The 59944-nt window shown below is 35.0% G+C and overlaps 4 protein-coding genes across 4 annotated transcripts; 1 reads left to right on the top strand and 3 right to left on the bottom strand.

The window, feature by feature from the left end:
- Window positions 1-8579: 8579 nt before the first annotated feature.
- Window positions 8580-10176, bottom strand: LOC110707131 (protein GAST1-like). Its single transcript, XM_021885141.1, has 4 exons — window positions 9966-10176; window positions 9550-9621; window positions 9304-9337; window positions 8580-8946 (listed from the first exon to the last, which is right to left on the bottom strand). The coding sequence occupies exons 1-4, from the start codon at window positions 10035-10037 to the stop codon at window positions 8765-8767; spliced, it is 360 nt and encodes a 119-aa protein (XP_021740833.1). The 5' UTR covers window positions 10038-10176; the 3' UTR covers window positions 8580-8764.
- A 26837-nt stretch (window positions 10177-37013) lies between these two features.
- Window positions 37014-45364, bottom strand: LOC110707384. Its single transcript, XM_021885416.1, has 3 exons — window positions 45083-45364; window positions 43276-43473; window positions 37014-37461 (listed from the first exon to the last, which is right to left on the bottom strand). The coding sequence occupies exons 1-3, from the start codon at window positions 45200-45202 to the stop codon at window positions 37153-37155; spliced, it is 627 nt and encodes a 208-aa protein (XP_021741108.1). The 5' UTR covers window positions 45203-45364; the 3' UTR covers window positions 37014-37152.
- Window positions 45365-45629: 265 nt separating this feature from the next.
- LOC110707383 (UPF0481 protein At3g47200-like) lies at window positions 45630-47422 on the top strand. The gene is made up of 2 exons (XM_021885415.1): window positions 45630-46315; window positions 46465-47422. Exons 1-2 carry the CDS (start codon window positions 45700-45702, stop codon window positions 47235-47237), a joined length of 1389 nt encoding a protein of 462 aa, XP_021741107.1. The 5' UTR covers window positions 45630-45699; the 3' UTR covers window positions 47238-47422.
- Window positions 47423-47678: 256 nt separating this feature from the next.
- LOC110707382 (eukaryotic translation initiation factor 3 subunit C-like) lies at window positions 47679-52150 on the bottom strand. The gene is made up of 3 exons (XM_021885414.1): window positions 51834-52150; window positions 49955-51736; window positions 47679-48788 (listed from the first exon to the last, which is right to left on the bottom strand). Exons 1-3 carry the CDS (start codon window positions 51852-51854, stop codon window positions 47892-47894), a joined length of 2700 nt encoding a protein of 899 aa, XP_021741106.1. The 5' UTR covers window positions 51855-52150; the 3' UTR covers window positions 47679-47891.
- Window positions 52151-59944: the final 7794 nt, after the last annotated feature.

The following is a 59944-nucleotide window of genomic DNA, read 5'->3' as shown; positions in this document are numbered from 1 at the left end:
TTGTTAACTTAGATCAAGGACTGAGGGAGTATTGGCAATACTTTGGCATGGCGTTCAGATTCCTACATATACGGCGATATGTCAATTTTCCAAGTCTTTCGGCTACTACACCAATTACACACCCTTGTTCAAACAATGGTATGTTTAATTTTAACACTCGTTCATATTTGTAATAATAGAAGCATCATCTAGTCTTGATTGTTCTTTCATCACAGGTTCTAGGCAGATTGCAATAATTTTGCTGCGAGTGTCAGAGATTAATTGTGGGAGGAATCTCAGTGACAAACTGGCAGGTGTGAAACTCTGAGTTTTCCAGAAATGATGTTTAACTATTGAATATCAATTGCCATATCATATGAAGCATTATTGTCTCTTGGATTGTATAGTTTCTTACAGTTGGAATAAAATAATTGAATACTTGTCTGCTAGTTCTGGAGTAATTTACCCTTTACTGTACTTTGCATGATGCCCATGATATAGAAAGCAAAAGAATTATTCATTGAAATTGCAATTTAATTTGATCTTATTTCACCTTCAATCTTCTTTATTGGATCTTAATGAGTCTGATCAGCTCAGATGTGGTTGATTGTAGCTTTTATGGGATTTAAGAGTATCTTCTGGAGTTATATATGTTTCTTGGTACTTGGTAGGCGTGTAAGATGAAGACTCTTGTTTGGTGTTTATGCATTTAAGGGGAAACAAATGCTGCTAGAATTTAGAGTATAGACCACAAATTCACATTACAAATGCACGTAATGTTAATAATTATAGTGGTCCACACCTATGTTACTCAGACTTGACTAGAAGTGTCAGATATGAGTACGTGTCTAATTGTATAAAACAACCATTTTATGAAATTTTTGCCTAATTTAGCCCATATGAAATGTGTTCAATGAGTGTCATACCATTGTCTGGGTGTGGAGTATATCCATTAAGTTGGAGTGACATACGTTTACACTTGGAGGTATAGAGCGGGTTAGTTTGGATCGGATTTAGTCTGGGTCAGGTCATGTATGATCTGATCATTTTTGGGTGTATTGTCTATTAGCTAATTATGATAAATTATTCCACATTAATAGGCTATATTAATTCTACTTTAATTTGAGTTAGGTTGGGTAATTTAGGTGCGTTTGCCAGCTCTAGTCAGTACACAATGTCCACCAAGGCATTAAGGGTTGAGTTATTATTCTTAGTTTGCTTCTATGAGTGTAGTATGTGAAGGATTCATCTTTGGTCTGCATCTGTAAACCCCTCATTGATTGAATATCAGTGAACCTAAATCTGTCCCTACTGAAAGAGGTCCAATTAGTAAGACTGGACCACAAATTTGCATGTTTTTAATAGGACAAGTAGAAACAGAATAAGTGGAAAGTGGTAGGTTAGATCAAGTTCAAGACAGAATTTGACAATGCAGATGTGGTGTTGTAAGTTTCAGATGAATTTCTATGTCATGCACTCATGCGTCTGTTTCGTGGTTGAATTGCTGTATGATAAAGTGGTCATGTAGCTGTCAGGATAGAACCTATACTTCATTTCTGTTTCAGATGTGCACAACTATGAAAGCAAGTTCTTTGTGTGTCAGCATCATGAGGAACATGAAGGATCAACAATTAAAAATAGTGTTTTTTGTGCACAATAACAACCTATATGTTACTCAGACTCAGGTACTCGTGTCAAACATGAGTATGTGTTTGTCTGACTTGACTGTTTTTGTAAAACAATTCCTTGATTTTGGCTTGAATTGAAGTGTCCTCATTGATGTCTGAATGTCGAGAATCTAGTCTTCGGGGTAAAATGAAGAGGGTGAGTAACGTAAGAAACAAGCCCAAGATAGCCTCACCTGCTTGATGGGCCAACAACATGAGCTTCTCTGAGTTTATTAAGCATTACACATGGTCTAACCTACTAGAGCACCTAGCGTATGACCAATCGGGTTTTGGTTCAGCCGTGGCCAGAACTGACCAGCAACCTGGAGTGAAATTGAAGCCATTACACTATCGAATTACATGCCTGATTTATGTAGGCTTGGTCTGATTGGAGCCCAGCCTGAACTCGGCCTAGACTAGCCCATTGGTCTCGGAGAATAATGAAATGTTGCTGACCCTTGGAAGAACATACTGAAGGATGACATAAAGTCTACAATTTAGCCTCTTGTCTGTGCTTGCCTCAGCCCTTAATTATATCTAGCACAAAGACAATTATGCATGTTAGTTAAACTTCATACAAAAATTCGTCGCAAAGTATGGCTCTCGGGGCTAACTTCATCAGTTCATCGTTTCCCATCTGGCTCAGGCCCTCAGCAGTGAAAACCTAGTTGGTTCTTGTTTCACAGACTCATATTGTCTGAATCAGACTCGTGCATCTTTCGTGCTTTACATATACACGATACAGCTGAATTTAGCTCGCAGCTGCGCTCCTTTTTAGCATTATCTCCAGAAAGACCAGTAAGAATATTTTATTGATTTTACTTTTCCAAAAAATTCACCTAAATTTTACCTACGGAGTATAAGTCACAAATGTAAAGTATATAACTATATTATCACAATTTTTTTTTATTAATTTTATTTTTTAATAAAGTTTTTTGTAGGAGATGCTATCCAATATTTTCTTTATAAATTAAGGCAAGTGTGAATGTAAACTATACATTCAAATTTGGAATTATTGCTGTTGAGATATGGTTATATTCTGGCTAGAATTTTAGAAGTTTGTTTGGTAAACAAGTTAATGTATTAATTGCAAGAAACTTCCAAACTCTAAATCCTCTAGATAGTCTTGGAGACCAAGGCATCAATCTATGACTATTCTATCTTTCGTTACCCATGGTTTTCTACATGTATAAATTATGTAAACCCATTCATAAAATATTGATTACATCACAAATTAAATTTACACATTACTCATATTAATCACATTGTAATTACGTACTTTGCATCATAATACATAATTAATGGCTGGCCCTGGTTTGTACTACTTCTTTCCCACTGATTACTTCGTCCCTCCTCTATACTCTACCATAGATGATCATAACACTAGCCTTCCTACACCAAAGATTCAAGTCAAGAGCACACCTGTTGATCCTCGTGACAATGATCGTGATCGTGAACATGATGATCGAAAGCTATCGATGAACAAGAAGAGCAAGAGTATGTTAACGATCAAGACTAGTGCAAAACCGAGAGAGATTAAGCCTGTTCATAAGCATGCTATGTTTTAAATCATCAAGCAATTTTGTCTACTAATTAAAAGGGGGAGTTATTATTGTCCTTTTTCTTTGATTTTAATTAACTTCTTGGAAAATCTTGTTAATGAGTACCTAAAATTTATTTTTCGGGCCTGTTGTTTTTAGTAATTATTTAAGGTAACTTTGATTATTTCTTAGTTCTAATGTAATTAGGGTTCTAGTAGTTTGCTATTACGCTCCAAGTCTAGAGCTAGTATACATTGTAAAGTTAGTACTGCTTACAAGTTCAATAGACATAAAGTCAATTAAAGAAGCATATAATTTGAAGAAAACATTGACTCTTCTAATCTAGTTACTACTTTAATAATACTCTGTAATATAGATAGATTTTGATTGGTTCTCAATATGTATACGAAATATAAACTATTAAAAATTTGTGTGTTTAAACACCGTACACAAATCAAACTTATTGTTCTTATTTAACCACTAATTTTAGCTAATTCAAGTTGAAAATTTGTAATGCGGGTACTTTAATTAAATTAAGATCATTGTTAGATTAACTATAGGCAATTTTTTACATTAATCCGGTTATACCAAGTACAACTAAACTTATTTCTGCCTATATGTTCGTACCTACAAAGTACCTTAAGTACAATCGATTGTACAATGACTAATCTGATATTTTCCTACCAACTTAACAAATCAAATTACCTTCACTCGTTCTTATTCATGCATATACAGTCATACCACTATGAAAATTGGGCTAAAAGTTAAGACAATCTCCAAGAATTAGATTGCGCAATTAGAGTGGTGTCACTACTCGGGCCAACCTTCACTAGACACCTATAAAAGAAGTGTGTTTAGGAACCACTTCTTGTTTATTAGGTCATGAACTCATAATGCCTATTTATTTTGCATTGTTTTCCCTTTTATTTTCTTTTTTTTTTTATTTATTTATTTTATTTATTTTTTATTTTAATTGATTGAGGTAGATGCATGCGCATGCAGATATGCAATGTATGTGGTGATGGTGTACACCACGTATGAGAAGAAGGTCAAGTGATGGACCGTCAACTTTGGATGATATTGATAAGTTGACTTTTTATTCTTTTTCTAAAGTTAAATTTAATTTGGCTTTTCGTTTTCAAATAAAGCCATGATAATTTTCATACAAGAAAAATTAAAGTGGTTGGCCTCCTTATAATATACACTAGGCATAATTTTAGCAACACCCAACAACCAAAGAGCGCGAATATTCGGTATTTACACTTGAAAATCTATTATATTCACTATTTATATGTAAACCGCAAGCAGTCGTCACTTCCCCACGCCTAATCTAATAGGCAAGGTCTCGTATAAAATTTCAATCAAACAAATAGGTCAATCAATAAGGTCTCATATAAAATTGTTCTAATCAAAACAAATAAGTTAATCAATAAGCAAGGTCTCATGTAAAGTAATATCTTAATTTTTTTTTTATAAGAATCACAAGATTACTCCAAAATATACGAGTATACTCTAATCTTTTTTTGTTTTTAAATTGGAGACGTATGTTCTTACTCGAGAGCGAGAAAATATATTAAATATGTACATAAATAAAAGGTAATAGAGGATGTTCAACTTGATATACAAAGGAATTATAATCTTTATTGGATTATAGCATGTGTGTAACATACTACGAGTATCATGTGATTATTTGTTTGATTCATTTCAATACATAGTTCTACAATATCAAAACTCTAAAATCCATAAAAAATACGAATATCATTTTAAGGATAGGTAGTTTTACAAATTTGTCTTATTTTTTACGGAGCATTTTTTAATTTTTTTTTAAGAATATACTCCTAGATGGCTAGATTCCTAATTCTATAGTATTACTAGATTAATAAAATACATTAATTAATCATCCCTATTAACCAGTCAATCTCCAACCGACCTTCCGAAAAAGTCACATTCAACAACCATATTTTATGGGATTCCAATTTGTAACCCTTTTTCACTTCTTATAAATAAGTCTCAAATCACACCAACAAAATTAGTTAATTGTATTTTCCAAGACTAGATTTCCATCTTTAGAGTTTTCTTCATTATTTAACATTTCTCATCCATTCAAACAAACAAACAAAAAAACATACCATTCTCAAATTTTATTTCCATTCAAAAAAAATATATTTCCAAATTTAAATGGCTGGTCTTCAATACAGATTCTTCCCTACTGATTTCTTCGTGCCAACTTTCGAGCCTACCGTTGTTGATTCATCTCCTAAAGTGATGTCGTCGTCCTTGAACAACTCCAACCATCGAATCTACGATGATGATTCAAGTGAATTGTCTAAGAATAAGGATATCAAATTCAATAACAAGAAGTTTGCTAAGCTTTCCACGGATTCACCTCAACGGTCCATTACACCTGTGACTAAGAAAGATTAGATTTTTTGCAGGTTTTTATTTTTAATGGCTGTTTTTAATCTCGTAATGATTGGAGTTTATATTATGAGTATGTATTAGCTATTAATCAAGAGGCTTTAAAAAAGATAATATTGAACAAACCTTTAATAATCAAGGTTATTGTTGCATTAATACATCTAACTTAGTATAATTATGATTTAATATGGCATAGTTTAAATGTATGATATGATAATAATAAAAAAAAAAGAGGAAAAATAGGAACTTGATTTGTACTTGTAAGTTAATTTGTTGCAATTTTTGTACAAATCAATGAGTGGATTTGCAATGAAATATACAAGTATTTACTATAAAGAAATTTTTCTAGATTGTGGTGTTTTATTAATTTCTGTCCAATTACACAATTTTAATGTTCGTTGATGATTCAATTTTGATTAGATCATTCTACTACCCTTTGTATGGTTCACGTTGAACAGTGAAAATTCTAATGTAGTCTTATGACTTTTTACTACCACAATTTTTTTTTAAAATGGACGGCTGAGATTGTTTGTTTTTTAATTTATCTTTAATTAGTAATTTTAATTTAAAAATATTTTTTAATTATTATATATATATATATTTTATTTTCATAATTTTGAAAATATTAAAAAATCATTTCTAGAAGATAAAAATGATTTAAAATAATTAAAAAATTATTTTTAATTAAAATTACTAATTAAAAATAAATAATCTCAACCGTCCATTTTAAAAAATTGTGGTAGTCAAAATTTATAAGACTACATTAGAGATAAACTTTAAAAAATTAAAAGATATAATAAAGTGATCAGAGTTCTGTTAATCTGTTATTGTTTTTCTTTATAAACTTTTAACATTTTGTTCGTGATTTATTAGGGAATTATAAAAAAAAAAAAAAAATGCTTTGATTTTGAAAATTACAAAATTTCAATTTAACAAAGAAAAGGCTCAATTTTTTTTTTTTTTTTTTTAATTCTTCTTTACAAAATAATTGTATGTCAAGGGTTTCGACTTTCCAGTGCCATTAACTTATTCGAATGTTCCAAACAACTTATGGGTATACGGCTAATACCTTGTTACGATCTAGGCTATTATACAAAACAATTGTTAGTTATCACATCAATTTAATGGACACATACATATATATTCAGAAAGATCTTTACGTACTAAATCAAGTCATTTATGTGCAACTTCTTTTTTAATTTGTTCTTAGGTAAACCTAGAGATATGTATACCTACCCATGTTTCTTAATTTGCTCATCTTATTAGTTTAACTCATTTGGAGATCAAAAAGACCCTTAAAGTGTGCGCGGAAATAATGTACTATAAAAGTGTTGTCAATTATAGATATAAAAGCCTTTCTTTTCCTCTATATTGTATACTCCATTTATATTCCTCATCTGTAGTCCCTTAAAAGATTAATTTATGTAATTCCAAGTTCCAATTTTTCAAACTTGTACTATAAAAACAAAGCCGCCATCCTAGACCACTTCTTTGGAATTTCGAATAATAAAAAAAATGCAAGTAATATATGGATATGCTAGCTCATTCTATATTATAAGAAGAAATTAAACTTTCACACATTTTTTTTTTTTTGTTAATTTAATTTTTTTAATGGTATAAACTAGTCAAAATTATGCGAATTTTATGCTTGTGGCTTTTAAATAGAGACGAATCATTCGCTTTTGAATTGTTCACATGTTTTTGTAGACTAATTTTTTTTCTGGATGTGGTTGCCTCCAACTTGCAACTACTCTCGGGCCCAAAAACAGCCAAGCCCAGCCCAATCCATATCCTAAACAAGCTTGTTTCTGGAAATAGAGTAATGGCTAAACCCAAGGCATCAACCATTTGGGATCCATACCACCCATTAACACCAAGCTAGTAGGCTAGGACTCCATATTATGGATCCAGCAACCGGGGAAAGATGTCACACATGCTTGCAACACGACATGTAAGTGTCACACATTGATAAGATATGGTGATTTACGTACAATTGTGTTGTACATGTCTATGTGTGCTTTTATGCATATTTGATACTCTCAGCTTCGTATGATATGTAGGTAAACCATAAGACCATAATCCAATGAGGGAAAAAAAAAGAAAAAAAGAAGTACAAGATTAAATGGCATCAGAATATGCAAAGGCCGAAAGATCATAGGTTTGTCAATATGGGTCCAGTGTGTTTAGACTATATCCTGATTAATTAGTAATGAACTGAGGACTGATAATGTCTTAAATAAAGTTTACCTTAATTATTAATTGAAGCCAGCCTATTGAAATAAAGATATACTGTATGTCTTTCATACTTTGTATATTTTTTAATAGTAATGCTGATTATTCTTTGCCAAATAAACACAAGTAACTGATAGAGTATATAAACTAATTCTATACGTACTTCAATCATCAACATAGATGTTTTGTTTGAATTGGTCCTCTAACATGATATTAAGAGCTAATGTGATATAAAGATTACGGGTTCAAATTTCATCCATTTTTCCTTTCAAATGGAATATTAAGCGCTAGGTATATGCTCAACATCAAATTTTTTTTGTAATGGCTAGTTTATCTCTTCATTCGGTTTATTTTGAGAAATTTTTTCTGTCATTCTAGCCTGAATTTTCATTTATTACTTTGTTAAAATGGCTGATAATAGTATATGGTCCTATACCAATTTTTTGCTGAGTCATTATAATAAAAATTTACATAAAATATGGTCCTATACCGACATTATTTGCGAGAGCAATGAAACTAAACCATGTTTTCACATGATATCCATATCAAAGATCAAATGACATCCATATGTTGCACCAGATCAGATTATAATATATTATATTATCAATAACAATATTTTGGTATTACAAAAGAGAAATCGGAAAATACAGAGAGATAATACGGAAAAACGTATCACAACGGTAAATACACAAAAGTTATAAGAATCATACCATTTTAAAAACCAAATGACATGATTGACATCTATATTATACCACATTACATTATATTGTATTATATTATATATTATTACTAACAATAAGTATTTTTGGTATTACAAAATAGAAATTGAGAAAGACAGGGAGAAATAACACGAAAGAACGTATTAAAATGGTAAGTACGTACACAAAAGTTGTAAGATTTGTAATAAGAATTAAAAATAGTTAAAGATTAAGGGCATTTGGGACCACCCCTCTTGGTCTTCCAATTGTTGTAGCAAGGGCAAGATTGCTTGTTGCCGTAAGTACCAGTAGGAACACACAAACACTTTGCACAACATTTGTTACAGAAAAACAAACATGGCTTCTTGTATTGCGTATTTGAACACCTATATGAGCATCTCGGTCCACATTCTGTTCCAAGCAACAAACAACAAATTATGAGTTATCACTACTCTATCTGCGGAATTCAATGACAAAATTTTGCGTTTTTTATAAGCAATATTGTGCGTGCTAATTTTAGACCATGTTCAATTCGACCCACTTTAAAAAATAATATTGATCAAGAATTACTTTTTGTGACTAGTGAATTAGTAGAAGTTAGTAATCGATGAAAAGTTTTGGTAAGAATTATAATAATGTCGGTATGGTCATTAAAAATCAAGCGAATTGAATAGGCTGGGTGAAGATTTTAATTAATTAATCACAAGTCAAGCAAAATGCATGCACGAAACATATGGACATATGGTTGAGCTTAGTGAATAGACGTACCTTGAGGCTGGAGGCTTCCTGGGGTGTAGCCATACTGAAATTTCATTAAAATTCGTAAGTTTAAATCCCGTATAAGTCAATCCAACTATATATATATACATATAATGTGGTTTTTTCGATACATGAAAATTAAATATTTACAGCATTTTATATACAAAGTAAAATAAATTTTTTCCATTACTACTTTTTATTCAGTATAGCTCAATAATTCAATCAATAAATAAAAAACACAGAATGTTGTCTTACCGAAGGCAGATTGTTTGTACTATTTGAGGATTGTGGGCTTGGACTTGGAGCAACTTCATGAGTATGGGTTGGCTGCATCAATAACATGACCAATGAGTTCACTACCACTTACAAGCTTACAAAAATTTGTGACAAATTAATTTTCAAATAATTTATTTCAGTTTTTAGATGGAAATAAATTATTACTTGAGTGACAATAAGTTTAAAGGAAAAAGATTTTGCGATTATTTATCAATGCGTACGATTTAATTTCACTAGGACAATGAAACACTCAACATTATTCTTACCACGACACTAAACTTAGATAAAGTGACAAGGCGACAATGTGTTTCCATATACTCTGTACTAGTTTAATATTCCGTAGTCCGTACTAATCAATTGATGATGAGATTGAAGAGAAGTATATTGGCACTTACATGATTTTCTGCTGGAGAAAAGTGGAGGAACATAACAAAGATGAAAATGGTACACAAAAGCTTCATTGCCATTGCTTCTTTTTTTTTCCCCCAACACAAATAAATATGTTTATCTCTAAAAAATTTAAGTAGGAAAAAAAGATAGAGCAAAAATAAGAGAGAAAAGTTAAGGTGATAAATGAAAATGAGAGTGATAGAGTTTGGAGGTTACTAACGATTTTTGGAGGGTATTTATAGGCAGTTGTGACCGGTATTTTTACTATTTTAAAAATCTTTTTATTTTTTTGGATTTGAAAAAAAAAATTCAATAGAAAAAAGTTTAATTAGTTGAAATATGGGACCAAAATAACCTTATACAAAGTGGACAAATTACACTTATGGCAGAGTGTTGAAAAGGAAAGAACGAATATTGTCCACTCCTAATCAAGCAAATTATCACTTCAGCAACAAATATAACCAACACAAATTCTTCAAAAAGACGGGTGTACATTAATTTTTTGCAAAACGGGTTAAGTTATCCTAAAAGTATTTAAAGTTACCTTATATATTACAAAAGTTATTATTTTTCTAATAATAAATATTATCTTATAAAAAAACATACAATGTATTAGATTAATCATATCAACCTTTATAATATGTAATCATGAATCTATAATAAATTACACATTAAAATAAAATTCAAACTAACAACAAATTAAAAGTTATCCTTTACGGGGTTAAAGTTACCATAAATATAGTTAAAATTACCCTCAAAATGACCGTTTTACAATAAAATTAACGTATACCCGCCTTACACAAGATTTATTGTATAACGAAAACGCTTAATTTGAAAATTCAATCTGCATCCGATAAATTCCAATTTCTTATTACATTGGTTGGAAGTTCGGTTAAAATATCAAAAAAAATTAATTTTTTTTAAACAAGAGAAACATTTGATATTCTCTTTTTTATATAAATTACAATTTTCAACTTTGAAAATTTATGGGCTTAATAAGATGTTTTTATATTCTTCTTCATTTCCTAACAAGAATATTGAGATAAATAAATTACATTCACCAACCTTGTTATTAGCATCAGTGTGTAACATTTCCCATAGTTGATGAAAGTGAAATTAAACAATATGCAATGATCGATTATAAAATCAATTTAGTAATTTGTACTAAGATTAGCAACAATTAATTAATAATAGTGCAACAAATAAACTAAGTTACTTTGAAGAGCAAACAATCTAATTAACCACTCGATTGTCAACTATGGCATATGGTCAAGGAGCTAAATCGGTACAAAGTATATAAAATTTAAAGAGGTTTGTCGGTAGACACTTAGTTATACTAGTTGTCTATATGTACTAATTTTGGTAAGCATATGAGTATATTCAACAATTGCCGTGCACATTAATACAAAGTTGTCATTTATCTTTTAATAAGTTCGGATTTTAGTCCGTTCAAAAAAAAAAAAAAAAAAAAGTTTGGATTTTAGTAGAATTTCATACATTGATCTCCTTTATATATCAATACTAATCTAATGAATTTTATTTTATTAAAAAAAATCTAATTATTTTATCAATAAACCTAACAACATGGGTTTGGAGAAGAAGGATCACATGCAATATATAATAACAAGTAGGGTTCACATCCCTCAATCAAAGGGATCACATGAGATGTAATTCAAGGAAATTACCAATGACATAATTCACATGCAATTTGTCTTAGCTTAGACAAGATTCATCATGCAATTTCATCCTATATATAAATATAATTAAATATAACTAAATATAAAAAATATATATAATTCAATGTACGAATCTAACTATTTTTTGCCCTTTCTAGACGTACACAGCACCATACATAACATTTTGCCAACTTTTTAATTGGTTCTATCTACTTTATATTTTAATTACTTCCAAATCTATGTCATCCTTCGTTGTCAAAAATATTGAAGAAATAGTGTATGGATTTATGAGTCTCAATTATGAATTTCAATCGGATCGAAAATTGTATATACTCCCAAGTCCTTTCTTCACGGGTGACACAGAAAATCCATGTTACTTTGCACATAAGCTTCAAGATGTGGTAGATTTAATATTAAAATAAGCAAAAAATTTAGCCACTTGGCCCACAAATAATATGAATGGGGATGTACGTAAATGCATTATACTTCATATATTCTTACTAATCATTAGTGTGATACTCTTTTTGTTTCATAATGTGAACATTAATAAGTGCACAAAATGTGAGGTAATGGAAAAAAGGAAAAGAGAAAGGCAAAGTTACAAAATTGACTACTTCATATTCCCTTCGTCTTTATTTTTTACTCCATTTATTTTTTACCCCGTTTCCGTTTTAGACTGTCCCTTTAATTCTGCCCTATTGTATTTTTGAACATATGGGACTATACGTTTACATTTACTCTCACAATCACCCCATTAACCCCAATACTTTTCTCTCTCATCATTTTTTCCAACCAAAAGTTAATAAAGTAACCTTTTTCTATGAGGTAAAAAATAAGAGGCAGAGAGAGTATATAATTGTAGACATTCAACAAAACAAGTACTATTAAAAAGTGAAGTACTACCATTTCGGGTAAAAGTGGTGTATATGTTGTAGTATTGTGAAACTTGTAGAAAAGGTAAGCCTTACAATAATGAAGCAATGTTAAAGCAACGTAGAACGGTATAGAGTATACTCTGTATAATTTTAATAGCCTTAGGTAAATATTTCTCATTTGTTTTCATACACTCCTTATTTAAAATATTCATTATTACATAAATTTTTACAGATACAGGGTTAAAATGTAAGTCTAAATTAATAGGAAATGAAAATAAATAACTTAGAAAAGGTTACAAGATGTCAAGATACATATACAATTTCGTATCAATACTTATTCTTACTTATATACTATCCTCCATTTTTTTTCCTTGCTCATTTATTGATCTATTCATTATTAATTCGCTATTGACCAGCTTTAATCCAACCCATTTTTTTCTAATAAAATGTGATCATTTTTTAACCCGATTTGCTCAAATATTGAACATTGACATGTTTATTGTTAACAAAGAACGGACAATAGATACGAAATTACGGAGTAAAAGTTAAAAAATTAGCATGCCGGCATGCATGGGAAATGGGATGGACAAGAATCAAGATAAGTATTACCTAGGCTTAGCAGCAACTAATCTGAAATACGAGTACTGTGACATGTAACATCCAAATAAGGCTTTTCAACTTGTTGTGCATGTGAGCTAGGATGTGCGTATCGTAAATTACATTAATGGCTTTATTACATGCATGTGCTTTCAATATATACATGACATATTGCACATCATTAAGCCTCGTCTATGGTCCACTATTCCAACATTTTAGCAACGCAATTCACTTTTTTTTTTTTTTTTTTTTTTTTTTACGGTAAGATACGGGAGGTCCCCTCATCCTATCACAAGAGGGGGGGGGGGAGTGGGGGGAGATGAAGGGACTAACCATCCCTCCATCTCCTATGTCCTCATTGACTTTTTGTTTAATGGATCTAGTCTATACGCATAAATTTCATTTTAGTAAATAAAGTATAAAAAAAAAATTATATTTTTAAATTACGAAGTACTTCCTTAATGCGAAGTAATAAGGGTTCTTATACTACACTATTTTTACGTATATATATAATAGTTTTCGGGTGTTCATTTATCGTCTGTCAATCTGAGAGTCTGAGACCAACGACAAATATGTTAAATGTGTTATTATCTTAGCTATGTGTAATTGAGAATAACAATACAACTAGTTAATATAAGAGTGTTGATGTAATTACATGTCAAGTTATATGAAAATATATGATTTATGTCATATTGTAATGTGAACCATATCAATTAGTCTCGTGTATCAAACTAATAAGGAGTAAGGAGAACAACATAGAATACATGCATGCAGTGTTAATCACAAGATTAAGAAAAAGCTGTGGTTGAAATTACATGCAATCTATCTATTATCCCGTGACACCTACATGCACTTTGGAGCTATTGCTTCTTTATTTGGTTTTATTTGCTAAGATTTTGTATGTATCTCTTCTTGTGAGTTGTGAGAATGCGTGAGAAAAATCATGAAAAAAGAAGATTTGTCAATAAATTTTCAACTACAATTTTTGCACCAGATAATCGTTGAGGTTAGAAAAATCTAATGTATGTTAGTCCATTAGATTGTTTTCGATCGAGTTGGGTAAAGATATAATCTAAGTCCGATTTCAAAACCTTTTTAAGTTACACCGATTATTAGTTAGCTTGTTGGAGTTATATTCTTTGGGTTACGTGTTCGAGACTCAAAATTTAATCAAGTATAGTTTTTCCAAAAAATTGTGCTCAAGCTTTCACAACCCTTAATACCCAAGGATCGAGTAAGTTAATTTTACAAAATCAAATTAGCAATACATACTTGTTCTACATTTTTTTACAAGATTTATTTTCACTTCTAATATTAGCAAGGTACGTGCTAACATGCTGTAATCACATCTTACTATCTTAGGTAACACTTTCTTCTAAAAATACAACACAATTAACTATTCCCTTTAATTTAGGTTTTATTTAAACTAATGAGTCTGTGAGTGACTTGATTGGGTGATGCGCCTAGTATTTGTAAAATTTATTTAGTGAAGAAAAATTGAAGTCATGAGGAAGAAGTGATGTCATTCACAAACTTTGAAAAAATTAGCTTAAATTGATATAAAATCCTATTTGTAATGCTATCTTGTTAAGTCGTCATTATTTTTAAAGGTCACATGTCTTTGTATTAAACTCTACAAATTCCAAAATGACTAACAAAACGACACGAATTAAATTGTATGGAGTACACACCATATGATAAAAAATGTTGCCAAATCTACTAATTAGCAAGTTAGCATGCTAATTAACTATGTCGTACAAGATCGGCAATTTGGCAACTTGATTAAGTAGTTTTGTTCAGGTAGCTCACAATATGTCCTTTTATCTAAACATGCATATCATATCGATTTCACTACTTCTATTCATGTGCTGCCTTTTATTATGTCTCTGTCTATAATCTATATCCTACTTTATACGAGTATGAATTTCACCACTAAATCAACATCTACGAAAGATAATTATAATGAAAACGACCAAAGGCCACAAAGTTTTCATTACTCGAGTAAGCAAAAATCGAAATTTCACCACCATATCAGCTTGAAAAAAAAAAAATCATTGAAGACTCCACCTTGATGGGCTGTATGCTTTTTGTATATGTATGATGGAAGTGAAACCCATTGCAATATTATGTGCAGGTTATATTTTTCAAAGTCCAACAAGGATAAGTTTATATGCGTGGACTATGCTATATGGCTATTTGTGAAAAGCCCAATTCGTGTGACAAGTTATTGTTGTGGGCTAGACGGAATTATGGACTGATCTTATTTATTCTTATTGTGATAATTATTCTGCTTATTTATCTCTAACAAATTTATCTTGTGTTATGGATATTTATCTTATGTTAATTATCTGATTATATCTTTTGATAAGATTAAATATCTCTTAACAAATTCTGTTTTGCAGAGATAGAGATAATAATAACAATATTCTGTTTTATCAGAATATTTGTTTCAAGGGATAAATTTCATATTTAAACTTAATTTTGTGCTAACCGATTTCCTTGAAGTTTAAATATCTGTTTTTGCAGAAATCTCTTGAAGATAGGCTGAATATTTTTGTTGCAAGTTGAACGTTGAATTTGAAGCCCAAGAATAAAGCAAGACCTATTCAAGTAAATGTTGAAGGTTCATCAGCTTTTCAAACTCACAAATCAAAAATTCAAGCCTCCTCTCAATTCTATAAATAGCGTACAACACTTCATATCAACAAGTATTATCAAGCTTCACGTTATTCAAGAGTTATTAAAATACTTTCTCTCTAGAGTTGTATTACCTTATTGAGTGATTAATTTGAGAGAAAAGAAAAAGTGTATCTAAGAGCAAAAAAGAATATATTAAAAGTGAGATATACGTAGAGTAATATTATAATACTCAAAGTATTTTAGGTAGTCTTTTTATTTCTGGGAATTGAGTTGCTAAGGTGTAGCTGGTGGTTGCGGAAAGAAGATGGGAGATCTTCTAGGCGCTTTAGGACTCTAAAGGAAGAAATAAAAAGATTTAAAATCCTACGGGTTGGACAACCCTAGGCGGAGACGTAGGCACATTTGCCGAACGTCGTAAAAATATCTGTGTCTCTCGTCTCATTTTATTTGCTTTACTTTATTTCTGTTTTTAATTCGTAATCCATATTCTGCCTAAGTTTCAAAGTTTGTTTTTAAGCCTTGAAGTAAATCTCAAAGCCTTGACTCTGATAAGCAAATCAGTTTATTTCGCCTTGAAACTGATTTCAACACCTTGAGATTTACAGTTTTTGCGAAAAATTCCCATACTCTATTCAACCCCCTCCCCCCCTTCTAGAGTATACTTGTTATTATTCCATCACCCTATTGATCCTTCAATCATAATGAAAACGACCAAAGGCTACGAAAGTTTTGTTAATTGACTAAGCAAAAATCGGTGAAAAATACATCGTGAACATAATTAAGATGAACATCCTTCCAAGGTGGATTTAAATTCCACCGTACTCTAACAAATTAAGTGAATGGATAGATTAAAGTTAAGTTAATTAACGGTACGTATTAATTAACACAGAATTAGAAGGTGTGATACATGAGATTAAATGAACAATCATCGTACATAATCACAACGAACATATCTATATTGTAATGAGATGGGTACATTTCATGGTAAGCCATTTGGGTGTTTGATGTATGAATTGTTGCATTCGTGGAGGAAAAACACGAATGAGCACGCATCTATGATTATTCGCTTGATTGTAGTCTAGGGAATTTAATTTGGATGCTGTTACCTCCGTACTCTGAAAGATGGGAGTAAAAGTTTCGCTCCTAATTCTTCTAGGATTGCATATGAGGATGAGCCGAGGTTGATGTTGTCAAAGAACTTGGAATGACATTTGGAATGAAGAAAATTAAGCTTGTCTTGGTTAGGATTCTCAGTACATGAATATAGATGCTAAGGCCGGAAATTGAAGGATGAATTTAACTGGTTTCTGCCTGATCTGAATATGGGCTCGCTGATTTCAATTACAAAAGTTTTATGCGGCTTCATGGGTATAGCTAATTTCTGGATCTGCCCCTGGCCCTATTAGAGTCGTTCATTATGGCTACGGGTGTGAACGAGCCTGCACGTTGTTATTTTAAAGGCATTGTGACGAATACGAACTCTATATATATAAATCATAATCCTACTTCTGTGTATAAGTATGATCTAGAGCATGTAACTGCTAGCATTAGTGTCAACTTGCAGCACAGTTTAGTAACAAACTTCCTGCAGAAAAGGAAAGATTTCCTGTAGCTAGCAGGGCAACTAATAACTCAGAACATAATCCGATCCAGTCTGAACTTTCTCATAAACTCGAGCTAGCAGTATTCATTCACATCATTTTAAACCTATTATCCTATACCACCAGTGAAACAATATCGATATTATTAGAAACATAAAGAGAACAGATGTGGAGATTTTAACAAACAAAGTGGTAATCCCAGTCTAAATTATTTGTTCAGTTAGGAAAAACAAATTCTTTGACTACGAAAAGAGCAGTTTGATCATTGCAATTTAGAGGAGTTAGGGTGATGTCTGTAATAACAAATCCAGCTCGTGCAATGATCTGATATGCTGAGTTGATTGTAATATTTATTACCAGGGTCGTAGGGGAGATCATAACACTGTTTTTTTTGGCCTAAATATGTCTTTAGTTTCTTCAAGGCGTATATTTGGTTAAGGTTATAATGATCAACCTACTAACTTCTCTTATTAAGCGACCACATTATGATAGAAACATACATATAGATCTTCAGGGCTGAAGGGGAAATGTTGATACGTTTGCCATCAGAATGTGAGACAGTACCACTCAAGACTCCTATATATGTGTGTCAAGTAAGAGATTCTAATATTTCATCTTTTTCCAAATGATGAGCACACAAGCTAGCCAACAAGTGCAAAACTATCACCTTTGAAGCCGTAGGGAGAGAGGTATCTGCGTTGTATAGACATGGTTTATTGACTTTGCCAAATGGCCAACCTATTATGTAGAAACATATAGAAAGTATTTGAGGTTTATGACACGGGTACTTGAGGTGAGGTAAAGTGGAGCTCAACATGTTTATTTTTCTCAACATTATTGTTCAATTGAGAATCATCAGGAGGTTCTGTTTTGACAGTATGCTCACCCTTTGTGTTTTCTTCTTGCACATTGTCAAAGAAATCGCGTAAATTTCCTTAGTATCCCACGCAGCAAACTTCAGTACGTTGGATTTCAAACGGCACAAAAGTTACTGTAATTTCAGAACATCCTTCACTAAATTTTCTTGTACTCTAACCAAGTATGCCATGTACACAACACAAATACTATACATTAGATTGCCAGAGGAAAATTACTAAAGAAATTCCATGAGCTGAAAGTAGATAAACCAATAAGATTTATCAGTAGGTTTTCATCTAGCCCCGAAGATAGCGACTTGACAGATTTCAGATTAACCGTGCTCATAATGAATGCAAAAACATTACAGTGCATACTTGTAGTTAATACAAGTAAAAGTTCGCTGACTTCAACAAAAACTTTCTTAAACAAGCCCATTTGAAAAGGAAAAGAACAATACCAGATTCTTTGTATAAATCATAAATGGAAATCCTTATTATAATTAGCCTTGGGGTTTTTGTAATCTGGGGAGCATATCTAAAGACTACCTGCAATTCTGATTTTCAATCTATTATCGCTTCAACTCCTTCAAGAAACTACATTTATTTCTTTCTTCCTTTTGCTATTTTGGATTGTGTTCTTTTTCCTTTTCTAAACCAAGAAAAACAAGATCCAATCTGGGAAGGGAGCCAAAAATAAAAGAAGTAGAAATGAAGTAAGATTTTTTGGTTTTTTCGACGCAATTACATTCAAGAGAATATGTAAGAAAATATATGCATAACATAGGTAGAATTACCGCTTTCCCTTGGTTAGGGTGATCAGTTGACAGGTGACAAGATGCAGGAGTGTCATTGTTTGGGACTCGTCTGCTGGTTGCTTCTATGTTTGACTGGCATAAGGGGGAGAAAAAGAAATTAAACAAGCAGAAGTAAATCAAAATATATATACAGGAGGATACAATATTAAGCAGTTGATGTGAATTTTACTGTTTTAAAATACAAGGAGCCTATCTAAAGATTACCTGCAGTTCTGGTTTTCAGTCTTGCAGTCTATTATTAGTATCGCTTCAAGATACATGTCCCTCTCCTTTTTTTATTTATTTTTTTTTTCTTCTTCTTCTTCTCTTCTGTTTTTTTAAGCAAGTACATTGAAGAGAAATATGTAATGTATGCATAAGACAAGACTTACCATTTGGTTAGGGTGATCAGTTGAGGATGCAGGAGTGTCACTATTTGGGACTTGTCTTATGTTTGACTGGCATAAGAGGGAGAAAAAGAAATTAAGCAAGCAGTACGTAATGAAGTTATATAGAAGAGAATACTCTCTCTATTCCTTTTTGTTTGCACCATATGACTCATAAAGCTCTCACGAAAAGTGGGCCCATGGTGCAAATAAAAGGGACAGAGGGAGTAAAATTCTAATGTGAAAGGCAAAGGCAACCGATTAGATTTGTGTTACACAAAATGAGGTAACAAAACCTGTATAAGGTTGGATTTCAAACGATTAATTGTTAATCTTGTACCTCCTCCACCAATCAAATCCTCGTCCAGTAGAGGAAACCTTGCATTATTCGTGAAGTAACTATTGAATACCCAACTCACGCCCGCTCGATTGGGCGGCACTTTCTTGGATTCGCGCAGAAAACAACATTGATAAGGTTCTGACGTGATCTGTATAGTAAATGATTGACAATTGAAGAAATTAGCTAGAATAGAAAAATTTGGAAATTTAAGAAATAAGAAAGTAAAAGAGCCAACAATTTGGAAGGTGGAAAAATACTTCAAATGAAGATTATAAAAACCCACCCAAAGCAACGGGAATAGTTGTATTGATTCAACGAGTGATCTCTCACTAAATTTCCTGAATATAGCAGCCTTTGAGCATTGTCATATGAAGATAAGTGATGGTGTGATTGCATCATATGTGGTCTTCATGGAATGCTTGTTAAAATCCCCAGAAGATGTAGGCCACCTTCATCGCCGTGGAATCATTCTTGGAGAAGGCGCTCAAGCTGTTGACATGTTCAAGAGCGTATGTAAAGAAATGCTCGTGAATGTACATGATGGTTACTATGCAGATCTATCTAAAGAAGTGAACGCGTACTACAACCAGAGAAGAAATAGATGGCGAGCAAGCTTGCTTCAAACGTATTTTCGCAATCCTTGGTCTGTCATCCCGGACTACCTGCAGTTCTCGACAAAATTACATGCATATCTGTCTTCAATTTGTTTTGTTGTTTTGGATAGTAATTTTCTTTCTTCCTTGATTCAAACCAAGATTCAATTAATTCAAGTTCACATAGTACATATCTCAACCACAACTAAGGAATTCATAAAAGTAATCTTCTTAATGACTATATTAACAACAACAATATTACAGGGAGCATGCATGACATTATTCTTTGAAGATTCTTCATTTCTTTTATGTTAACCTCATTTATCAATGATTTGCACTGATCTCTTAAACATTTATTCTCAATTAACAAGCATCCTTTCTATGCATAAACATTTATTCTCCATCTTATGCAGTTTGTTTGTGAGATCTCTTTGCCACTCTGTTACTTCTGTGTCCACCCAATTGTATGTGGATCATAGAATTTGCATGCTTGATATTTACATCCTGGATTCTCCAAAGTCCATGAATTTTGTTGACAAACCACGTACCCACACTTACATATTTCCCCCCCAAAATTGATTGGTACCTCGAAAAAAAAAATTAATTACACATAGTAATCAACTATATAAACGTCTATTCTGCAATCATAATTTAGTCCATCACAAGGTGAAATTGACAAAATTAGAATATATTTTCCTAATACTTTCACCGTAAGTAAATCCCAAATTAATTTCAAAGCCTTAATTTCATTTTAAAGCCCCAAATTAAGCTGCCAAATCATTAAAAAATAAATAATATTTTTCATGAATTTCATTTCAGGATTAAAGCATGATGTTTGAAACCCTAATTTGATTGTGATTTTGCTTCCAATTGTCAAAAAATCCCTAGTTTAGTCATGTGTTTAATGTCCTTTATTTACTTGATTCCACATAAGTAGGCTTGATAATTAATTTTGGAAATCATATATAAATCGAAAGAATTTGAAGGGAATATCTTTCCTCTTGTTAATTGAATTATATGTTGGGGGTAGAACCGTAGAATAACTATATTACGTTGATTATATTTATGGTGAACGGTGATGTTTGATTAATTTTTTTTAATTGAATTCTCTCCCTATTTAGATTAATTGCGTTATTTAGTGTAGAGAGAATTACTAGTCTTTTACCCGAGCAACGCTCGAATATTTACTGAAAAAATATTTTTATAAATTACTCTAATTTTGTATTTGTTTATAGGTTTTGTATACACATATTACTTAATTATTTATTTATTTATTTTTTTGAAGAAATATATTACTTAATTATTTCAAAATACATTATTATTAAAAGTAATTTTTTTTTATAATATAAGAGATATTGTGGGAAATTTTTCTTTATTTTTATCAATGAAAGAAGATTAAGATAACCAAATTAATTTTTTTTTTTAAAAAAATAACAAAATTATCTCTTATATTGTAACAAACTTTTTTAAAAGATAACCGAAAAAAAATAAGTTTGGGCAGGAAAATTTTTACTGAGAGGGTGACACGCGTATTAGCTTGAGTTAAATAATGAATTAATCAATTGTCTTTTGGAATTTGACCCCTAATTGTCCGGTTATATAATATGAGGAATAATTAAATTATTTTGGAAAATTCTCCTTAGTAACATCCAACTTTTTCATTGGTGAAATTTTTTTATGATTATTATTATTATCATTGGTAAATTGTATTATTATATTAAGTTACTTATAACATTAACGATCATTTTTTATTAATTTTTTTTAACTATAGTTAGAGGCTTTTGTTAACTTTTTGTAATAATTAGGTTATCATAAAAATAATTAAAAAAAACCCCAACCCCCACCCCGGCCACCACTTCCCTTGCCAGCACCCAACCCTCCCCCACCCACTCAGTGACCAGCCTACCCCTTCCCCTGGCCAACACCCAACCTCCCCCACCCGCGTAAGCGACCCCTATCCCCCCTCTCCTATGTACCTTTCCCCCCGCCCCTCCCCATTTCCCTACCCCAAACCACCCCAAAAACAGCCCCCCTCCCCCCCCAAAACCTAAGCTCCACCCAAAAAACTAACCACCCAAAAATTCGTAGGTATTCTCCACCGTTCTTTTTAGTTGACATCTTTTGATTTTGTGCACTATTATAGCTTATTTTGACTTGATTTTGTAACGTAGTGTTAAGGTAAACATAGTTATATGAGGTCTTGTCATACTCCCTCTGTTTCAAATTATCTAACATTGCACACATGTCAATGCACTAGTTTGACTTTATTTTTATTTAATAAAATATTAATAATTTATTTTTAAAAAAATTATATAATGAAACTTTATATTAATACCTATCTAATAACATATTTTATGATAAAACCTGTTTTTATTATAGGAAAAATTCATGGGAATAATCCCACCTTTGGATTATTTTTTAATAATCCGACCTTTACTCCCCATTCTTTTTTAATGGTCCCGGATGACCAATAACCGGTTGAAGAGGTAATATTTTTTTTGTTTAAAATACACGTGTCATTACATAATTGGTCAAAAAAAATTAAAGAACCCAAACCAAATTCAGCCACCAGTCCACCACCATCCCCACCAGCCCACCACCGCCCCTCCTTCGACAGACCAACACCTCTGCCACTAAACAATCCCCACCAGCCCGACAGCCACTCCCTAGCCCAGCCCCGACATCCACCACTTCCCCCTACACCAACGCCGAAACCAGGGTCATTCTCAAGTCAGCCAAAATGTGCCTTCTACTCAGTCAAGCCAGGTATGATGTATGGTAGTAGCAGCTCAACTCATGATACCTTATTTTGTCAACAATGCCAAGCTTTAATTCAACTAGGGAGGCATGTAATTTAGTGAACAATTTCTATGTTTTTGTGAACAAGTGGCTTAGGTTTTGCATAAACAATGATATCAGTGCATTATGTATCTCACACAAAATAGTCTAATTTCAATTGCAATTCACAATAGCCAGCAAAAATTATTAAATAACAACTTTTATTCATCAATCATTCATAACAACTCCACATTACAACTTTATTTCAAGCACATAATTACCGACATTAGCCTACTATGTCAGTCACATAATGACCAACATAAACCTACTATTTCAAGCACATAACCAATATCCCAAACAACACCCATGACAGCACCAAAGCCAAAGAAAAATTTCGCTCATTCCTTGCACTCTTCATCAACTTAATTCTCATTTGAGTAACCTCAGCCTTAAGTTCTTGAACATCTTCTTCCAAGTTCTTCTTTATCAGCTGCACCCTCTTCACCTTCTGCATCTCTAACTCAGCAATGGTGGTTTCTTTTTACAACAATTGAAACCGTAAATCGTCAACTTCATCTCTCACACCACCAATCCACTTGAAAAACCCACAATCTGTATCCAGTAATTCAAACCATAATTTGTTAGATAAACCCTAATTGAATTCCTAAATTTATTATTCAAAAATTCAAAGCCAAACCATAACATATCCCTAATTCAATTAACAAGACATATCCCAAATTGACCTAATTAAGGAAGCAATTAATTTCTTACAGGCCATAATGGACAGCCATGGAACTTCTACCCTATATTTGGACCATTTTTCACAGATTGCACAATCACATATCTTCCACAATTACATTTAATCCTCCCAACTGAGCCCCCCCCCCCGGATGAAGAAGAAGACCCTGATGTTGCAAGCTGATGCTTTGCCCTCTCCATTAGCAAAAGATCGAATTTTTAGTGATAATTTTTCTGGAAAAATTGAAAGCCGGGAAAAGTTGTTGCTTTTTATAACAATAATTTCAAAAAAGAAATAAATAAATAAAAACCTAAATAAACTCCAACGGTAAGTGCCACGTCAACCCAATACTGGGTACAACAGGTAACTTTATTTGTTTGGTTTATTTTAGGAGAAAAAATGAAACTTGAGTTTAATTTGTGAATATTTATAGGTTGGTCTATTTTGGGAGAACCGGAAAAAGGTTGATTTGTTTATGTTAAAATTTTCAAAGAAATATACTACCTCTGTTTATTTTTATGTGCAACTTTTGCCATTTTAGTCCGTTCACTATTATGTGCAACTTTCTATTTTCTTTCTATTGTTAGTAAACAAAAACCCTGAAAATTACAAATTTACCCTTACTTAAAAATTTAGATTTTCTTAATGCTACCCTTATCTTATTTTAATCACAACAACTTTTTTGTCTAATCTAAAATCATTAACCTAATTGTACCTTCTCCAAGACTACCCCTGCTCACTGACCAAACCCCCTACCCTTCCCCATCACTATCACCCACCTCACCACTGCAACCACCATTCTCTCTCTCTTCCTTCTCCAAGACTACCCCTACTCACTGACTAAAACCCCCTACCCTTCCCCATCACTATCACCCACCTCACCACTGCAACCTCCACCACAAATACAACACCTTCACCACCGGCTAACCCTTGTTTATCCTCTACGGCGACGACCAATCCCCTCAAACCATTTTTCATCACCAAATTCAACCACCACATAAATGTCGTCAACAAAAATCACCGGCTAACGACGGCGAGACCAACTATCATCACGTCAAAACTACTACTACAATATGCCGTCGTAATTTTATCACCTTCTTGAATACCCTTGAGCATATTTTTCACCGAATTAGATACCCACACTCCACCAACCACCAACCACAAAAACTGGGTTTCTTGAACGACCCTTTTTCGAATGGTAACGCCTGCAAGTTTGTTCACGACGCCGGCGGTGGTGGGTTCTCGGATACCGGTGATGATTCCGGCCCAATTGTTGCTCCCTATGACCACTGGCTTTCTCTCTTTCATCTTTGATTTTGATTTTCTGGGTTTTGATTTTAATTTTCTGGGTTAGAGGTAGGTTTGGGTGGTGGGGTGGTCTAGGTTAGGGTTGGGTCTTGGTGGCGTAGGTGGTAGGGTGGTCTGGGTTAGATGTGGGTCTAGGTGGTGGGGTAGTCTGGGTTAGATGTGGGTCTAGGTGGTCTGGGTTAGATATGGGTTTTTTGGTTAGGGAGGGGGCTGCCGGAAAAAAGAAGGAAAGACGTGAGGGTGGTGGTGGTTTCGTGGGGTTGGTTGTGGTGGTGGTTTTGTGGGGGTGGTAGTGGTGGTGGTGAAGCCGACAGTGGTGGTGGTGAAGGCGGCGGCGGTGGTGGTTGGTCTTGGTGGTGGCAATGGGTGGTTTGATTAATTATCCAAACATTCTCTCTCCACCTTAATTACATACTCCTATAATATATTAATCACCATTATACTTTCTTAATCTTTGCCCTTCAATCTTTTTCCTCGTGAACCGTTTTATGTGCCAAAGTTGCACATAAAAATAAACGGAGGTAGTAGTACGATTAATAGTTTAATGAAAAGTAATGAATGTGAGAGGAAAGAAATCAAAGGAAAAATTGCTTTAAATAATACCACCTTTTACTCGTCCGCTAAAAACAAGTCCTCCTTTTGATTATCTCTAAATAATACCACCTTTAGTGCTACTCCGCTTTAATCAGGTAAAAAAACTGGAAACCTAGAACTAATAAGTCAGCAAGTTACAAAAATACGAAGACCTTTATTTCCCTCCCAAATTGCACAGCTGGCAACTATTTACTCCAACTACCTTACTGCTCTAACAGTCTAACTTTTCCGCCATTATTGAAGCTCACCTAAACTTGTACCAATTACAGAGTGAAGAAGGAAAATCGGAAAGAAATCAGAAGCCCTAGAATTGCATCGGAAATCGCCCTGAAGTTGGTTAATTGCGTCGGAATTCGCCTAAAGTTGCTTGATTTAAGGTACAAACTCACCACTTTTGTTATTCTTTATTCATTGTTTCTGGGTTTTATGGACTGCTTCGGTTATGCATGTTTTATGTTTGGGGGAATTAAATGTGTGAAAATAAATTGTGTTTGATTATGTTTGTTTTATCATAATTTGGTTTTGTTGAAGGTGTTTGATTTCTTGTAATTGGATAGCTAAATTTAGGTTTTATTTGGGGTTTTTGTTGATGCAATTTATTACTGATCTGTGTGTGATGATATTGTTGGTTAATGTGCTTAATTTTAGGTGACAATGAGCAACAAAAGGTTATTTGAGAATGTGAGTTTGAGGTATTGGCATGGGGGCAGTTTCACAATTGTTGGTAATGGGGAGTTAGTGTACATGGGTGGTAAAGGAAGGATATTTTAGGTTTCTCCTGATGAATTGATAACACGATATTATACACGATTTATATGCGATATTTGGTCATGTTTTATTGTGTTTTCTTCGTTCTCCTGATCGTTTTGAGTTATTATTCTTCCTATTTCGTTATTGCTCTTCTCAGTTTGTTTGTTTTTGTTTTTGTAGGAATAGGGCTCGATTTGCTTGGAAGTTGTTTTGATCGCGAGATATTTCTTCATATGGAGCGTTTCTAGCATCCAAGGAGCGTCATGGCAGCTTACTCCACAACTTGGTTGTGGCGTGCAACCTTTGGCCACAACCTAGTTGTGGGCGTCTATCATTGAAGCAAAGCAAAGTCGAAACAGCCCCCTCCACAACCTGGTTGTGGCGTGTTACCTTAGGCCACAACCTGGTTGTGGGCTTCTATCACCGGGCAAGGGAGAAGCGAAGGCAGCCCCTTCCACAACCCGGTTGTGGCGATTTCCTCCGTGCCACAACCTACCTGTGGCAGCTCGTTTTGGTGGCGTTTGGGAGTCCTATTAGGATAGAAATACCTAGTTTTATGCTAGGATATAAATAGGTTTTAGATTATCTTTTATCGACAACCTTTTACATACATTAAAAATTAGAGTTTTGGGTATTACGTTCTTCTACATTATTTTCCTAGGGTTTTTGTTTTCAAGATTCAAGATTTCATAATTAATTCCAAGTATTGATTTCTTCTCTCAATTCTTTTATTTTATTATCGTTATTATGTTTTCTATTATTCATTATTGTGTTTATTTAATCAATATGTGTGAGTAGTTTAATAATCTAGGGTTAGGTTGAACCCTAATATGAATGAATGCATTGTTTGATCTAAATCTCCAATTTAATCAATTTATAATTCCACTTTATTAGGGTTGGATTTATTATCAATGATTAACTAGAAATAGTATTATTGAATTGTGATTAGGTTTACAATGAAATTTGATTCTTAATCGACTTTAGAACCCTAATTAAAAGTAAGAAACTTTATGCATGAAAATAGCTAATTGTTCTTGCTAGGATGTATGGATGTCGTTCTTAATGTCTTTAATATGTATGATTCCATGAAAATAGGTATGATTACAAATTAGGGAAGCTATTAGTAGATCGAAAGAAACTCTTAGTATTTGTTATTATAGGGAACATCCATCCTGTGGAATAATATTCGTTGATTCGATTGTGGGTAAAGGATTATTTCAATGCATTGATTTATATTGGTGGGGATTCCTAATTCTAGGTGTTTTTAGCTTATATTAATCTTTGTGTTAATTTTATTCCTTGATATTCGGTAGTTAGTAGTTAATACTCTTCATCATTGAATTTGTTACTTGCTTAGTAATTATTTGAGTCTATTTAATTAGGTGAACCTTAGTCTCTTGGGATTCGATCCTTACTTGCCCGTCTACATAGTAGTGGTCTCGTTAGGTTTATTTTTGTTAGGTACACGACACGCCTATCAAAATTTGGCGCCGTTGCCGGGGACTAACGGTTTCTTTCTGATTATTTGTGATTCGTTTTTTCTAAGCTTCATTCATTGCTTCGGCTATTGTTTCTTGTGATTTTGATATTCTTCTTTTAGTTTCCTGTTCCATTGGAGTTAGTTATGATCTTGATTGGTTATTGCTCCTGATTTTGCTGAAAAATCAATCTGTTTAACCGAAATTACATCAATTTCGAATGGCTCGTTCTACCACAACTAGGAGTAAGAAATCTTCTGGAGTATCACGACCCGTACCAGTCTCTAAGACCCCTACAACTAAGATAAAATCAACCGTGTACTAAAGGAAAGGTGTCTTCGACCAAGACTACGGAGAAAGTGGTGATTGACTACTATGACATTAAGTTTCGTGATGAAGAGCACAAGGCAAAATATGCAAGATTGTTTGAGAGATGAGTGACCGCAACTCGAATTTGTGATATAGATGCCTTAAAAACTCTAAATATTGAAGATGATGTTCTGTAGCTATTCTCAAATGTTGGGTGGGGTAACTTTCTCATGCATAAATATCCAACATGTAAAAGGGTCACATTGGAGTTTTTAAGCTCCTTGAAGGCAGTCACTTACACGGAACCAGGTTGTGGTGAAGGGTCTATTAGTTTTCAATTGTACAATGAAGAGCATACTTGGACTTTAACGAGGTTTAATGAGGTGATTAGGTTACCCCCTGGTGGCCTAAGACAAACTCCCCCACGTTGGTCTGCAGATCTTGTTTGGCAGTTGTTAACTGGTGAGAGTACCTATGATTCGAAGATGAGCCCAGCAAATCATATTCGCCATCCAGCACTTAGATATGTCCAAAGGTTATTAGTTAACACTATTTTCGGTCGTCAAGAGGGGAGCAAGGCTCGAAAGGATGAATTATTCATGATATGTCAAATGCTTCATGCTCAACCCATTGACACAGGTGCATTCCTCATAAAACAGATGAAATAGTTAGCAACCACCACTACCAAAAAGGGAGCTATTGTTCTTGGCGGTCTCATAACTCCTATTGCTCTTCATTTAGGACTCAAGGAGCGTCTTTTGAAGGAAGAATCCATCGAGGGAACCGATTGCATAGACATTCCTGCATGTTCGTTAATGGGTTGGATTCGCAAGAAAGATGGCACCACTCTTTGGTGTATCCAGAATGATGAAGACGAATTACCCTCTAGAGAAGCGTTATCTCTACGTGATAAGACTAATTGGTCATTTAATGGTGTTCATCCTCGAACTCGGACTCAAATTCTTCCTAAGCTAGTGCTTGCACCATATGTCTCCAATGGTGCTAGTTCATCCTCTACACCGATAGAGAAGGCTCTCGCAGATCTCCATACTTCGATTGATAAGATCAATAATGAGCAAAGAGAGATTAAAGAGCAATTGGTGTTAATATCCAATTTTCTTGGTACTTTGAGCACTTGGATTCAATCAGGAGGATCTCAAAACCTTCCTCGTTTCCCTCCTCAATGAAGCTCCATGAGTATTTTTTCTTTCCCCTATTTTATTCATGTCATATTATTGCATTGTGGACATTGCAATTTTCAAGTGTGGGGGAGGGATATCACTTTTTGTAAATATTAGGTGTGTTTTATTATGTTAGTCTAGAGTGTTTTGTCTTAGTGTCACCTTGATTTTCCATTCCAATATGCTTCTCAAGTAATTTTCGAAAAAAATAATATCTTACACAAACTTTTCAATAATTTAGCGTAAATCCTTTTTTATGACAATGGTTTGTGGCCAGGATGGTCTCCTCGCTCTACTTATGTGAATAGCTTGTGTACCTGGTGAGATATTTGAGCCAATTTTTGACTGAATACGTTCCAATCCAGTCGCATTCTTTTCACGTGTGATTAGTTGTCCTTTGTGTAATTTGAGTCTTGGATTTGCTTTTGACTATCTGAGACTTAATGGTGCATTGTGTGAAAAAATCATTGAATTTCCCTCGTAGATATATAGAGCCTCAACATCTTAGGTTCATAAAATTTTGTTTTATTTTACATTCACTCGTAGGATGAGCCACTTTGAGCCATATTTACCCTTTTTTGATACCTTACGGTTAAAGCCATAGAGCCTTTTTGTAATTTTATTTTGAAGGAGAGTTACATGTATTTTTAAGCCCCGATGAGTTGTGTGAAAATAGAGAGTTGAGTGCCCAAAAAAAAAAAAAAAAAAAGAGACAATGAATTCAATTTCATATTTGTATTTCAATTTCAAAAAGAAACTCCCAAAGTCATTCAATATTTATCCTTAGTGAGAGTTCAAGAAAGGAATAAAAAATGAGAGTCTCTTTACAAAATTCTTCTCTCAAAAAAAAAATGAAAAAATGAAAAAAAAAATGAAAAAAAAGAAAAAAGTGAAGAAAAAAGTGTGAAAAAAGGGACAAGTTTGTATGAAGTTCGGAGGAAATAAGGTTGGTTTGAACCCATCAATTGATTGTGTAGCGGGATTAGGATTTTCTCTAAATTTTAAGCACCACATTCCCAAATGACATCATCCAACCCTATAATCAACCAAGCTTACCTTTTTCTAAGGAATTTATGATTTTCGCACATGCATCGGTACCTTATTATAAGTGGAGAAAGTCAATTTGCAAGTCTAAAGAGGATGATTATATGAAGTTGATAAGTGCTTTTATGCATAGGATGAGTGATCTCTTATATCAACCCATAAACACATGAGTGCTTCTTTTATTTTGTCTTTGCACAGCTAAAAAGAGAAGCTATTGACATATGATTGAGTTGGTTAGGGGAGATGTGTGGTAAGATTGGTTGGTCATTAAAAAGGTGCTATACGTTATTGTTTCATCCATATTATTGATTTGTGATAAACGATCTTCCTATTTTTGTTTTTCAAATTAATCACTTGATTGAGCAATTTGGTTTGGAACTTTAATTCATGATTTGGCTTTGTAGGTACGCCTTCTGAAAACCTTCACGAGACCATACTCGTCCTCTAGGGTAGCCTAGGGGTTTAAAGGGCTTGATGCACATGCTAAGTGCATTCGTGATTCCTACGACAGTGAGTATTAGGATTTATTGCTTTCTAGGTTAGATTTAGTTTGTTTACTCGAGGACGAGCAAAGGTTAAGTGTGGGGGAATTTGATAACACGATATTATACACGATTTATATGCGATATTTGGTCATGTTTTATTGTGTTTTCTTCGTTCTCCTGATCGTTTTGAGTTATTATTCTTCCTATTTCGATATTGCTCTTCTCGGTTTGTTTGTTTTTGTTTTTGTAGTAATAGGGCTCGATTTGCTTGGAAGTTGTTTTGATCGCAAGATATTTCTTCATATGGAGCGTTTCTAGCATCCAAGGAGCGTCATGGCAGCTTACTCCACAACTTGGTTGTGGCGTGCAACCTTTGGCCACAAACTAGTTGTGGGCGTCTATCATTGAAGCAAAGCAAAGTCGAAACAACCCCTTCCACAACCTGGTAGTGGCGTGTTACCTTAGGCCACAACTTGGTTGTGGGCGTATGTGATACGGAAACGGATATGGGTTAAGGTTTTTGGGTGAGGGGTTATGTGTTTAGGCTAGGTGTTTCTGTGGGAACAGGGTAAGGAAAGAGCAAAGTTCCTGACAACGAGAAACTCGAGGGTTGATTAGCAAGGAACGCTCGCAATACTAATCAAGGATAAGTATGGTTAGAGTTGAACACTCACTCTACTAACCATAAACAAGCTAATCCCGAACACTCCGGATTAAACTCACAAACTCGAATCCACGAGTTCAAGCTAAACTTGAATCCACAAGCTTAAAATAAGAAAAATACTCAAAAGTAAATTTCAAATGTAAAAATTTTCATTCATAAAAGTCTGCTCTATTATAAGCTAGATAAGACTTCCTTTTATAGGCTAAGGAAGTAACTAGTTACATTAATTATCTACTTAACTAAAGTAATTAAAAAGGAACTTAAAAGTCACCAACAAAAGGAAACTCAAAAGTCACCACAATGAGCAGCCCCTCATTGTAACAGTTCCATGCAAACCGTCACACATTGAAGACTAATAACTGTTGTTGTTCCTCCAGGAATTCCTTAACAAGTTCCTTAAGGAACTCGCGGTAGCTGCGCCCAACTTCTCCCTTGTAACGGTTGACATTTTATTACAGCAATTTAATGCTAAGCTATTTACTACTATAAGCTGAAAATAAAACAACTATTTAACTAAGGAATACAAGGCAAATTACTAAGCAATTACACTTAAAAATAACACCCAACAAGAGAGTAACTCTCCCATTAAGAACCATCATAATATGCGTGTAACCCCCCTTAGCTTCAATGCCTTGTCTTTTGCCTTCAAATCTTGCTTGTGGACTGATTAGGAATAGGAGAATATTCCTGCTCTATGTTAAGCTCATACGGACAAGAATCCAAGGCAAAAATAACTACCTTTCTTACTCATGCATCCAAGTTACACATGACTTGTACAATGATGGAGCTATGTTGAAACCCATGCGTGGAACATTGGACACTTTGGACCCTCGTAGGAGCAGCCCATGGACAAGAGGAACTTGATTTTGTTTGACCTTAGACCGTGTATTTGGACTCTTTGAACCATTAGACTCATTAGGTTGCACAAGGTCTTGGTCAAGGATCTATTCCGGATCATTCCCCCCTTCCTCGAAAAAGCTTGCCCTCAAGCTTTCATCAACATGGACTGTTGGACTTGTAGAACTTATGAACATCATTGACCAAGCGATATGCCAACATTTGAATCCATGCCATTTCATGATAAATATTACAACCTTGGAACTCTCATACGACACACACATTAAGGCACTTGAATAACACAAATTGCACCCTTCTTGATTAGATATAGATGGAACCACACCTTGATATTGCACCGTAATGTGGCACACATTTTGATATTGCACCGTAATGTGGTTGGACTATGTTCCTTCACATGATACATTTTAGGAACAATTTCCACATCAGTCTGTCACCGGGCAAGGGAGAAGCGAAGGCAGCCCCTTCCACATTCCGGTTGTGGCGATTTCCTCCGTGCCACAACCTACCTGTGGCAGCTCGTTTTGGTGGCGTTTGGGAGTCCTATTAGGATAGAAATACCTAGTTTTGGTGACGTTTGGGAGTCCTATTAGGATAGAAACTAACATGAATTATGTTATTGGGAGCTACTTGACTTTGGAAAGAAATGTGGGGATTATAATAACATTGATGGGATATATTATGTTGTTCTTGGGATGTCTTTAGGAGATGGGTTAAGAAAGATAGTAGGGGATGCAGAAGTCTTAGAAATGGGAGAGATAGTGATGAAGCATAAGAGTGTTGATGTGTATGTGTTGCATAGTGTTGAAGAGCCACACTTGTCACCAGAAAACCCAACTCCTTCTGTTAGTTCACTAATTTCAAAAAATATCCCACCTCCCAAACCAACTAAGCCTAAAAAATTAACTCCAAAAAAGGGTCCACAGTCACTAAAGCTGGGCCCACCTAGAAGAAGCCCTAGGAAACACAAGGAATCCAATGTAACAACATCAGCTTCTTTGTCTGGCTCAAAGAATCTACTTTAGCACATGCTGATAACAACACTTTGACTCAACCATCCACTACTATAACTATTTCCAACTTAGAAACTGCACAACAAACCCTCAACCAAGAACCAGCAATTCCTTCTCATATGTGTGGTGAGAACACATATTCATCCCCAGAGTATGAGTGGGAAGATAATAGGCTAGAAAGTCCACTGACCCTTAAGGAGCTTTGTGATTTTAGTACTGAATATGAGGATTCATCAGATCTTGAGTTTGTGGCTGATGAGGAGGCGGATGATGAAGGAATTGATGTTGAACTAGAGGTAGAAGATGATTACTTTGAGGTTGATGAGGGTCTTGATAGGGTTGATTTGGTCACTAGTGAGTTAGACAACAGTGATAAAGAGATTGAACTAGCTACATAGAGAGTTACAAATTGCAACAACAAGATCCTTGAAATAGCAAGTCAACTTCAAAAAAAGGTATGTGAAGGAAGATTTGGAGGTCCAAAAAAATTAGATGGTAAACCAGGAAGTGCTGCTGAAATATTTGGTGCTGCTGAAAGATCTGGTGCTGGTGGTTATGTTAGTGAGTATGAAAACAGTGAAGATGAGATTTACACACCTGAAAGTAATGATGATGAAAACGCTGGAGCAAGAAGGAAGGGAAGGAGAAGTATGCTTGTGAGTGGTGAGACTGATTTTTCTACATTCAATTGGGTAGTAGGTCAGAGATTTGCAAATAGGAGTGACTTTGAACAGGCTGTTGCTAGGTATGCAATTATGCAGGGCAGGGATTTGAGCTTTGTTATGAGTAACAAGAACAGGCAATAGCATGTAGGAGTAAGATGTGTAGAAGGATGTCCTTTTTTTTTGTATGGTGCATGGCATTCCAGGAAGGCTACATTCTTGGTGAAGAGGGTGGATGGCAATCACACTTGCCATAGGAACATGAACAAGAACATACAGCTCAAAACAACTTGCGCTGCAAGAGAAATGTTGGAGGTTTTTAAAGGAAGGCCTCACTGGCTAGCTAAGGACATCATTGAAGCAATTAGGAGAGCTTATAAGGTTATTGTCAATAGGGATTTTGCACAAAAAGTCAAATACCATGCACATAGAATGCTCCATGGCTCCATGAAGGAACACTATATGAAAGTTGAGAGGTATATACAAGCTGTGAAGGAGTCAAGCCCTGGAACAACTATTCAGTTGGTGGTGGATACTTCCAAGTAGACAAATCCACCTATTTTTCAGAGACTCTACACCTGTTTTGAAGGAGTTAAGCAAGGCTGGAAGGAAGGCTACAGAAAAGTCATATGTGTGGATGCAGCTTTCTTAAAGACCTTCCTTGGTGGGAAAATTCTAAGTGCTGTTGGCAGGGATTTTAATGAACAAATGTACCCAATAGCATGGGCAGAAGCTAAAGGTGAAAACAACTGATCTTGGACATGGTTTATTACCCATTTGCAAACTGATTTGGAGCTTGGTGATGGCGTTGGGATTGCTATTATATCAGATGAGCACCAGGTAAACACTAAACCATACTTAGTTATTTGTTACTAGTTAATGGTGGTTTTGTTTGATGATCTCTATTTGTTTAAGAAGGGATTGGTCTATTTGGTGATATGTATGTTTGATGATCTGTAGTTGAAAAGAGTATTAATTGGTATGTCTAAGTGTGCCTTTTTCTTGTGGTTTTACAAGGCTATTATTCTATTATTCATGCTGTTTCTGCTATGCTACCAAAAGCTGAGCATCGCCACTGTGCTAGACACATTTTTTCATTAGGGCATAGATCGTTTAGAGGAGATGAAATGAAAATACAATTCTAAAAAATTGCTAAATCCTACAACTTTGCAATTATAATGGGTATTTAGAGGAGTTGAGAGAGTTAAATCCAGATGCAGCCATAGCTTTCACTTCATATAACCCTAAACTCTTTTGTAGAGCTTACTTGAATTCTGACATTAAGACAGATGCAATAACATCTAATATGGCTGAAACGTTCAACTCAGACATTATTAATGCCAGAACAAAACATTTGATATATATGTTAGAGGACATCAGAGTGGCTTTGATGCAAAGGTTAGTGACTAAAAGACAAGAAATGCATAAGTCAACCTCTGTGCTTTGTCCTAGAATCCAAGCAAACTTAGAAATGGAAAAAAGTAAAGCTGCATTCTGTGATGTTTTACCTTCTTCAGATACACTGTTCAATGTAAAGCATTTCCTTGACCAACTCACAATAGATTTAGACGCAAAGAAGTGCACATGTAGGAAGTGGGACATGTTAGGGGTCCCATGTTGTCATGCCATAGCATGTATCTTCTTTAAGAACAAGGATGCTGAATCTTTTGTGGATGATTGTTATAAAAAGGATTTATACCTCAGGGTTTATGGTGGGTCTATCCCTCCATGTGAAGAAGAGAGGCATTGGCCTAAAGTACCTTGCAACTTAGACCCCCCTGCCATCAAAATTGGTCCTGGCAGACCTAGAAAAAATAGGATCAAAGATCCTTATGAGAACCCAAAGAAGCCAGGCTCTTTGTCAAGAACAGGACTTGAAATGACATGTAGTCTCTGCAAGGTTAGAGGCCACAATAAGAGGAGATGTCCCGACAAAGACAACTATGTTCACTTAGAGCCAGCAGCAAAGAGGGGAAGAGGAAGACCTAGGAAAGATGGGTCTGCAGCAACATCTTCTGATCAGCAAGTAATTGACCCCACCTGTGCTTCAGCTTCTTCTGCAGGTGTAAAACACCATTCCACCACTGCACAGCCAACTCATTTAGGCAGGGGTAGAAGGTTAATTTACAGTGGTAAGGGTGCTAGAGGTAGTGCTAGAGGTGGTGCTGTCACTCAGTCAGGTTCTGCTAGGGGTGCAAATGTAGGTCCTTTAGTTAGGGGAACCAGAGGAGGAAGGGGGAGAGGTAGAGGAGGAGTTGGTGTGATCTTCAGTGCTGATGGTACCCCAGTACTACAATTAAGCTTCTTTTCATCTGTTATGTGCTTAATCTGTTCTTTGCTAACTATTAACTTAAATTTTAAAAATTATGTTTCAGGCCCCCTTTACAAGGAACAGAGCAAGGAATCAAGAGCCACACATATCCACACATTCAAGCCAAACCTCTATAGTGCATCAACAACATCCATAAAAACTTGGGTTCAGATTCTGTAATTTTGAGACACTATGATTAACACTAAGTATTTTGAACAATAATTTAGTGTATATTGCTTTGTCTTTTGAACAATTTAGCATGTGTAAGCTAAGTCTTTTGAACAATCCTTCTGTATGTCAACCCATATGCAATTACTACTGTATTATTTTCAGCTTTCACATTTATATAGACACTATGATTAGCACTAAGTATTTTGAACAATAATTTAGTATATATTGCTTTGTCTTTTAAACAATTTAGCATGTGTAAGCTAAGTCTTTTGAACAATCCTTCTGTATGTCAACCCATATTCAATTACTACTTTATTATTATCAGCTTTCACATTTATATAGACAAGGCTTATGTTATCAAATTAGTTCTGATTGCATTTCATTATTCAAGTACCATTGTAACTGCATAACAACTACAAATACAATACCAAAATATGACAAATCAAGTCCCCTTACTAAATCTTGAAGGAAATCTTAAATTACAACCCCACCTAGAATTTGAGATAAAACAAGACTACAGCAAAGAAAATCCAAGAAAAAACCAAAGCCATGGATATATTATTCTTGTTCCTCGAACACTTCATCATCTCTACCCACATCGCATACACTTCGTTCTTCATTTCTTGAACATCCTCTTCTAAGTTATCTTTCTTCAACTGTAAGATCTTGATTTTATCATCTCTGCACTGTAGCTCATACTCTAACTCGCAAATTCTTGTTTCCTTCTCCAAAACATGATATTGAAGATCTTCCATGGGGTTGCTCTGATCAACCCACCTAAGCTTCTCACATTGAGTGTCCTACAATAATATAATATCCAATTACAAACCTGTCAAACTCAAATTAATCAACATTGATAAAATTGATAGCAACTTATAATTAATAACAAATCGGCCATAAGGGACAGCCGTAAAACTTCATCCCAATGTTAGGACCCTGTTTTACAAATCTCACCACTGCATACTTTCCACAACTGCAACGAATTTTCTGGTTTTCCTCCCTTGCAAAGCTTGACGAAGAACCACTAGATGATTGCCACTTGCCAACCATTTATTAGAGGTTTTAGTGGACCTTTCATAAAAAAATACGAAGAACAAGGAAGACTGGAACAAAGAGAAGGTTTTAATTGCGAAAAATACGAAGAACAGATTAAAAGGGATAAATAAAAGAAGCAAAGAAGGGAAGAGGAACACACGTCACCAGTTCACCAGCTGTAACCGGATACAATTTTTTTTACCTGATTAAAGCGAAGTAGCATTAAAGGTGGTATTATGTAGAGATAATCAAAAGGTAAACTTATTTTTAGCGGACGGGTGAAAGGTGGTATTATTTAAAGCAATTTTTATTAACATAAAAAATAAAAATTAATAAAAAAAAGTAGTGGTGAGTTTGGGTGGGGATTATGAGAAGAGATAGATCTTACTCCCCCTGTCCCATAATACTTGGGACGTTGGGATAGACAAGTAGTTTAAGAAAATTACAAGTGGGTTTATTTGAAGTATGTGTTTATTGTATAAAATATTCTCTTTTATATTTTTATATTACAAGAAAACATCAAGTGGGATGGAAGTGGGGTAGGTGAGGAGAGAGAAAATTTGGGAATATATTTTTTTTTATTAGTGATTCCATTCCGTATTTAGTAACTGTTAGATTTATGTAAAAAAATCTGTTATTGTGTATAATAGGTTGTATTGTAGTTATCTTTTGTATTATTGATAATTATCTTTGTATGGTAATTATCCTAAGTTAGTTTCTGTTAACTGATCTTTGTATATATTGATGATTTCAAGTAATGAGAAAGGCACGGCAAATATTCTTTCATGGTATCACGAGTCTAGGTTATTTCCCTACTTCTCTTCCGCATTTTTCTTCTTTCTTTCCTTTTGTTTTTTCGGCCAATCACCATAGCTGGCCAATTGAATATTCATCCGGGCTACCTTAGTCACCAATATCAAGCAACATGTCCCTATTGTTCTTGATTATGATGGCTCTCAGTTTAATAACTGGTCTACCCTCTTTAAACTCCATTGCCACGCATATATGGTCATTGATCATATTAACCCAGTTAATGATGAGTCTCTGGCTCCGAATTCTTCTGATCTTGCTCTATGGCAACGCCTTGATGACATTGTTCGACAGTGGATTTACGGTACAATCTCTAATGACCTTCTGAACTCCATTATTGATCCCGATGACAAGGCCATTGATACATGGCAGCGTCTTGAAAATTTCTTCCATAACAACAAGTCTGCTAGAGCATTAAATCTTGATGCACAATTCACCAACACCAAGCTTGAGCATTTTGATGGTGTTAAAGCCTATTGCACACGTCTTAAGACTCATGCCGATAGTTTAAAGAACGTGGGTGATAGGGTGTCCGATAATTGGATGGCGCTTCAATTATTGAGAGGGCTCTTTGAGGAATACAAGCCCTTCCGTACTTTGGTTCGTCATCTTACCCCCTTGCCTTCGTTTGATACATTACGTTCCATGCTTGAACTTGAGGAACAAGGTAATGCGACTGACCTTGCTATTGAAGCCCATGAGGAGGTGCACGTTGCTAAAACTGCTCCCCTGGCTTCGACCCCTTCATCTGATTCCTCCACGCATTCCTCTTCTTCTCGTGGGGGCAATTCACGTGGGGGTGGGGGCCGAAAAACTGCCAAGAACAAAGGCAGTGGCAGCAAGGGTAAAGGCAATAGTGGGTCAACCCGAAGTAATCAGCAACAGCAATCCTAGCAGCATTCTTCTGGTGGCTCGCCAGCCAACATGGGTTGGGGATATCCTCCACCATGGGGTTATTGGCCTCAAATCCCTTGGCCAACTCCACCATGCCCATACCCATCTCAAGGTCAAGGACCCTACCCGTGGGCTGCACCCCGGCCTGGACAGAATCTCAATCCCGGTTTTCTTGGGCTATGCCTACCAACATTGAACAGGCAATGCACACTATGTCTCTGCATGATCCTAACTATTACATGGACACCGGAGCTACCTCACACATGACTAACTCTCAAGGTAATTTATTTCCGTATTTTAATTTAAGAAATCATATTAATAATGCAATCGTCGTTGGTAATGGTAGCAAAATTCCAATTAAGGGTTACGGTCACCAATCTCTCAACCAAAACACACTACAACTCAAAAATATCCTACATGTCCCAAAATTGATTAAAAATCTCATTTCCGTTAGAAAATTCACCACTGATAATCATGTATCCATTGAGTTTGATCCTTTTGGATTTTTCGTGAAGGACTTGCAGACAGGGAGCAAGATAGTGAGGTGTAATAGCAGTGGCGATCTCTATCCTTTCTTTGCACATCGTCAAGTTCTTTCATCTCATCTTCCGTCGGCTTTTACAGTTGTTTCTCCTAGTGTGTGGCATTCTCGTTTAGGTCATCCGGGTAATGTTGTTCTTGGTTCTTTACGTAGTAGTAATTTGATTAAATGTAATAAGGCTATTCCCGATGTTTGTCATTCTTGCCCTCTAGGCAAATTAATAAAAATGCCTTTTTATGATTCTCTGTCTTGTACTACTATGCCTTTTGACATCATTCATAGTGATTTATGGACGTCTCCTGTTTTGAGTTCTCATGGTCATAAATATTATGTTCTCTTTTTTGACAATTACACAAATTTTTTGTGGACCTTTCCTATCTCCACTAAGTCACAAGTGTTTAATTTGTTTCTACGAATTAGAACATATATTCGAACTCAATTTGAACGGGAAGTGAAAGGTTTCCAATGTGACAATGGTCGTGAATTTGATAATACCCCATTCACAAATTTCTGTCATCAATACGGAATGACTCTTCGCTTTTCTTGTCCACATACTTCTCCTCAAAATGGCAAAGCCGAACGAAAAATTAAAACCATTAATAATATTGTTCGGACAATCCTTTGTCATGCCTCTATGCCTCCTTCTTTTTGGCACCATGCTTTAGAAATGACCACTTACCTTCACAATATCATCCCTTCTAAAATTCTTGGCTATAGATCTCCCACTCAAATTTTATACCAACGTGATCCTGATTTTTCTCACTTACGAGTCTTTGGTTGTTTATGTTTTCCCCTATTTCCATCATCTAAAATACACAAACTTCAATCTCGTTCTACCTCGTGTGTCTTTCTTGGGTATCCTTCGAATCATAGGGTTACAAATGTTATGATATATCGAGTCGGAAGATTATAATAGCTAAGCATGTTTGGTTTAATGAGTCGGTCTTTCCTTTCTCTAAAGTTCTTACTCCTACGTCACATTCATATGACTTCCTAGGTGAATTTATGGACGTCTTAGACACCTCTTCTCTTCGCCATGCTATTACTCCTCATATAGCTGTACCCGAAAGTGCTGCCACAGGAGACCCACAGCATGCTTCACCTCCACCTACCTCACGGCAGTCCTCTTCGCAGGCTGCCTGTGGCACGTCTGCTCACACCACGGACAGGCTGCGGAACTCCCTGCCTCACCCTTCGCCCACACACAGCTCACAGCAGCCTACTTCGCAGGCAGCCTGTGGCGCTCCACTTGCCGCCGCGGACAGGCTGCGACCCTCCCTGCCACATGCCCACACACCACCCTCCTCTCACCGCAACTATCCCTACTCCTCCCTCCACCATCTTTCATTCCATGGCCACTCGTAGCAAGCATGGAATTGTTCAGCCCAATCCCAAATACCACGCTCTTCATACCTCTCCCACCATATCTCCCATTCCAAAGAACCCGGTCCTTGCCATTCGTGACCCAAATTGGAAAGTTGCTATGCAGGATGAATATGATGCTCTTATTAAGAATGGTACTTGGGAGTTAGTCCCTCGCCCGAATAATGTCAATATTATTCGATCATTGTGGATTTTTCGGCACAAAACAAAAGCAGATGGCTCTTTTGAGAGACATAAGGCTCGTTTAGTTGGTGATGGTAAGACCCAACGAGAGGGGATAGACTGTGATAAAACTTTTAGCCCGATTGTCAAGCCGGCTACCATCAGACTAGTTCTTAGCATTGCACTATCTAAGTCTTGGTCAATTCATCAATTGGATGTTAAAAATGCTTTTTTACATGGTCATTTGAATGAAACTGTTTACATGTATCAACCACTAGGGTTCAAAGATCCTGCTAGACCTGATCATATCGGTCTGCTTCGAAAGTCTCTTTATGGTTTGAAACAGGCTCCCCGGGCTTGGTATCAACGGTTTGCTGACTTTGTGGCATCTATCGGATTTGTTCATAGCAAATCAGATAACTCTCTATTCATTTATCACCATGGTAACGCTACAGCTTACATTCTACTGTATGTTGATGATATTGTTCTTACTTCTTCTTCTAAGTCTCTTCCCCAGCAGATTATTTCCAGACTCAGTTTGAATTTGCTATGACTGATTTGGGTGAGCTTAGTTATTTCTTGGGTATTGCTATTTCCTATACTAAAACAGGTTTATTTTTTTTTCAAAAGAAATATGCTCAGGAAATTATAGAAAAAGCAGGGATGTCATATTGCAAGTCGTCTGCTACCCCTGTTGACCGGAAATTATGTGGTGCTTTGCAATACTTAACTTTTACTCGCCTGGATATTTCATATGCTGTACAACAGGTTTGCTTATTTATGCATGCTCCGTTGGTTGAGCATATGTCGGCTTTGAAACGTATTATTCGGTACATTCAAGGTACGTCTGATCTTGGTCTGCATTTATTCAAGTCATCTGTGTCTTCTCTTCTATCTTACACGGATGCTGACTGGGGTGGGTGTCCAGATACTCGCCGTTCCACATCCGGCTATTGTGTTTTTCTCGGTGATAATTTGATTTCTTGGTCCTCTAAGCGGCAGCCTACTTTGTCTAAGTCTAGTGTTGAAGCTGAGTACCGTGGGGTTGCTAATGTCGTCTCTGAATCATGTTGGGTTCGGAATCTTCTACTTTAGCTTAAACGTCCTATCTTTAAGGCGACATTGGTTTATTGTGATAATGTTAGTGCTATATACTTATCAAGTAATCCAGTTCAACATCAACGCACTAAACATATTGAAATGGACATTCATTTCGTTCGCGAAAAGGTCCAATGAGGCGAAGTTCGTGCTCTACATGTGCCTTCCCGATATCAGATTGCAGATATTTTCACCAAGGGTCTGCCTAGAGTTTTATTTGATGATTTCCGGGACAGTCTCAACGTTCGCCGACCTACCGTTTCGACTGCGGGGGTGTGTTAGATTTATGTAACAAAATCTGTTATTGTGTATAATAGGTTGTATTGTAGTTATCTTTTGTATTATTCATAATTATCTTTGTATGGTAATTATCCTAAGTTAGTTTCTGTTAACTGATCGTTGTATATATTGATGATTTCAAGTAATGAGAAAGGCACGGCAAATATTCTTTCAGTAACGTGTCAAATATTGTGGGATGGGAGAAAATGGAACCTTTGTCAAGTATTATGGGAAGGATGAAGTATATTTTACTGTAGTTTTTTTTTTCAAAAAAAAAGGATGTATAAAACTTATTAAAACACGGAAAGAGTAGGACGAAATATATAGAGGAAGATACAATATTAATCAGAAGGATGTGAAAGGCAGGCAACCAATGACATTTAATTGTCACTTAAAAATGAGCTCACAAAACCTGTATGACGTTGGGTTCCATTTGCCACATAATCCCTTGGTTGGGCCGCCTTTCTTCAATCAATGGCTCGTCCAGTAAAGCAACCCCTGCTTGAAGAAGTATTATGCATCCCTGGGGTTTCTTATCGTCTTCTTTGGATTCCTCTTTATTGGATTCACGCTGACGACTACCATTGCATTGATAAGGTTCTGACGTGATCTGTTAAAGTAGATGATTGAGAATTGTAGTAATTAGAAAACAACAAATTCAAAAATTAAGATGGGAGTAGTAAAAGGAGGCAAACCATTTGAAGATTATCATATCCCACCCAAAGCAACGGAAATAGTTGTATATATACAATGAGTGATCTCTCAATAATTTCCGCTCTAAAGCATAAGGTGTGGATTTCCGCCCAATTTTACTAAATTGAAACTAATTTTACTTATTCTCTACTCTTCATGTATTTTATCACTTATTTCATTTCTCCATACATAAAAGTTTAGGAAAAATAGTAAAAAATAATAAAATATGAAGAAAATGGTGTTGATGGAAAATAAAGTACTTTGTATGTTAGTTGGGAAGAGAGAGAATCTAAAAATATTAAAGTATAATAATTAGGATCCATTATAGGAGAAAAAATTAGTAAAATATCGTGAAAAGTTTTTTAAAAAGAAAATAAAACAATTACTCCCTCTATTTCACAATGTTATTCACATATACTCCCTTCGTTTTTTTTTTTAAAATGCATCACTTTGATTTTTGCATTATTCACATACCATAATTGACTTAATTTTTTCACTTCTATAAAATAAATAAATGTTATTATATAATATATCATTAGATTAGTCATAATGTCTAGTTTCATAATATAATTTTGTTACAATTTATACTAATAGACAATTAAAGATGTTAATGGTCAAAGTTGTATCTCGGCAAATGTACCGGCCAAACTAATGCAAATAAAAAAAAACAGAGGAAGTACTATTATGGGCGTTTTAAAAAGATCTACCCATCAATAATCAATAACTATATACTAAAAGACACACCAGCAATGACACGTGTCAATTTTTGGTGTGTTCTTAGTATATTTTTTTAATATTTAATTACTAAATTTTATTTAAGGAAGTTATTTTTAAAAAAAGTTTGTTTTTATCAACTATATATATGAGCAATAATATCTAACATTTTTATGTTGATACTCAATTAATTGCGGAATAATAAGGAAATATATAATCTTTTTCAAGAAGATGTATTTTTGGTGGAATATTTTTTAAGAATATGATCTTGATCAAATATTCCATGTTACTTCAATTTTGTTCAAGATATTAAACAATTTTTATATTTTATGCTATAAATAATTTAATTTGTCAAAAGTAACTAAAATAACGTACCGTGCATGGCACGGGACTTAACCTAGTATTGAATATGTTACATTTTTTACTAAATATTGTTGTTGTGGATTGATAATATGACTCTAAGTAAAGGAATCTCTACCTTGAATTATGCAATTATGACTTATGCTTTCCCAAAAAAAATCAAAAACTTAATTAAGGTAAACTAATTATGAATAATTTTGTACTTTAATATTAGATTTCAAATATTCTTCTTTCCTTATTTTATGTAATTGATTTTATATGGGAGTAACAATATGAAACGGAGGGTTTAATATAATACAGCTACAACGTACTAAAGGAAAGTGGAGCAAGAACCTTAAATTATTCTTATAAAATATTAATTTTTTTAAATTAAATTAAATGGGGCCTAAATCGTTTTAAAATAAATAAATAAATAAATAAATAAAAAATAAAAAAAAAAAAGCAACAGTTACCTTCCTTTCTTCGCTGACCGATGATTGAGGTGATTCATCTACTTTCAGATGTAGAGATGACTCACTGCTGGAATGTTGCATACCCTTCAACTTCAAGACAGGTCTTTCAAAACCAGACATAGAGGAGATATATAGCAGATCTCCAACTGTTTTTTACTCAACTCAACTGACTGTTACAAACTTACAGGATTCTCTTGCTGTGCTGCTAGTTGAGCTCACTCAGTTTAACTTAAATACGCGCATACATTGACCAAGTCAGCTCTAAAGGAAAGAAATCTGAAATTTCCTGATGTTTTTTTTCAAAACCAAACCACCAACTGCGAACTTTTACTCAGTAATTGCCTAGTATGTTTCATGTCTTTTCTTAAAAAGCGAAACTACTACAGCATTAAAAAAAGAATTACAATTGACCTGAATCTTGAGCATTAACTTTAATCAAGGGCAATTAGCCCCACTCGGAAGCAGCAAAGAAAATTCAGATATACTACTAATGTAGTTTAATCACATACTGTTACATGATTCACATGAAAACATCATTCCTGTAATATTTTTTAGACATCATTTGCATATATTGGTTGATCTTCACTAAAGATTGAAAAACAGCAACCACTAGAAAAATGAGTTCTCAAGAAAAACTAGAGTGGGTTATATCCATACAGGAAAAACTCAATGAGGCCCAGCAATTTATTACAAGAAAATCATGGGAGAAGTGTTGCATATATCGAATGCCTCGTCGCATAAGAGATGCCCAAGAGAGCAAAAAAATCTATGAGCCCCAGACCATATCCATAGGGCCGTACCATATTGGTAGTGAACTAGTTCAGGATATGGATCTTTACAAGTGGGTTGCTCTGTACCAAATCTTAAGACGGACAGGTCAAAACCTAAGCCTTTACTTTGATACCGTCAGTCAAGTTGAAGATCAAGCACGAGCTTGTTATCAACAAGTCAATCATCTAAGCAGCAACAAGTTTGTAGAGATGATGGTTCTTGATGGCTGTTTCATCCTCGAGCTCCTGAGATATTATCCGGCTAGAGGCACAACAGGCGGTAACCCTGTCTTTGCTAATAAGAGAATTGTTGAAGGCATTGTGTTAGACATGGTAATGTTGGAGAACCAAGTTCCACTTTTTATTATTGACAGGCTACTTAAGCTAATGAACGGAAATCAGCACCAAAATGATCAGGCTTTGGATTTAGTTCTGAACTTCTTCAATCCTAAATGGCTGACAGGTAATTTTGGAATTTCGCGTTTAATACTTAAATGTATTTAGAACATAGAGAAAGCCACATATAGCAAGATTATCATATTGTGATAACTAAGATGCATCTCAGAATATATATGGTACACCTTTTTACATCCTAAATATGTACTATGACAGGTATAAGAATGTCTGTAAACGAGCTCAATGAACTGAACCGTTCACTGAAGCAGGAAGAGTGCCTTCATGTCCTTGATGTTTTTAGGCGAAGTCTACTCCATGTAAGGCCTCAACAGGGTACCATTAATAAACATAGATTTCGATGGATCCCAATGTGTTTGAAGCGGTGGCTACATTGCCTATGTGAGAATAAAGCCTCGGATAGTATTTCAGGCCGTGAACAAGTCTTACATAGTGTGACTGAGCTCAGAAAGGGAGGAGTAAAATTCAGGAAACGGAACACCAGCTGTTTTTTGGACTTCAGGTTCAAGAACGGGGTTCTTGAAATCCCTCCCATTTGCATACATGATAATACAAAGACCATTCTCCTGAATATAACAGCCTTTGAGCACTGTCATATGAAGATAAGTGATGGTGTGATTGCATCATATGTGGTCTTCATGGAACGCTTGTTAAAATCCCCAGAAGATGTAGGCCACCTTCATCGTCATGGAATCATTCTTGGAGATGGCGCTCAAGCTGTTGACATGTTCAAGAGCGTATGTAAAGAAATGCTCGTGAATGTACATGATGGTTACTATGCAGATCTATCTAAAGAGGTGAACGCGTACTACAGCCAGAGAAGAAATAGATGGCGAGCAAGCTTGCTTCAAAAGTATTTTCACAATCCTTGGTCTGCCATCTCACTGGTTGCTGCTATCTTTCTATTGTGTCTTACTGCGTTACAGAGCTTCTATGCAGTTTTTTCATACCACAGACCAAATTCTTCCTAATAGAAAAGATATATCCTGTGAATTTCTGATTGATCATGTATACAACTTGTTATTATCTTTGTAACGCCATTTGGAAAATGTTATTAACTGAGATTTCTAAAGCAGGTAGTAAAATTTGAAGAGAGTTTAAACTGATAAATCTGAATCACAGCAAAATAAAGAATAGAATGTCCGACTTTGAAGTTTTGAGTGGCCTGATTCACTCCCAAGAGCTAAAACTAAGCCAAGGCATTCAATACTCTGGACGCCTCTCTTTGCCTATTCTCTCTTTGCCTATTCTCCCTTATTTATAACATTTGCTGATCCTAGTTTAATCTTTCTCTACATACCGACAATCTTCCTCAAGATATTAGAATAAATCGATTGCACTACCCATAAATCTCTCCCCTTTGCCAATTCCTAACATAAAATTGAAATAGATTTCCTGATGACCAATAAAAAAAAATGGATGGTGTATTGGTGTTGCACTTTCACAATAGCTATCAGTACAAAAATCATTGTAAACACCCAAAAACAACAGATAAATTCGTACTTTCTTTGTGAAAAAGTAATTACGTGTTTCAAAACTAAAAACCTTACAAAGAGTGCAAGAGATGCAAATGTATTCAACTGAGGAAAGGAACTTAGTTTTTGTAGGCTGAAAGCATCATTAAATCAACAAACCCTGTGGTTAAGCCAAACCATCTGAGCTGAAGAATCTGTTTGAAATCCTGGCATGGAAGAAGAGCTTGCTCCGCTTGTATTAATCTGTCCAGTAGTTGATGTCTTTCCACCATATACCAAACGGCCAACTGACCTCCTTTTGGAATATGCATTATCTAGCAACCTACTTTCACTGCCTGCAGAGGCAACCTCAGTATAATCTGATCCTTCTTTCCTCCTGAGAGACAAACCATCCAACGTACCACCACCCAACTTGACCTCCATTGCTCGCTCATTATTGGTGAGATAATAAGACACCTCCTCGACCAAACGGAAAGCTATATTCTGCAGACTAGTGTGCTGAACCTGGTGGAAGATGATGCACCGGGTTGGCTGGTCCCATGAAGCGCACAGCTCTTCAGAATCCATCATCTTGCTCACAGTGCTGTGTATCTGAGCCTCTGAGAGGTCAAACATATTAGACAGCCGATCAAGGCTAAGAAAACTGCAGTAAGAAGCACAGTAACTGCATAGATAAGTCTTTAAGGCAGCTTCCTTCATCTTGGATTTCAGCATTTCAAAAACAGTCTCTTTGTTTCTCAGGAGCTTCCATATGGCCAGCGATGTTATGACATCAAAGGCTTTTTGAAAATCGCCCTGATTGAGAGCTCTAGTAGCAGCCACAGCATGATCTCGCACACTTTCAGGTGGGCCACATAATGTTTGTCTCTCGCTAGCTTCAAGCAATTTACGGAACGTCTTGCTTATGACCCTGTGCTGAGACTTAAAGGTGTTCGCAGCCATATAGGGGACCTCCAGCAGCATGGCACAGGTCAGATGAACTGCTTCCAAGAGTTCCAGATTGATGTGCATGTGATATGGCATCTGTTGTCTTCTTTCTTTCATTTCCTGTTATAAGTTCCAAAAAAAAAAGTAAGATTCATAAACAAGTAAAGAAATACTCCGTACTAGTAATATGCATTAAGATGACAAGTAATATGCATAAAAATTGACCGAGTGTTGTAAAATTATATAGCATTCCCAAGAACGAGAAAGAGAGGTTCATAAAAGACACCGATGTTAATGGATAACTCCCTTGTTTCTTTAAAGCATAGCTAAGTCTCCCAGATGTTCAATCCTCACTACAGCACATATATATTCAGCCAAATGCAGAGTAAACTTGACAGTTCTGCAAACTATATTGGCAGTATGATGATATCCACAAGCTTCTCTATAATTTTTTACTCTATGCAAACAATGCCTCCTTTACACATATAAGAAGAGCACAAAGTGTAATATAGGGAATCATTCTGAGAACAAAGTTCTAATCTACTACAATAATTCAGGTTGACATACAAAACCTCAACACACCTCAATCAGTAATTGAAGAATTAAATAGTACTAGTTACTTTATGGATTTTCTTCCTCCCATATATTTCAAACTAAAGCACTTGCTTTCTATACTATACATCCTTTGAATAACTCCAAAAATAGAAAAATCCACTTACTGATTCTTCTCTAAATACCACAATTCACTCAACCCACTTAACACATGCTAAAAGAGTGGCCTTTTGCCACATTCTAGTAGCATGATCTGAAAAGTCATGGTTGATTGCTTTCTTCTATAATTATATTCAGACACCGCCAGACAGTGAGTGAACCACTTCGACTACCAAAATCTCAAGCAAAATTATCATTCAGCAGTTACAGTTAATAAGTTAACTAACCCCGAGCTATCTCAATTGAAGGGTTCGAATCAAAGCACAACTTTTTTACCCACATTCTAGCAGTTTTTATGTGGGTCTCTAAACAGCCAAGAAGAGTTAAATGACCCCTCTTGTCTAAACCTAGCTCAACACCTAAACCAAATTTCAATTTGACAAATCCAGGCATCAAACTAAATCCGCAAGTGCAATGAAAATGGTGATAAAATACATCAAACAAATTCATCCAAAAATATAGCTAAATATTGCAACAAAAGATCATAACATCTGTGCACATAAGAATTATGGAAAACAGTAACAGTGCTGCACCCTGCACATGTAAAAATATAAAACTATATTATCCGGTCATACCTGCTCTGGAGTCTTCTCATAATACCGGCTTTGAGAGAATCCTTGTGCAAGAAGCTCTCTCACTCTTCCAGTTGAATATAATTCAGAAAGGCAACTGTGTCCTTCAGCAATATGACCATCCCTAAAAGCACTGAGACCAAGCTGAGCCATAGCTCTATTGAACAATATCTGGGTTGAAATATCCATATGTTGAATTGTGTCTTGTAAGTGACCCATCAGCAACAAGTCACGAGCAATCGAAAAATTATCCATAACGGCATGGTGGTATATATCACACAGCATAGCACGAGCCTTAGTTCGCTCATCTCCAAATTGGTAAATGAGAGAAACTAAGCTATCCATAAAGGCCCTGCTGCAATCCGGAAAACTAGGATTTCTAGGCAAGAGTTCAGGTGTTACTACAAACAAAGGGGTGCCCTTACCCTCATCAGCCCCCTTGGATGTCTCACCTGCAGCTTCATCGTTTTGTTCTTCTGATTGTTCAGCAAATTTCCTCATTGCATAATAAACTTCTTGAGGTTTATAATACACAAACTCAACACGTTTAAGGGCAACTTTTGCTGCTGCTTTTACATTTCCAGTTCTCACCAAATACTCTTGGAGATTTTGTGCCAGTGCCAAAAACAAAGGCTCATCCCTGAGCCGCTCAACATATTCAAACGTATAAGGATCTATACCCTGCAAGATCTTGAAAAACTCGGCATCTAACCTCTCAAGGAAGGCTACCAAGTTACCCCATACACGAATGGTACCCTTATGGTCAGGACCCTTTTGTGTTTCATTCTCTTTTGGTTCTATTGTATCATCCACCAAAATATTTGGATATTGTGTGAGAATATCAAGTATAATAAACATATTCTGCACACATTTCTTCCACTCAGTTATTGGCATGTGTCCAACAAGACTAGTATTGACATCAAATTGTACTGATACAACACTGAAAAGGATCTCCAGCTTCTGAGCAGGCGTCTTTGCAACCCTACTCAAAAAGGTGAGCCGCTCAACTAGCTCCATTCTCCCAGTTCCCTTCCTACCACGCACAGCAATGATTTCTTTCACTTTCTTGTTCACTGTATCCCATGTTATCTCGCTTAGGTTTTTCATGAATTTCTCACTTTCCTTCCAAAACTTTTCTTGCCATTCATCACCATGATCAGAGTTGTCCTTCATCTGATCCACCTTATCAGTCTGTTTTTCAGTTCCTGTTCTAGGTTCATCAGGTTCTTTCAGCTTCTGAACAGGTTCCTCCTCTTCATCCCCTTCATCTTCGGCCTCAGGATTCTCCCTGAATTTGTTAATCAGATCTTCATATTGCTTGTTGGTCTTCTTTAGGCTCTGCTTCATTCTATTCAATGCTTTTGCATTGCTGCTGCTCATCTTTTTCATAGCTTCCTTGTTCGACAAAGTCTCACTCAGAAAATCCTCCAACAACACAAGGGCCTTTACATAGATGTTGGAAGTCCTGCCAGCCTCACGCATGAATTTCTCAAACTGTTTATTTATCTTATCGAATCTCTCTTGTAGGCTCACCCAGTCATTGATTTTCATGGCATTCTTTATTTGCTCAACAGTAGCAGACATCTCCTGGAAACGCTTATTCTTAGCAGGAATGAGAACTCGCTTTTCATCATCTGCCTCATCATTGTCGCAAGGAGTTGACTTTGTGTCATCTCTAAGAGTGGGCTCTAGATATATGCTTGGATTTTTTATAACCTTAACACCATCAAAACCACTATTTATCTCATCCTCAGAGTCACTATCACTATCACTGTCACTACCGCGCTACAGAACAGAAAAAGGAAAGAAAATAAGTCTACTCAACATATCAATTATAACTAAAATGAGAAAGAAGGATTAACATTTGTCATAGAAAACAAACCTGCCAGAAATGTGAAGCCATATTTTCTTCTTTTTATGATTTGTTCAACAAGTTCTGTTTTTCTGAATCTACAAAGCAAGAGTAAAATAAATCATAAATCCTGCAGTAAATTCAAAAACACGAGCAGAAATACATCATATTACCCAAAAATTGTAAGAAAGTAAAAATCAGCTAACTACATAGACTAAGAAAGATCCTCACATAAAATTCTATGACATGTTACAAAGACAGACGTTTTCTCAAACGTGTGGAAAACTAAAATCTTGAAATCAACATTAAACGAACCAGAGCACTCAACATGTCAACAATACAACCTCCATTCAAGCAAGACTAAGGCAATCCGTAATAAAGACAGCCCAATAAATCATAAATTACAATAGCATTATATCAACAAAACCAAATTTAAAGCCGTATTATATTAAACATTAATATGTGCTATATGCATGCCTGTGTATACTTTGCTTGGTGTGCAAGTAAAAGCTAGCTTATTCTAATTCTAGTCAATTCAGATGATGTTGACTAAATACTTCATATTACGAGTATTCATTAATGAGAAACACGAATGATTCTTCTACATGGTATCATGAGCCAAAGAACAATACTGATCAAGAAAACGAACCAAAGAGTGAAAACACGAATATCAAAAAACCACTAGCACACGCAACACACGAACAAACAGCAGCACCCTTGCACACAGAGCACCGCAACACTACCCTAGAACAACCTAGCACACAACAAGTGCAGGCCCGTCCCTGAGCCAGGGCAGGAGGGGCGGCCGCCTTAGGCCCAGGGAAAAGAGATTTGATTTCATATTGAATTATCTCGAAAAATACATAATTTTAGGGATATTTGATTCAAGAATCAAATTACGCTCATAATTTTCTTTTCTTTTGGATATGATGTTTCATAATCTAAGAATTTACGAACCCTAAACTTAAAGATGATTAAATTAGATTAGATGATAACAACAACAAACAACTTACCTTAGAAGCTGCTTCAATGGGGGATACAAGAATTAGATTCAACGGAGAACGCTTCAATGGAGAACGTTGAGTGCACTTCAATGAAATAACTCAGAGAGGTAGGAAATATGAACGGAGGCCTTTAAAAGCCATGACCCGCCATATTTATAATGTGGGTTAGATCCTTCTGATAAATAAATGGAGCGGATCTTTATATGATCGTCTAATTATGAAACAGGTGGGCTTTATAAAGGTTTTATGTAAACATGTTTTAAATATTTTTAACTATTTTCATACACTAAGCTTGTATCAATTCTTTGTAAGTTTTTTAGATTTTTTTTTTTAAAAAAAACAGCTGAAATTACATTAACTAAATTGAGTTTACAACAAACGAAAGGACAATAAGTAACATAAGTTACTATTGGCATAAGAAGCCCTTACACAATATCAATTAAGGTCAGTGGCGGACTGGGCCTTGTGCCAAATGACTCACCAGGGCCCAAAAAAAAATCTCTAAGTTTAAAAAAAAAAAAAAAAATTATTTTCTAACTTCAGCCTGGTGAGTCCCGACTTCCTCAACTCCTCAAGCCCTAGCCCCTGCCCCTGCTCTTCCAATTCGCTTCTTCATCTTCACCCAAATCCCGCATTCCCGCCGGCAGCCGACTCCGTGAGACCTCCAGACGACCAGCGGACCAGACGGCCAGACCTCCAGTCACTGGCTCACTGTTGCTGCTGCACACAGGCGGCTCCACTGCCTCCACACGACCCTGAGCCCAGCAAGGTCGTCTCCTTTGTGGGTTGTCATATGGATGTTGTTAGCGCTGAATGCTGATCCTACTGATTGGGTATCTCATTCTTCTCTCTATTTCGTTGATTTTGTTAGTTTTTTGGTAAAAGTTTGAAACTTTGGTTGATTTGGTTGTTGTTTGTTTGGTAAACTTTGAACCTTTTGTTAATGTTGTTGGGTTTTTGATGAAATTTGAACCTTTTTGACCATGTGAATTGTGGTCAGTGTTTATTTAGGGTGTTTATTGATGTCAATTATGTCTATCAAATTGTCAATACACCATTGGCTTTGGTAGATCTATATGGGGTTTTGCATATGTGCTGATTTGATTGGCGATTCGGACGATTGCTTATGATATAGTCGACCCACCCTAATGATATAGTCAATTATGTCTGTCAAATTGTCAATACACCCTAATGCTTGTACAGATTGTAATCTTGTCAATTATTAGTTTGTTAATTATTAGAGAGCTAAGCTTGTCATGTTGTCAATTATTAGCTTGTTAATTATTAGAGAGCTAAGCTTGTCATGTTGTCAATTATTAGCTTGTTAATTATTAGTTAGTATTGTAATCTTGTCAATTTTCTATTTGGATGATCTTTGTAAATAATTTTTCTTGGGAATATTGCTTGATTTAGTTGATTATTTATTCAATTTTCAGAATGAAGAGAAAACGCACTCCAAACGAAATGCAAAACATTGCTAGCTTCTTTGCTAAAAAGAATCCTACTCCAACTTCTCTTCCACATCCAACACAAAATGAACAAATTATATCTCCACCTCAAGAAAGTGAACAACATTCATCTCCATCTCATTATTCAACTCAAAATTCCTGGGTTGTGACTCACCAGTCGGAAATTCCTGGGTCCGCCACTGATTAAGGTCATTAACGACATTTACCTTTTAGCTATTACAACGAGTGAGGACAACGCATATAAGGCTTACCAATATACATTTAAACATGCGATGGGACTATTGATAGAACGGGGGAAGTTGGTGATGATGTTTCGTGTTGTGAAAGGTATTTTCTAACATACAATTAAAAGTCTATAAATGTTGCTGAAATGACGGAGACAACCCAAAATCAGTATGTCTTACCCTAAGGGACCCCAATAATTCAAATAGATAAAATGGATAAAATCACATTTCTTTGTGATCTGACAAGATACTCCCTCCGTCCCATAATATAGTTCTTATTGTGTTTTTTTCACTGTATTTAAGAAATGGGAGGAAAAGTGGAAAAAAGCTAAACAAAAGTACAAGGCAAGAGGATAATTTAATGGGGGGAAAAGTGAAAAGTACAATTATAGACAAAAGTTAGAGAGAGAAAGTGAAAAAAGTACAATGCAAGTGGATAAGTTAAGGGTAAATTAGGAAGTTTAATGAATAAAGTAAAAAATAAGAGTATAATAGTCTTTACATACTATTTAAAAATAGAAACAGAAACAACATTTTGGGTCTCTAAAATAGGAAAACTTAAACTATATTGTGGGATAGAGGGAGTATATATTCTCATACAATGTCATGATATTGTAATGACTTTTACTGAAATCAAATACAAATGGGTTTAACAATACCTACTACCATCCTCCTTCAACAAGGGTTTATGTAAATCTGAAATTGAAATTTTGCTACATCTCCCAACAAACATAAGTAACACCTCTTTCATTAAAGGAACACATTTTTATTAAAACTAAAGAGATTAAAAAGGGCAATTCCAAGAGTCAAACGACTCCATTTCATCCTCCAATTAACCTTGAATTCGACTTGTCTTCGCTTTTTGATCTATTATATTAGGTGCTTCCAAAATCTAAGTTTTATATTTTAGAAAATTCACTTTAATTTATTAATCCGAACTTTCAGCGATTTACTCTCAATAATCCCAACTTACATTTATTAGGGAGCACTATGAACTTTTGAGTTGATTTTCTTCCACTAGGTCGATTTACCAGTGACTCAAAGAAAGGGTGATTTTTATTTTGTAAAAGCCATGTGTGATGTGTCGCAACATAATTGGTCCAAATTTTTTTTTGTAAAAAAAAAATAAATAATTAAAAACCCTTCCCAGCCAGCCACCATCCTTCCTCCCCTTAGCCCCAACCCCCAGCCCGACCGAAATTCGACCGCCCCCCTCCCCTAGCAACCGATAACAACCGGTCGACCCTTTCCTACCCCTAAAAACACTCGGGCGACCCACCTACACCATCGAAACCACCCCCCTTCCCCCATCCCCAAAATAGCCCCTCCCTTCTCAAGTCGATGAAACCGCCCCTCCTCCCTTCCCTCGCCGTTGAAACGGCCGATTTTTTAGCTTCCTCAATTGGAGATTATTGCCAAGAAATTAAATGTAGTTGTGTAACTCAAGGTTTTCGTGGTAGATTTTTTTAGAGTTTTTTTTCTTACAAAAAAATAAATAAATAAATGGTAGTTATTCTCAAAGTAGTCATTGTAATGGTAGTTGTTGGTAAAATTTTCTTAAATTTTCACAAAATTACCCTATATCTAAAGTATAATACTCCCTTCGTCGCTTTTTATTGGACACGTTTTGACTTTTACGTGTTTGTTAATACACCTATTTGATTATTATTCATTACATACTTTTTAAATTATAACGATTGAATATTAATAGAGCATTCGTTGAGACGAATTAAACATGATCTCACATAACTCGTTTACTTTTGTGAGTAAATTTGAAGATTATCTAATACTCCCTCTATCCCAGAATACATGACACAGTCAACATTGCATACATGTCAATGCACTACTTTGAATTTATTTGTATATAATTAAATATTAATGAAAATTATTTTAAAAATTATATTTTGAAACTTTATATATATACCTATTTAACAACATATTTTATGATAAAATATGTTTTTATTATGTTAGTAAAAAATTATGATCAAAACTAATACATGAATAGTGAAAAAAGTCCAACGTCTCATATATTTTGGGACGGAGGGAGTATTATGAATATTGTTTAAAATCTAAATATAACCAATAAAAAGAAACAGGGGAAGTATTATTAATAGTATATAAAATCTGATAATAACCAATAAAAAGAAACGGAGGGGTACCCTACAAAATTAATCATCCTAAAGTTTTTGTAAAAAAAAAAAAAAAAAAAAAAAATCATCCTAAAGTAACTGAAATACTTTAATATACATTGTGTTGATACATAACATTAGTTTACCTTTAATAATTTTGATTGTATAATTATTATAATTAGTTGATACTATGAAATTTTATACAATGTATCAATTTTTTTGTGCATATTATTTATAGAATTCAAGCCAATCTCCTTAAAAAATTATGCTGGTTAGAGTGATGCGCACTTTAAAAATGGAGGGATTATTTTTATTGCATTAAATGTCAGAATTTATTATAAAATAATTTATTATAATTGTAGTTAAATAAAGATATCTTAATGAATATTATTTTTTTATACTAATAATTTATATCAAAGTTATCAAAATCGAGATTCCAGTTTGAATTGGAAGGGATTTAGATGTGTATGTGTTACTGATGATAGTAGTCGTTTCAGAAGTTTTTCTACAAGTTTTTATTTCAATTCTCACATGACAAGGTTTTTTCTTGTTTTAGGCTTAGAATATTTTAATTGTGCAATTTTATTTTGACAAAAATTATTTTTACGATATAGGAGAATTTGAGTGAGAAGATTTTTAGTGGTAGTGACTATTCACCATAATTTTATTTGGTATGTATGCATGTATGAATTTTTTAATATTCGCATAGCATCATATTAGGTATTTTATATACTTTGAAAATTCGAGTGACATCATTAAAAGAAGATTATAATTCTTGGATTGTTTGATAAATTCTATTTAGTGACTTGTTTACAAGTCTGATAAGAAGTGATAATTTAATTATGACATGATACATTTATTAAAAGTGAACCGAATCATGTAATTATATAATTATAAGTAACAAGAAAAAATTAATGTAACCTTAATTCAATTTTATAAGAAAGAGCTACATTTATTATTTATGAAACATGATTATTATTTATTTCTCACTCATATTTATAGATTGGGACAAGTAAGTAAATTTAATACTCTTTCATAGAATGAGTTGAGTCAAAGAAGGATTCCAATGTAGAAGTATGCACATTTTGTGTTTGTGATAACCATATAATATATTGATTAATCACGAAATTAAGGGGCGAATGCAATAAATTATTACATATAACTATTTAAAAATATGATATTTAAAAATATGATATTCTAACGGATAAATCACAAAAGAAATTCAAAAGAGGTGTGTAAATAGTGGAAAAGTGTAAATAATGCAATTAAAATAACGGATGAAGTAATTAACAGATTACATAAAATTATTTATTAATTAAAAAATTACATAAATATTTATATTTATAAAAACAAATGATTTATTCAACAAAAGTATTATCATTTTACTCCGGGCCACCAAAATATTAGAAACGGCTATGACAACAACCACACTCAACAACAACAACAACAGCACCCCACAAGAGAGCACCACACAACACACATAACACGCAATAGCAGCGCACCACACACGCAACAATACACGCACAGCACCACACGCGCAACAATTAACCTCCCAGCACCACGACTCCGCACAAGACCAAGACCAACCCAAAAAAGAAAAAATCTGAGGTAGGGAAAAAAAATAATAAATAAAATCGAAGCCCTAATCTCACAAAATTGCGGAAAAATTAATAACTGAAGAACAAACGAGGATTGAAAAAATTCTCTAAAATTAGAGAGGCTGTGATACCATAAAAACTCAAGAACGATTGGAGAAAATAGCTTAGTCTGATATTTACCGCAATATATATACACAATACAAAAGAGAGACCTGACTTGCCTAAAACTCCTAACAAGATAAACATGACATAAATACAATATTAACATATATAAACCAACCAAATTCTAATAAAATAAACCAAGAAAGATGACATAAAATTCAATGACATGTTATAAAGACAAACATTTTCTCAAACATGTGAAAAATTCGAATCTTGAAAATCAACATAATATATATATAACGAACCAGAGCACTCACAATACTAGATGATCCTAAATCTAGTCAAGATGTTGACTAAATATTACGGAGTATTACACTATTATTTAATGAGAAACACAAGTGATTCTACTACATGGTATCACGAGCCAAAGAACAATACTAGATCAAGATAACGAACCAAAATGTGAAAACACAAATTTCAAAAAACTGGCCTTATAGTGTGCAAACTTAAATTAATTAGCGGACGTAACTCAAAATATGATTATATTGTTGTGTATTAAGAGACTAGATGATCAAGGTTGAACAAAAGAAAAGTGAATTGCATCACATTATATTAAACACAAACGGAAACTTTTATTAGAAGTTAATTTAGACTAATCTAAATGTGCAATAAAAAATCTAGTAAGTAGTATAGAAAATTCTAGGAAATTTTTACTTTTGCTACCAGCAAAACACATGTATCTTACTTTTGCTACAAGAGAAAATTTTATTTTTATTTTACTACCATACAAAAACTAGTTTGTTAAATTAAAATTGTTACCACTTAACACATTTAGTTACTATTTCCGTTAGTGAGATCTAACAACCCTCACTGCCACCCCTCCCTCCTCAGACACCCTCACTGCCCCCTGTCAGCCACCTCGACCCACCATGAAAAAAAAAATAAAAAATAAAAACACCCAGCCACCATCACTGCCAGCAACCCCCCTGCCGGCGCCCAAAGCATCGCCCGGCGCCGGCGACCCCACTCCCCCCCTTTTCCTCCACCGTCGCGACCCTAACCCAACCTTTCAGCCACCGTACCATCCCTTACAACTCTCAATGACCCATGACAGCTCTTCCCACCGCACCACCATTACTCACCTTCAACCTCTCGCAACACCACAAAAAGTCCAAAATGCGCCGCTACTGTTGCTGCTCCTCCCTCCAAACAAGTCGCCCCACTCCCCAACACCAAAAACCATCACCTCTAACCTTAAACCACCAGCCCGAAACCATCCTAAACGGGTTTTAGGGTTTCGCTTATGGTGGTTTCGGGGTGGTGGTTTAGGGTTAGGGGTGGCCGAAAAGGGTAGGGGAAGGGGAGGGGGGGCCGATTTTGGTGGGGCAAATGGGGAGGGGGTGGTTTCCGATTCGGGATAGGAATTGGGGTAGCGAGAAGGGGATAAGGGATGGGGAAAGGCTGCGTAGGTGGAGGAAAGAGAGGGGGAGTGGAGTCGCCGGCGCCGGCAGGGCAAGGGGGAGGGTGGCTGACGGGTGGTGGCTGGGTTTTTCTTTTTTGAAAAAGAATTTAAATTTTTTTTTTTTTTAATTTTTTGAATAAACTTAACAGAACC

The sequence above is a fragment of the Chenopodium quinoa genome, unplaced genomic scaffold (assembly GCF_001683475.1).
Source record: "Chenopodium quinoa cultivar QQ74 unplaced genomic scaffold, ASM168347v1, whole genome shotgun sequence".
In the NCBI taxonomy this organism is placed as follows: domain Eukaryota; kingdom Viridiplantae; phylum Streptophyta; class Magnoliopsida; order Caryophyllales; family Amaranthaceae; genus Chenopodium; species Chenopodium quinoa.
Note: the sequence above shows the minus strand (reverse complement) of the source record. Positions and strands in the feature narration are given on the sequence as shown.

Excerpts from the sequence above, each read along its gene's own strand:
- LOC110707383 (XM_021885415.1), top strand. The coding sequence starts at position 45,700 with ATGAGTTCTCAAGAAAAACTAGAGTGGGTTATATCCATACAGGAAAAA. Across the intron at positions 46,316-46,464 it reads CAATCCTAAATGGCTGACAG|GTATAAGAATGTCTGTAAAC; the intron begins GTAATTTTGGAA and ends GTACTATGACAG.
- LOC110707384 (XM_021885416.1), bottom strand. The coding sequence starts at position 45,202 with ATGTCTGGTTTTGAAAGACCTGTCTTGAAGTTGAAGGGTATGCAACAT. Across the intron at positions 43,474-45,082 it reads CGGTCAGCGAAGAAAGGAAG|ATCACGTCAGAACCTTATCA; the intron begins GTAACTGTTGCT and ends CTACTTTAACAG. Across the intron at positions 37,462-43,275 it reads TGGAACCCAACGTCATACAG|GACACTCAATGTGAGAAGCT; the intron begins GTTTTGTGAGCT and ends ATATTATTGTAG.
- LOC110707382 (XM_021885414.1), bottom strand. The coding sequence starts at position 51,854 with ATGGCTTCACATTTCTGGCAG. Across the intron at positions 51,737-51,833 it reads TGGCTTCACATTTCTGGCAG|CGCGGTAGTGACAGTGATAG; the intron begins GTTTGTTTTCTA and ends TCTGTTCTGTAG. Across the intron at positions 48,789-49,954 it reads ATGAGAAGACTCCAGAGCAG|GAAATGAAAGAAAGAAGACA; the intron begins GTATGACCGGAT and ends AACTTATAACAG.
- LOC110707131 (XM_021885141.1), bottom strand. The coding sequence starts at position 10,037 with ATGGCAATGAAGCTTTTGTGTACCATTTTCATCTTTGTTATGTTCCTC. Across the intron at positions 9,338-9,549 it reads GTACAAACAATCTGCCTTCG|TATGGCTACACCCCAGGAAG; the intron begins GTAAGACAACAT and ends ATGAAATTTCAG. Across the intron at positions 8,947-9,303 it reads AGGAAGCCTCCAGCCTCAAG|AATGTGGACCGAGATGCTCA; the intron begins GTACGTCTATTC and ends TGCTTGGAACAG.